At 41.6% G+C, this 54,276-nt stretch overlaps 2 protein-coding genes and 1 long non-coding RNA gene across 3 annotated transcripts; 1 reads left to right on the forward strand and 2 right to left on the reverse strand.

Moving 5' to 3' along the window:
- Window positions 1-5,445: 5,445 nt before the first annotated feature.
- Window positions 5,446-34,112, reverse strand: NUDT3 (nudix hydrolase 3). The gene is made up of 5 exons (XM_083618085.1): window positions 33,387-34,112; window positions 17,499-17,609; window positions 16,648-16,692; window positions 15,730-15,814; window positions 5,446-13,354 (listed from the first exon to the last, which is right to left on the reverse strand). Exons 1-5 carry the CDS (start codon window positions 33,483-33,485, stop codon window positions 13,182-13,184), a joined length of 513 nt encoding a protein of 170 aa, XP_083474211.1. The 5' UTR covers window positions 33,486-34,112; the 3' UTR covers window positions 5,446-13,181.
- Window positions 26,645-37,682, forward strand: LOC310764377. Its single transcript, XR_014549131.1, has 2 exons — window positions 26,645-29,701; window positions 29,786-37,682. It is a non-coding gene; the product is annotated as an uncharacterized lncRNA (long non-coding RNA).
- Window positions 37,683-42,968: 5,286 nt separating this feature from the next.
- Window positions 42,969-48,839, reverse strand: RPS10 (ribosomal protein S10). Its single transcript, XM_083618086.1, has 6 exons — window positions 48,683-48,839; window positions 47,437-47,586; window positions 46,648-46,819; window positions 44,798-44,875; window positions 44,163-44,218; window positions 42,969-43,064 (listed from the first exon to the last, which is right to left on the reverse strand). Exons 2-6 carry the CDS (start codon window positions 47,584-47,586, stop codon window positions 43,023-43,025), a joined length of 498 nt encoding a protein of 165 aa, XP_083474212.1. The 5' UTR covers window positions 48,683-48,839; the 3' UTR covers window positions 42,969-43,022.
- Between the last annotated feature and the right edge of the window lie 5,437 nt (window positions 48,840-54,276).

Below are 54,276 nucleotides of genomic sequence, written 5' to 3' on the forward strand. Positions count from 1 at the left end.
TGGATCCTGCTTGCTCAGTCACAAATTACTTGCATTTATTAAACGGTTTAGGACCACCATGCATGAAGAACCATCTCCTTCCGTTTGAACATGCTGGTCAAAAGAACATTAAAAAAGTCAGCTGGATCAGGCCAGTGGCCCATCTAGTGCAGCATTCTGTTATCAGAGTGACCAACCAGATACCTGTGAGAAGCAACACAAGCAGGACCTGCCCACACTGCCCACCTGTGATTCCCAGCAATTGCTATTCAGAGGCGTATTGACTCAATTGGAGGAGGTCCTGCTGTGTGTCCCAGCATATTTGTGTAGAGATCCTTTGTCTACAAACGGGTAGGGAAAAATTTTTTTTAGCTCAAGGGCCTTATTTCTTTATGGGCAACTTTCCAGAAGACACATCATGCCACTGGTTTACCGAGTCAGTGCCAATTATGAGTGGGGCAACAGAAACAAATGGGTTGTCACATGGAAGATGCAGCAAGCTTGTTTTCTCCTGCTCTGGAAAGTAGGACCCGAACCAATGGTTTCAAGTGATAAGGAAGGAGATTCTGACTAAACAACAGGTAGAACTTTCTGACAGGAAGCTGTTAAGACAATGGAACGGACTCCCTCATAACTTGGTGGACTCTCCTTCGTTGGAGGTTTTTAAGCAAAGCTTGGATGGCCACCTGTCTTGTATAATCTAGCTGAGATTCCAGCACTGCAGGCAGAGGCGTAACGTGGGGTGCGCCATGGCACCGCAATTTTGAGAGGGGGTGCAAACAGGCATGACCCAGGGTAGGAGAGCAGGAGAGTCGGTGGCAATGCTGCCGCCCACCCTCTCTGGCTGTGAGGCGCCTCACACCCAGCAGCGGAGAACACTCCACCTCAGCTGCTGATCGCAGAGGGTTATACTAGATGATCCTCTTTCCAACTCTTCAGTTCTCTGATTCTATTAATTCTACATTAATAAAGTAGACAACATTTGAGTCATGACCTCCTCATCTCCCCCTCCTTTCTGTTCCATTCCATTTTAGTTTTTTGCTTGTTTGTCACAACCCCCTTCCCAAAACACAAATCTCTCCATTCGGGCAAGCATGAGGCATTGTCACAGTTCAAGGTTGCATTCCAGTCAGGCAAAAGCACCTAGGAATGTGGAGCAGGGTGGGTGAGTTATGTGACCTAGAGGAAGCTTGGAGGACTGCATTTGGACTCTGGGCCTGAGGTTCCCTACCCATGATCCATGTGGCTAAGGCTGGTTCACATATAAGAGAACCATAGAGTTGGAAGGGACCCCAAGGGTCATTTAATGGGGTGTCCTGGTTGCATGATATATTTAACACTAGAACAAATGTGATACACTAAGGAAATAGCCACAGCCCCTGAAAACCTGGCGCAGAGGACTACCCACATCAGCACAGAGTCTTTTGAGGAAGAGAGAGAATTCTGGAGAAAGGGGTTGGTGTCCAAACATCTTTGGCTGAGCTACCTGAAGTAATCCCATTCCACTCCAAAGTAGCAATGATCAATGTAGAAATTACAGTAGTTTCCCTCCCACTCTCCTCCTCCACCTCGCTTGATTTATACGTGCCTGTGTGCTGGATACGTGGGGAAACCCGCCTAAACTGAAAATTACCTTGGGGCACAGATCCATTAATCGTTTGACTGAGACGTCAAGCTGTAAACCACAAAGACCTCGTGGAAGTGATGCAAGGTTTGATCATTTCTCTACGTTGCAGTGTTGACGGACACATAAACGTACACGTGGTGATAAATTAGCAGGCTGGACAGACAGACACACAAACCCCAACAATGCATGGCATTGCTGCCTGCATCTTTTTCTTTCCTCTTTCCTCTCTCCTCCCCCTCCCCGCCCCAGTGCAGCGGGGTAATTAATAGCTTGGCGGACGAGGAAACAGAAAACACAAGGGAAAGACTAACCACCCCATAGCACCGTTGCTCAGATCAAAACCAAATCCACTGCGCCCCGCTTTAAAGTTGTAAGCGGCCTCTCTCCCAGGACCGGATTTAGGTTTGATGAGGCCCTAAGCTACTGAAGGTAATGGGGCCCTTTATATGCCCAGCTGTCCTTTGTCAACAACAAATTGTCACTGTTGCTTGTGTTGAATATATGCTATATGATAATTCATGGACCTAACAGGTATCTAAAGCCATTTGCACTTAACAAAATATGTATTTTATCAAAGTAATTGTTGAACTTATATTTTGGAAATGTACATCCAGGTTTTTTTCGTTTAAAATTTTTTGGGGCCCCCAAGAGAGTGGGGCCCTAAGCTATAGCTTGTTTAGTTTATACGTAAATCCAGCACTGCAGTCTCTACCCAATTCTCAACTCCACCATAAGTGTTTGGGCAGCAGAGGGCCTCTGCTCTCCATCCAGGCAACAAAGTAGGCAAGAGCCAACAAGTCTTGGCGCGAAAGCTGAAGCTGTCTGAAAAGGTATTATTCAGCCCGCCCGGCCCATATACGCAGTTTGCCAACCTCCTAAGTGGAATCGGATCACCCTTGACGCGCCCCACTCTGGTTCCACAGCTTGCGGTTAACTATTCTCTCCAAAGGAACTCCTTCCCACCCCAGTCCTCTCGATGGCCTCCCCCGGCTTTGCTCTCCAGTTGGAAGCCAAAGCCAAGCTTGGAGGAACATGCTAGGCATCCCTTGCTGGTGATCCTGAAAAGGCTCCCTAGAGGGTGTGCACCCTGATCGGAGACTGCCCCCATTCCTAAGGCATACGGCATGAAGGGGCAACAGAAGGTGCGTCAACAGACCTGCAAAGGGAGGCAGAGAGAGGAAGGTTTGCAGAGGAAATGCAGTCTTAAAGAAAAGCAGGGAAGATGTCCATCGTTAAGGCTGGGAAGGGGGGGGGGATGAATCAATGACTTGTGGCTCTGCAGATGTTGGCCCCTAGCTGCCAGCAGTCCCAGTCAGCATGGCCAATAGTCAGAGGTGGTGAGGACTGCAGCCAAGAAAAAACTAAGGACCACAGGCTCCCCACAGCAGCATGAAGGGAACCACAATGCATGCTTATGTACACTAGGTGCAGAGAAAAACAGTGCAACCATTCCTAGCTTCCCACCCCACTCCCAGCTCAGGCAGTGGAGAATGGTACCCCATATGTCAGTCTTGTAATGAGATCCAATGGTGTCTGCACATGGAATGGCTGGGGAGCAAAATATCTTGGGCCAGGTGTGGATGGTAAATGCTGCAGCTACTGTTCTCTCCTTACAGTTGCAATGCCACTGTTTTGTCCTTGTTTTATCTGTGAAGCAAACTAACATGAAGTACCCAACGAATCTAGGGGGATGAGATCAACAATTTATCATCATATAGAAGAAAACTACAGCTGAGGTTTTCCCTCCCATTTAATCACAGCTAAAAATAAAGGCAATCAATTTCAAGGAATGCTCCCTGGAAAGCTTATGTGCTAGGTGTCAGCCCTCTGGTGGTACTGAAAATACTTGCACTTGCCTACGGGGAGAGTTCTATTAAGGTACTGCCTCCGAAAAACCTGGCTTTCAAATAGGACCAGCATCATCAAGAGGATTTTGACTTTTTGAAAACCTCTCCCAGTTCACACATACACACAGTATGTATGTCCCAAGTTGCACCCCCTCCTAACTTATGATGGAGAGAAGTAATTAATGGGAAAGAGACCTATCAATTATTATTAGCCAGGATGGCTAAAAATAAAACGGCTGTGGGTCCCATGCAGCCCAAGGCTAACTGTGGTGTATTAGCAGTATCATCTAACATGTTCCTATTCTGATATGCATTGGTATTTACCAGGCACTCCTATCTCCATTACTGAAAACCAATCATTGGAATGCTAATACTGAAGCCAATATATTCCTCAGGGCAGGCAGTATGATTTCAACATTAATGCAGTGCGCTAGTCCTACACATGTAAATTATTTGTGTGTCTCAGGCAGGAACCACTGACAATGTGCAGTTGCTTCCCCTCATATTGTATTTGCCTTTATCCTTAACCTTTCTCTCGGACTTCTTTTGTTTGAGCTTGGAGACTGTTTTTTCAAGCACAGCACACAAGGTAATGAATTGAGCAAGAACGGCTTCATATATTACGAAGTGCTACACACACTGCAATGTTTGAAGCAGCAGCAGGAGCACACATCTATTTCATCATAAGCATGCATGTATACACACACCCCTGGGAGCCGGAGCCAAATATAACTCATGGCCATATGGACAGTGGAAAAGGTACATACAACTCCAAGCCAAGTCTTACAGCAAGTGCATGCACACACCACAAACTACGACCATTTACTTGGAAGTGTCCCAATGAATTCATGAGAGTTACTTCCATGAAGTGAAATGTCCTTAAGATAGCACAAAGCACTGTGAGTGACTGAGGTACAACCACAAAGAACTAAACCCAAAACTATTTTGAGGTTTTATCGGTACAAATTCTAACTGTTGAAAGCACTAATGCAGTGCAGTTTTAAGACACCAAATGAGGTGATGGCTTTCCTACACACAGATCAGAGATGGGGAAACCTGGGGAAACCTCTGCCCATGCCACACTTCCCACCAGCCCAGTTCCATGCCCTCCTTAAGTACTTTGCCTGGCTGGAATGTGTTTTTGAAATGTGACGTTTGCCCGCTTAGGTTTATGTGTGTGTGTGTGTCTGCATAGAAATCTGACTTCCGTGCATGACTGCAATGTAGTTTATGGTACAAGATTAGAGTCCCATCCACTGCTCTGCCCACTTTTGACTCTAGTCTCACCCTCCACCTTGATTGGCATGGGACCACGAAAGGCCTCTCTGTGCAACCAACTGTATTGCCATACCCAACTCTCATGCCTTTTCTCAAGATGTTGTTTCTGTAAATGGATTTTTCATTTCATTTCTCAATCGGCACATTACAATATTTTGGATACATGCAATTCTTCCCTGAGAAAGAGCACTGTTAGTCATGGATACACAAGTGTTACAAGCACCTTCTGGGAATGACCTGTGATGGAACGAGTGAGATGTTTCCTCTTGCTGCACCATTTTGTGACCTTTTAAACATTTTAACACTTGGAGCAATTCAGCTCCAGTGCCAGTACCCTCATCTAACCATGTTGCTGTTGTCTTTAGTGTAGCAAAAGCATCAAGACAAATTTCCTTATCCCAGCAAAAAAATGTTCTTTTGTAAACAGGGGAAAACAGCTGTACAGTTCCCAGTCTACAGTACTTGTGTGAGTGTCATGCACAGGTTGAAATGTGGTTGGCATAAGCACTGACCAACTCTGAAAGGTCCTAAACGTGCTGCGTGAAAGGCACAAACCTTCTTTTGCCACACTCTAACCACCAATTGTATATCGCATTTGTATTAAAAGCTATCATTCTTGAACCACCTTCGTTGAGAATCAACTTATTTCCCAAATTACAATTGACACTGAATACCCAAAAGGATTTACCTCTAATAAGAAAGAGCTGCAGAACAGAAAGGGATGGGGAAGATTTTATTAAATATTCCAGATGCCATTTCCCATTCTGTGCTGGGCACTTAAGAGAAGTGCATGGTCTTTTAGAGATTATGTGGTAAATAAAAACAAAACAGGTTACAGATCCTAGGCATTTAGGCAATGCTTATGACAGTAGGATTCATTATGCATTTTCATTAATATCTTCATTTTTAATTTTAAAATCTTAAAAATTCTCCATCTTTAAAGATTCCAAGTTAACTCTGATACTGTGTTTGTTGTGCACTGTTTGTGACATTAAATACACGACACTGTGTAATATACATTAGCATGTAATAGAGGAAATCCCTCTACAAAACTTAACTACATACCAATTTCAGCCCACATTTTAGTATTTTTTTCACCACTGATAGTAGCAATGAAATCCATGGTCCCACAGTCTCCAGGCTAGGAACCTGAAATATTTTTGACAAACAATAATTGCATTGCTTGAAGCAGCAGCAGTCAGAGCCTTTATTCAACCTCAACGATGGTCATTAAAATGGGCCATGGTCTCAAGAGATCAATTAAGATTACCTTAGCACCCAGTAAATATTACACTAGTTGTTTTAATGAATTATTTGCTATAATTTCCAATAAATGCATTGTATACGCATTGCCCTTTACACTGAATTGGGGAAGGAGGTTAGAGAGGCTGAGCATATAAAAGGAATTGTAATTTAAGAGGAAACAAGTGCATTTGTGTGTTCACAAGTTATTACAAAAGATGGTATTAAGCCATATTCCTTCCAGTGTTAAACTAGAAAGTGCTCATGTTTTTGTAATATAATACTTGTACTTACAAACATATGTGCTAAAAAAACCCACTTAGAAACTTTTTATCAACTGAACAAACTTCATAGATAGCTAAGTATACATATGAAATTTTGAGTTAGAGCAAATACGAAGCTACATTATTCAGAGTCAGACCACTGGTTCATCTAGCCCAGTATTTTCTATTCTGGCAACAGATCTCAGGTAGAGGTCTCACGGCTTGAGTTCCTTTAACTAGATGTCTCTATTATATCTGGGACTTTCTGCATACAATGCATATCCTTGATAATGTAACTATGGATCCTGCCCATAGTTGTGAACTACCCAGTATCACAATTAATGTAAATCTGGGACTAGGAGTAGAATCCTAGCCTCCTGAAATCTATGCTGAAAACAGAAGCTATTCCTATCTCAAACTTGAGCAGTTGGGCAGCCATGCACATTTGCAGGCACAAAAACAGAGCAGATAAGTTGTTTACTTTCCTCACCTCCAGCAAAGGAGTTATTCATTCCTTTCTTTTAATTTAATGATAGGGAAATTCCAATTATTAACAATGATTTAAAAAACCTTCCGTTAAAGGTTCAGTTTCATTTCTTTCTGTTCACACATCACATGGTCCATAGGGCTCAATGGCCTCATAGACGATGTGCCTCGCTGAGGACAGTAACATTAAGGATGGGGCAAGAGTTCATCTTGGGGCCATTTGACATATATGTTATTGAACTTCATGTCCCAAAATAGCAGCACCCTGCTATACTCAAATTAGCTGCCCATTTTGACAGTTTCATTTCTCAGAGGCCACACTAAAATATAATATCCAAACATGAGACAAGTGCTTGGCAGAATTCAGCTGCAAGTTCAGCTGCAGTCTGTCACTATTCGAGAAGCCATCTCTCATACTACGCATTTAACAAAAATAAAGGGGAACCAGCAAGTACAAATTAAAACATGAAAAACATTGTCAGACTGTACAAACCCTCTTTTTATACTGCTCAGTAAAGTTGACAGTTTTGTGGAGCACTGAGAATATAAAAGGCTACCTCTTGCCATGTCAAAGGGGACACGGGTGACATTTGGCAGAATGGTCCTCAGGTATTTTATCACATCCTACATCACAGACAGGAAGCAATTAAAGAAAATAGATAAAACATGGGGTGTAAGGGTTCAGATATAACCTCTTCTTCAACAGATCCACAAACATTCAGAAATTTGAGACAATGGCCCAATTTGCCTATGGTTTAATGTGAATGAGCTTCTCCCCCACTTGACAAAACAAGCCAGTCTGGCTTGCCATTGTCATCCAAGCCTGTGCCTGCAGATTGATTCCCCCAAACACACAAGTGGAACCAAGGTTTGTTCCTGACTTACTGCTCATGGTATATTTGAGGAGAAACAAACTACAAACCCAGGTTCTGACAACACAACAAGCCAGGCTCAGGCTTGTTTTTCAAAGCAGGGGAACTGGCATCACTGTAACTTTTGAAAAACGTGCACCAGCATGCTGCTCTTCCTATTTAACTATAGCAAACAAGGCCAAAATAAATGATCCTACCCCTCCCTCTTAAAGAGTGCCAAACGAAAGTAAGCATCCCCCACTGTTGATGGTCATGTGAGACATTAAGTTAACAAGCCTTAAGCAGCACTGGTATCCTCTAAGTCAGAGTTTCCCATATTTACGTCTCCAGCTGTTTTCAGACTACAATTGCCATCATTCCTGAGCACCGGTCCTGCTAGCTAAGGATGATGGGAGTTGTAGTTCAAAAACAGTAGAAGACCCAAGTTTGGGAAACCCTGCCTAAATTTACAAGTAGAGGACCATGCTTGAACTGTACGGAAATTTCTCCACAATTCTACCATGGAGAAACTGTTTTGATGGTAGGAGGTGTGTCTGGGTTTTGTTTTGTTTTTTAAAGGTATACCCCTTCAAGGAGGTTATTTGCTTTTGCAAGTAGCTGTGATATTACACCAAGATTCGTTGAATGATCGCTTGCATTATTTACCAAACATACATGTGAAAGACTAAAATGCCAATCAAACTACATGGACAGTTCAACATTCATTCTTAGCAAACGATCATTCTGAAAAAATGTATTAATGGTTCTAATAAAATCTGTTGTCATGAGAAGTGGCAAATAGTACTCAAAAGCAGCTTCTTTATTACAGAGATTAAAGCATACATACCTACATACCACTCCAGTGTAAAACAGGCCCACAACACTGCCATCTCTCTCTCTCTCTCTCACGCACACACGCTACCCCCACCCCACCACCAAAAGAGTACAACGCCCGGTGTCTGGATATAACCATATTGACAGATGAATAAAACCAGACAAAGCATTATGAAATACGCACAATATTGATTTAAATTGTTATTTTCCCGTTTCAGGCAAGTTGCACTTTTAATGTTAGAAAACAGGTGAATTCAGTCACCACCACACAAGATTCCTGGAATTTTTCACTAATACATACTCCAATTCTAATTCTTAAAGAGTAACTCATTTTAAGGAATCTGATTTCAGAATCAGCAGGAATTTGAATCAAATTTCATCAATTATCTTACTTTCATGAAAAACGACACCCAAGTTGGAAGAAGTTATGTTGCTGAGCTTGTACTTCTTGGCTCGGAAGAACAAGGTTTAGGAGGCTCATCCTCCAAATTGTGTAATGCTCATTTACAAAAAGGATTGCAACCCCCAACTTCTTCTCTGGATCAAATTTTAATTCAAATTTCTCTCAACTCCTGTCTTTTGAACCTGCCCACAGACATGCACACCCCAACATCCCTCTTCCCTTCAGCCCTTTTTATGGTGTTGATATAGGTGGCAGCAGCTAGCTACAGCTTTAAGGAAAGAAAGGTAAGCATTCCACCCTTCCAGCAGCCCTTGGGAAAACTCTGTACCCCAGAGCTATTTGTGGCTGTGCAGTGCACCATAGGCCAGAAAGGGGACATGAAGAAATCTCTTCCCTGCCTAACTCCACAGCCCACTGCTGCTACCTGTCATACTTGCAAAGCAAGTCAGGCTGAGGGACTGATGGTTAAGTGAGAGGGAAGGGGCTGGGTGGGTGGTAGCTGAGAAGTAAGTCTGGGTATTCAGAGGGCTGGGTAAGCCAAATTGTAATTGCCTCAGAATTAACTAAGCTTTTCTTTTTTTCCAGAACACAAGCAGCTCAACAATCTCTTATTTTGTAAGTTCTAGTATAACCACTAACTAGGATAGAATGGCACTCCATTTCTTTATTGGCAAAATTTTAAACTAGTTAACAAAATGAGGGCTTCTTAGAAAAAAGGAGAGTTGGCGACAGAGTGGTGTGATTACAAGAATATGGCTAACAACAAGTATAAAGTTTTTTGGGAAATAAGAGCTATGCTGCATCTAAAATAATGACGGTAATTTCAGGTCAAACTTTCATACAAAGATTTTTTTTTCCTATTTCCAAGAGGATCTAATGGGAGCTAATTCAAGGTTAAACCCAAAAATATTAATTAGATACATCAAAACACTCCAGCATATTCTATTTACTCTACATCACACACTTTCTAATCTATGACACTGAAACACAGAAGGGACGTCATTAGAAAATCACTATTGCGTTTTTCGCAACAGGATGACAGATAAAACTGCAGAGAGCCTGAAGCTGGTTTTGTCCTCCCAGCAAAGAAAATCCATCTCTCTCCATACTGGAAAAACAGCAGAGGTTGTACATTCACTCACAATGCTACCGTGCTTCAGCTTCATGAAGATTACCCAGCAGTTACTTGCAAACTTGCTGCCAAAACTAGTTTTAAGCAGCAAGACAACCCTGATTTAAGTAGGGCTGCTTCAATGCAAAAACCAACATAGACCTCACCTAAATGAGGAACAATACACTAAGCACTGGCATTAAATCTGGACTTAGAACGAATTATTTGTAAATATGTATCAACAGATCTATCACACTGCTCATGATGTACCAGCATTTGTCTGACTCAAGTGCACAAGTTCAGCAATTATTTTTGCAATCAAAGATTTAACCTCCTCTCTGCAACTGTTAAAGACTAGAAATTTACATATAAAATAAAAGCTGGGGTTCCCAAGGTCTATGGGATGCACAGGTGGTTAGGTGGAGGGGCAGATGCAGTCTTCAGTATGTTGGATGCTCAGCCTCAATTTAAATCTAAAGCTTATTGGAAGGAAATAATTCTTAAGCATTTTCACCTCCCTTTTCAGCAGGACCTGAATACAGTATATAAATCTAAAAGCTTTTTGGATTTAGAGACCAAAGAAAGCTGCATTTTTATGGTAAAGCACAGCAGGAAATCTAAATTAAGACTTCTTAACTCTTAACGGAGGATCAGTCTACCTTCTTAGTACTGTTGTGCTTGAATCTAAACACCCCATAACTTACCCTATGTTAGATGCATTGTTTGCCAATGCAGAATGTTCCAGTGTAATTAGAAATGCTCTGAAAAGGTGAGTTGATGTGGTGACATTTTCATTTATCTTGCTAAGGAAGTTTCATGAATTGTTAATTACAGAATACCCTGAGATACTGGGAAAGCTGTAGACTTATCTCTATAGTGCATTAATAGAAGGTGAAAAGGTGAGGCTTAATAAGCTGGAGCAAGGACTGGGTTAAAATACACAACTGGGAAGAATTCCAGACTATTTGAACCTCAGGAGCTGCATCTTCCATTTCCAGTTAAGAAGGCAAACATCAGCCACTCACTGCAGTTGAATTAACAGCATAAATCCATCCCAGATTAAACTACCTTCTTGGCACAATTTATTTTTCCTGGACACCCCCCCCCAAAAAAATGCTGTTAGCAAATCATTAACGATATTCTATTCTAAACTGTCAGTTTAACAGCCCTATAAAAACATTTTAGAGTGTTTTTTATTTATTTATAAAAGTGTGCATGCTGTAGATATTAAAACTGCAGTCACCCTTACAGGCATCTCAGTTCTCTTTCAATCTTTCATGCCTAATCTATTCAATGAGACACAAAACGCCTTAGCTGAAGGCAACAGTTTGCTATATTGGAAAGTGCCACATATAGCATAGTACGAGAAATTATATTGTACACTTCAAGACACTAGTCAAGCCCTTTGAATTAAATTTTTATTGTTTTGTTTTTTAAGATGAAGGGCAGCGAAGTGGCGCAGCATAATTTCAGATTTTTTCTAGACATTCACGTTTAAGCCACTCATTGAATAATGCCTCTCAGCCTTCTCCTGTGTAAAAACTTTTGGCATTAGTGATCACTGGCTTCACTTTTGCCATTGTGATCCCAAACTATGGAATGCTATCCCATTCACTAAAAATAGGGAACTCAAGCAAATAAACAGAATTGTATCTCAAATTTGACAGCAACTTTCCAAATTAGAAAGTATACTTTTACTTCATGCTGCATGACTATTTCATATATTTTTTATGTTGTTAAGTATATAATGGGAAGAGATAATGATAAATTAAATAAGAGTACTGCAGGTTTAATTTCACATCTTGGCTATAATCTGACAAAGAAGAAGTCACCAAACACAGCAACTAGGTCCTGTCCCAAGCCAGGGATTAACTAATGCCCCTCCCCAAACCTTCCCCAGGCCCACCCCCTCCCACAACCCTTTCCAAAATCTCCCAACTAGACAACACTGTTGGCAAATCAAGACAGCATGAAACATACATCAATAGAAACAAACATGTGACATGTGCCAATGCATCAGGTTAGGTATCCTATTAAATGACACAGTTCTCCACATCAGCATTTCTGCTTGGGACCCAGTTGTACCTTTGCCACTGAGGGATAAAGTTTACATTTGAGCATGCTCCGTGGTGCATTTACAAGTGCTGCAATGCTACAAAGGAGATTGAACACCTGAAGCTTTTCCCTGTGACTTGTTTTCAGGGACATAATGCAACTGTCCCACCATGCAGTGACACTCAAAAGTACAATCCAATGTTGTAGCACAAATTACAACATCCAGTTTAGTAGGGTGTAAGGCATGTGGACAAGAAGAGATATCAGCAGTATGCAGCAGGAAGAGAAAGAATTCCACACCAGCAGAAAGCATCGGTGGCTCAATGCTTCAGTTCACTAGTTTTAAAACTCATTTTGAATCCCTGATTCCTATTTATTGAGGCTGGAATTCATTTAGTTTCTGAGGCCGTATGCTGTTGAGTGAGTGGTGACCAAATTCCTTGCATTTCTGTTCATTGTTAAGATGATCAACGTATTGACTGAACCTGTAGAAAGAACGGAGCACCAAGAATGCCTCACAGGGTATTGTAACTCGGCCGCCTCCTCTAAGTGTCACTGTTCTAAATTTGGGTAAGGGAGTGGGGGAGTCAAACCGGCCCAGCCACTAGCACTGTCACAAAATAAGTTTCTTTAAAAAAACAAAAGGCAAACAAGATTATGAAGCCCTCCTTTACAGAAGCAGCTCATTTAAAAAAAAAAAATCCCGCAAAATCAAAGTGTTAGGCTTCTCCATCTAAAAAAAGGTTACACGCATGCGCTGAGAAAGTGACCACCACACAGATCTCAACAGCACCTTACTGTACAAAATCTAAGACTTAAAAGAACTGAGCTCACATTTCAGCCTTCTTTAACTGAAAGGATAAAGAGGCCTAGCTATGGCTGGGACAACATACATAGGGGCATTTCAGAAGACAAGGCAGAGGTGAAGCTAGTAGCCTTGACTTTCAGGTTGTCAAAACTGTGTTAATAGGGAAGGGGCACTTCATGCACAATATGTGTTTTACAAAATACATATCCAAGAAAAAGCAAGAAAACCCCACTTTGCACTAGAATGCAACACTCAAATATTTGCTCTGCCAAAGGCTGCCGCTGATGTCGTGTCTGACAAGAGGAAGCATGTGAAAGAGGCAAGAAGAGGGGAGAAAAGGAAATCCAAGTTTCAGTCTACTTTTCAAAATCTGTTTCTCTCAAAAGGCCATCTTCAGTCATCTGATGTCGGACAGTTCACTCTCCTTTGAGAATGATGTGGTCACAACAGGAGTGCCATTGTTAGCCAAATAGCCTTGCCTCAAGGTTTCAAAATATGAAGCCTGCACAGGTTTGTGATACTGCAGAACTTTTATGGCGTCATCTATCTGAAACCATTTCCGTTTCCTTCCTGTAGAAATAGAGGGAGGGGGGAATTAGTAACACAGCAAAGCAATTGATGATTTTATAGTTCCTTCTATAGATAATTTCCAGAGACATATAGTATGCCTATTCCTACTGCAAATGCACTGCAACAGCACACAGTAATTCAATGGCACCTGTGATACGATGACTCACTGAAGGTTCACTTCTTCAATATACAATTGTAACAATTAACTTCACACAATACAACCCGGGGGGGGACACGGACCAACCTCTAGCCTGTGTGGGCTCAATTTTGAATGCTAGGCCTTCCCAACCATCCCACCAGCCTCTCCCTAGAACCTCATACCCTCTTCAGGTTCTCCTTTCCCCACCTTTGAGCGGTTTCCCTCCTACCAGCAGATCAGCACATGTATGGGAGGAACACGAGAAGAGTCTGCTAGTTCAGGCCAATGGCCCATCTACTCCAGCATTGTGTTTTCACAGTGGCAACCAGATGCTTATGGGAAGCCCAAAAGCAAGGTAAGAGAATGGGATGTATATCCTTTGGTAGTGTACTTTGGGCTTTGGCCCCAGTCAAGCCAATATGCTGTCCCCAATAACCAGCTCTCCAAAGGAATGTGGCGCTTGGAGGAGGAAGGTTCTTCAGCCCTACAGTACATTACAACAGCAAATCTTTAGTTTAACAAATATTTTCCAAAATTAAAATAAAACCAACATCTCATTTGTTTCTTCTAAAGGAGAATGAGCTGGAAAATAGTGCATTTAGTAAGGAAGCTCCTGAGACTAACAGAATGCAGCTGCTCACTTTTCTTAGAGAAAATCAATGGGAGAAGGAAAGTTATAGGGAAAACTGTGTATCACTGTGTTGCCTGTGAAGTTCATTGAGAGATATATGCATCTCTTTCCATTCTGTAAATAATTTAGGCAGCAATCCTAATCCCACTTATCTGAGAATAAGCCCCACTGATTTCAATAGGATTTACATCTAAGTAAACAAGGTTAGGACTGTGGTTAGTTTGAAGCCGGGAAATAAATTTGGTAAGAAGCAATTTTCTAAGTAATATGCTATTCTACAGGATGTATAACCTCATACTAGAGCCAGGGCTTTTTGGGCTGTGGCTCCGATCTGGTGGAACACTCTGTCACAAGAGACTAGGGCCCTGCGGGACTTGACATATTTCCGCAGGGCCTGCAAGACAGAGTTGTTCCACCAGGCCTTTGGCCAGGGCACAGCCTGACTCCCTCCTTCGGCAATCTTTGCGGAGCTCTGGCCCAACGGTTGCCAGTGGTTTTGAATTAATTTTATAATGAATGATTTTAGAGTATTGTGTTGTGTTGTACTGTTGTACTGTTTTATTGTTGTTAGCCGCCCTGAGCCCGGCTTTGGCTGGGGAGGGCGGGATATAAATAAAAATTATTATTATTATTATTATTATTATTATTATTATTATTATTATTCAGAAAAGTGAATCAAAACATGGGCATGAAGAAGCACTGGATGAAAAGAATAATACATTAATATGAATTTTGCAATGATTTGAGACTGCTATAGGAGGGGCAATTAGTAAATTTCCTTTCCCCCTTTTTTTAAAAAAAGTAAATTTCCTTTTCAAAACACACGCTATACATGGGAAAACAAAAATTAAAAAATCAGTGATTCTGCAAAAAAATAATAATCATGGAAACAGATAGTTAAGCCTCTTCAACTTCCAAAATCTGGTTTTTAGCCCTCTTTTTGACTGTTCAATTCTTTAAATCAAATTCTCTTTAAAATCATCAGTACTAGAATTCTTTATCTGTCTTTTTTTACAAGAAGCTGGAATTTAAAGGAGTCTGACAAGAGCTGCCAAGTCACGAGTATTTTGGCAGCTGTATGCTGATGGTTGTCCTTTTCCACTTTAAACCAAACAGTACAATTCTAATTCTTACACTTTCTTCCCCCCACCCCGGCCACAATCACCTACATAAAACAGGAGTGAGAAAAATATTTTCAGCCTGAGAGCTGCATTCCCTCACGGGCAACCACCCAGGGGCCACGTGCCAGCGGTGGGTGGAGCCAGATACAAAGGTGGACAGAGAATCAAATGCCATTCTTATACTGTAGGCTGCATTCCAGGCACACAAAAATCAGAGGTTGCTACGCCCACCCACACCCCTACATTCATCCGGTTAAGCAACATCTACCAGAGTTCAAGAAGCCAGGCAAAAGCAGTAAAGGAGGGTGTGAAGCAGGGCTAGTGAAAAGTGTGGCCTGGGGGCGAATCCCAAGGGCCAAAAAGAAAGGGTGAGAGGCTTGCAGTCTCCACACCTGATATAAAGCTGAATCTAATACAGAGAAGAGGATTCTGCTATTACAATCCTACAGAGAATCAGGAATACAGATGAATGTAAGTGTCTCACCAATATTCACAGAGTCCTCCCAGTCTTCCAATACTTCTGTGACAATAAGTACGTAAACATATGTTCTGTGTTTTCTGTCCTGGTTCTAAAAGGAGGAGCAGCATTAAAGTTAGGTTCCAAAGTTCATAATACCTGCAAAAGTTTATTCTTAAGGAAAGTAGGGATAGGTATATTGTTAAAACATTTCCAGCAACAGCAAAGCCCTACCAAGATAAATGATGAAGATTCAAAAGTAGTTACAACACGAAACAAGTCAAAACATTTCCAACATAAATTTTACTAGTTTTGCCCTGACATCTTGCCAAACGTTACTGTTTTCTAGCTCCTCAGTCTTGAGAAACCTACAAAACATAGGGAAATTGAACAATCTGTCTCAGTGGATGCTCTATGTTTTCAAAATTCAATCATGTAACATGCATGATACCACAATGGCTGCATCTGCAAGTGAAAGTAAGGCAGAAGTGATGATGGAGGGGAACCTCCAGCCCACTAGGGCTTCAAATCACACCCACCTGTCCCACACTTGACATCAAACATCATATATGACACTGGCTTATGGGGCAGGTAAAGACATAGCCAGCTTCTGATTGTCCCTTGGTAAGTGGGACTCACTGACCGCAGTCATCAGCTGACTGGCATTGGTAGGAACCCTGTTATAATTTATCCTTCTGTAAGTAGTTTTGCATCCCTGGTCTAAAGAGTCAAAAACACACATAAGAGAACAAACCTGAACTAGAGTTCCTTTGCAAAGCAACTGTTAATTCATGTTCACTTCACCTAGCAATTATAGGAACTACTTTCATTGAACTTTGCCAAACCACAGTAGTTCATTCCAAGCACTGGTGGTAGCTTACAGGGATGTGTGAACAGGGCCATTGAGAAAAGTCTTAATCAACTCTTCAAAATGCTTATACTTACCTCAAAAATTCCTACTAATCTTCCTAATGTCCCTTTCACTCCAGCCTGTGAGAAATTCAAAGAGAAGAAAGAAAGATTTAATGTTCTAAGTTACAGCTCAATATTTCAGTCTGGGCCAAATTACACATGGTGTAGAAGGTCTATGACGGAAAAAGCTTATGGAAGATCCAAAGCTTAAAAACAGCTGGGAGGGTCGGGGGAGAGGATTGGCTTCTGATAGCAGCACTAGGGTAGAGGATGTTTAATCCTTTCCTCATGTAATTTTCATGATTACAATTGCCCCCAAAGCTGCTATCCGTCCCCCAGTGTTTGTGAGTTAAGCGGCTTTGAGAAGGGACATCATGAAGTGTTTAAAACCAGCAGGGGAGGGGAGGGGTGAGAGAAAATTTGGGCCAAGAAAACGAGGGGTTAAATGCACATATGTATGCATGTAATCTGGTGTTTCACACCACACCCTCTCAAAGCTACATTTGAGGGAAGCACATCACCAAGAGACAGTACATATCTACATATATGAACTCTAGACCCCAGTGCCTGAAGTCAACTGGCAATACTATTAACAATCTGTTGAAAGAGGTACTCAGTGAAGTATTCGAAAATCCCTGCCCTGCATCATAATAACTATTATAGCTATGAGTACTAGGGCAAATTCTACAGCAGTATCCATCTCAACTCACAGATGGAACTAACAATGAGTTTTGTTCATAAAGAGTTAACAAAACCACAACACTATTAATTGGTTAGAAAAATTTTTCAATAGAGGGACTGTTTTGAGAAGAGCAAGGAAAAATAATAAGAAATTGATAAGCAGCACGAACAGTTTAGGTCCGAAGCAAGTTTTGGAGATTTACCTCTTCACAAACTTCCCGCACTGCAGCCACACTAGGTTCCTCTTCAGGCTCCATACCACCACCTGGGACAATCCATCTATCTGGATGACGACTACTGCTCACTAACAGCACCTACCAGGGGGAAACAGAGTACTTGCATATATACATTATTTCATTATATGGTTGCCCAACTTCAGAATACAATCTTGCTACAAAAGAAAGCTGTTGACGGGGGTGGGGGTTAAGTTCCTATAAGAAATCTCTCACTTTCTTTTTTGCTAATCTTCTCTCTATACTTATGGAGTCATCATGTCCTCTTGAGTTTCATTATACACAGGCAAAGGAAAAAGCTTAAGGAACTACTGGGTCAAGTCCCATGGTCAGAAATACTCAAAGAAAAGCAAGTCCAAGAGGGATGGGAGTTTCTTAAAGGTGACATACAGAAGGCACAAAGGCAGACAATTCCAACAAGTAAGCATCCAAAGAAACTGTGTGGCTGCATATGAAGCTTACAGATGAGCTGAGATGTAAGAAGGGCATGTATAAGAAATTACTCATGTGGTCCCTTCCAACTCTACAATTCTATGGTTCTATGGAAGAAAGGAGAAATCATGAAAGAAGAGTATACATGAGTAGTCAACAGTTGCAGGTACCGGTGGTCAAGCAGGCCAAAGCTCAGAATGAACTCAGGCTTGCAAGAGAGGTTAAAAATAATTTTTAAAGTTTCTTCAACTATGTTTGAAGTAAGTGGGAAAATAAGCAAGTAGCAGATCCCTTGCGGGGAGAAGAAGGAGAAATGCTACTCAGTGACAGAGATATGGTGGAACTGCTCAACACCTACTTTGCCTCTTTCTTCACCCCAAAGAAAAGCAGTGCCCAACCTTGTGGTAAAAGAATAAACAATGCAAGAAGGGAGTTGAAGCCCAAGATAAAAAAAAGAGGTGGTAAGGGAACACCTAGCTACTTTAAATGAATTCAAATCACCAGTGCCTGGCTAGCTGACCCAAGGGTACTAAAGGAGCTTGTAGATCAAACAGTGTGATACAGCAGCAAAGCAAAAAGCTGATGCTATTCCAGGCTGCATCATAAAAAGTAACAGTGTCCTGATCAAGAGAAGTAACAGTACTGCTCTATTCTGCCTTGGTCAGGCCACATCTAGAGTACTGTGTCCAGTTCTGGGCACCACAGTCCAAGAAGGATCTTGACAAGCTGGAATGTATGCAGAGGAGGGCAACCGCCTCCTCCACCACTCTGTTGGAAGTACAGCCTGACTCACCACTCCAGAGGGACTTCCTCAAGTGGGAATGCACCTACTGATTACCAAGAGCAATGGGGGAGAGTTTCTCATTAACAGTGCCTGGGCAGGCTCCTGGAGTCAACATCCACCTTTCCACTGGTGGTAGCCCGAGAGTCCAACCATTTCCATCATGGCCCACTATGTGAGGACACCAGCTGGTTGAGCATCTGGCTGAGCTGTCTTAACAAGGCAAGACATTCTTCAAGGGGTGCATCAGGCTCTTCAGAAGAACTAATCTGAACAGGAAAAGCAAGTCTGTTTTGTTTTCACCTCCTGCTTTCCATGTTATTAACAGACATACTACACCAAGGAACTTGAAGATACCTCCTTTTTCAAGAGGTGTTCTATGACAGTATTCTTTAAACATTAATACTCTTACTGTCACTTTTACCTCCACATTCTCCCAGTAAAATATTGTGGTAAACCTAACCCTGACTAGAGACTCTAAAAGCATTGTTGGAGTATCCAGCCATTCCCTGCAACTAGAAACTCCTGCTGGCACTTGGTACTCCGAACTCCTGCCACGACTCTTATAATATGTTGAACTCCATCAGAACTATTATCAAAGGGATTGAAGATAGCTGCTCTGGGGATTTCAACATAAATTATTAAATTGACAATATGATTACAATAGATTCAGACAATCGCTTCGGAACAACCACTTCAGAAAAAGTAAATCCATGTGCCAGTTCCATAGCATTTATCCTGCACACATACATATATCTTTGTCCATACTGAAGATCTGGAATGAACTTGCAAGAAGCCACATAATGTTGGAGGTTTCGTCCCCTTTCACATTTAGTCAAAAGCAGAAGTGAAACCTTCCAAACTCATTCTTGCAGCCGTTGAAGGTGGGAGGGTGAGAATCTGATGCATGCACAAGCACATTCTCATAACGCTAAACCATGCTTTAGCATTTTTTATGAATGAGGCCTTTATGTCACCTGAGCAAAAGACATGGTTGTATTTGGTTGTATTATCACTTTGACTCAAAATCCTTCAATGGAAGAATGCACATTAATTTAGTAATTTATGCTGCAGAACACAGGCTTGTTGCATTTTTGTTTTGCTACATAAAAGTTTGGTCTTACTGACAAGTTGTGTTTTGCCCTTTCTGTAGACTAATTGTCCTGACAGCAGGCACACTTGTTATGGTCAACAGTTTTGTATCCCACACTCTCCACGAGAGCTTCTAAAGGAAATAAGTATATGAAACTCTTTCAAGTTAAAACAGAAAATTTGAAGAGAAAAGAGGCCTCATATAATTCAGAAATTCAGCCGCAAATCAGAACTGCTGTTTGGAATCTGAAAAGTTCAAATTGAGCTGTGGGGTGCAAGGCATATGAGATAAATAGTGTGGTATTAAGTAACTGCCACTGCACCAGCCCTAGGAAAGGGTCCCAGCACTAGCTCTTGATCCAAGTGCCCTTGCACAGGCGTGTTTGAATCCTACCATTCAATTCCATAGGATGCTTTATTTGGCTAGTAACTCTTCTATAAGGCAATTTTACCTATGAGATTTGGAACTATTTGATCACTGAATGTCCATTCCAAGTTGAATATTGCATTTATATGAGTGGGAATCTTTGCCAGATGCAAGCATGGAAGACTAAGACAACTCCATCCGTCCCCCTGACCAACCTTAAATGCCTCCCCCACCTAGACCTCTGGTAGGGGCTGATGGGAGTTTAGTCCAACAATATCTGGAGGCTACCAAGTTGGTTATTCCTCTTCTAGGGTCTTGTAAATAGGTTTGTTTTCCTCTGGTATGGTAGAAGAGTTCCACTTTTCTAGTCCAGGGAAAAAAGCAACCCCAGGAAAGCAGCAAGTTACAATGAAAATCTCTTTGCAACCCTACAGCCTATTCATAAGAGGTACTATTTCTTAAAGAGGAAGCATGTTTTGAACAGAATGCTGTAAAAACAAGCTGTCACAACACAGACTACAAAGTGAAAATGCAAAATGTAAGGCTTATAATGAGTTCAAACAGGGATGGAAAGTTCTTAGAGTGAAGAAAATTCTCAAAAAGCGCAGGAAAGCCCTAACAACTTTATGCTGGTACCAATGAATTCGCATTATTTTCAAGTCCTGAATTCAAGAACAACAAAAAGGGATAACCTTTAAATTTTGTTATTTTTCCACATTATAGACCATAAATCAGGATCTGTAACAAAACCATCTGTATGCCACACAGCCTGGTTTAGGGTTGTTCTACTTTACCTAAGGCAGTATCTCAAACTAAGCACAGTGATGTAGCACTGCCCCACTTACTATCTAAACTGTTTACAAACCAACATCATACTTCAGGATGAAGGCTTATGCCAGTAGAGCACATACTTGAACTACCCCCTTGTAGCACCATTTCCCAGTTTCAGAAAGAGCTGCACAAGTCCCAAATGTAGCACAACAGGGTTCAGTTCCTACTACTGGAGCACTATATTTCTACATATTAGCTCCCCCAAGCAGTAGATAAGAATGCCTTATGAGTTCTTCAGGTACTCAAGTCTGATATGCTTACATCAGACTTACATCATATATACTGACCATCTCATTTTTTATCTGTCACATATTTCATTCTGCTCCCATCCAGGAATGGAAATTAGCTAGGTGCCAGGCGCATTTTGCACCTGGCTATCAACCACTTGCGACCAAGTGAAGATGCCTGGGCCTGACTTCTCCACCATCTTGGAGATCAGTGGATCTGGGCTGTTTTCACACACTAATACCACATCCTGTAGAATTTTATCCGTACCCTACCCTCTTGGCAACACTGATTTGAACCCTCATAACAACAGAACTCCCAATCTATTTCAAATTCCAATTGATATAATTCAGTAGCAACCCTACGAAAGAACAGATAGTCTCAACGTCTACAACAATTTGATAGCCATGCCCATAATCCACAATATAGACACCTGCATTTGTCCCCACAACGGGGTGAGCTCCTGTTGCTCAGTCCCAGCTCCTGCCAACCTAGCAGTTCGAAAGCACGTCAAAGTGCAAGTAGATAAATAGGTACTGCTCCAGCGGGAAGGTAAACGGCGTTTCCGTGCACTGCTCTGGTTCGCCAGAAGCGGCCACATGACCCGGAAGCTGTCTGTGGACAAACGCCGGCTCCCTCAGCCAGTAAAGCGAGATGAGCGCTGCAACCCCAAAGTCTTCTGCGACTGGACCTAACGGTCAGGGGTCCCTTTACCTTTACCTTTTACCTCTCTTTCTTGAGTTATTTATCTTGCCCAGTTGTCAGCTCTTGTTTCATGATATATGTTTTGGTTTTAGATAAGCTTGATAACCATTTTCAGACTTATCACTCAGCTAGAGTGCCTGTCACCACCTCTTCAGAATGCGCACTAGCACAAAGTCAATAAATAATTGGATGATCACCGATAACTTTATGAAATGAATATAAGCCTTACTAAGTCAAAGTGTCTCCAAGATTCCCAACACTTAAAAAATCACTTGTAAGACTATGTAACTGAATAACATTATCTAAGGCAAAATACAATACAATTCTACACTGATTTATATGAAACAAATTGCGCACAGGATGTTCACCTATGTATAATTAATCACGTTGATATGGGATCCTGCAGAGAAAAGGGTAGCATGAGAGAATAGCTAGTCTATATACAACTGTCTGGTACATGTTTTTGTGAGAACACAGTGTAAGGAAAGCAGAAGCCGAAATCAGGCAGAAGCAGTTAAACAACTAAATGACCAAAAAATAGGAATGCTGAAGAATGCATAGAACAGAAGAGAAACTGAATGAATTCATTGCATCATTATCCCTGCAGAAATGGTCACATGATACATACAGCAAACTTCTTTTTCAATGTAGTGCACAGGATGTAGTTTTAGAACTAATGAAAAAGAATCAGAAGTAACAACTCACTAAGCCTCATGGTATTCATTTGGGAGTTGTTAAATATGAAAATGGTGTTATTTAAACAAAGATCACAAATTTATCAACCTAAATCTAGTTCTAGGTAAATTCATAGAAAGCATTCAGGCCTGTAAGGCCGTCAAATTCTCATATAAGACTTACTATGGAATGCTCAGAATGACTTCTAAAGCAAAATAAATTGCCTCATCAATCTTCGTGAGTATCAGTTTCTGAAGTATCAACGGGCATGCTGACACATATGATCCAGTTAAAACTATGGTCTGGTTCTCTGGTTGCAACTAGCCATTACTTGTTGTAAAAGAGGATCCCTAGTTGGTACACAACACTAAATCAAGATTCTTTGAAAATGAAAATGAAAATCAACTCAGCAAAAGTCTTCCTGCCCATGCAGGAAAAAGAAAGGGAACCTGAGCTCAAAGAGGCTCATGCACAAATTGCTAAATAATGGTTAAATGTTACATGGCCTACTCAGTTGATTTTCAAAATGCTGTCCATGACATTTTCCAACTACACTTAAGATCCAAGTGGTAAAAGAAAAATTCTCTTTTGGACTAGTACACTACACTACCACTACCACTACCCTAAAATAAAACCAGAGTTAATAGCATTCCCCCTTCTAAAAAATGTTGACTAATGTGAGGTCAGGGGTGCATGAGGAGGAAGCCAACCATGCAGGTATAAAGACTGAATTATATAAAGGTCCCAAGTTGCGTAGCAGCTCATTTGTTTGAATTCTCTCCTATGTTAAAACTTGCTTCACATAAAAGGCTGTCATGGGGAGAAGGACTCCAGCCTAGCCTTCTCATTGACTTATTTGTTCTCTTTGCAGCAAGCATTTGTTTTACTTACAGAAGCATTCAAACATGTGACCACCTCCCTGCAATCTGAACTGACATAATCCAGGAAATGCTACCATGCAGTATTTCTAAACCAAAGCTTGATAGTTAAGAGAATTTTAAAAAAGAATTAGATTCATTTACAGAAGATGGTGAATCAATAACTGTTAGGGGCCTGTCATCAATTTTCACTTGTATATTCCTAATCACCCCCATGAGCATTTACTGCTAAAGAAGATTTCAGCCCATAAGAAAACCTGCTGGAGTAAGAAGCCTTTCTCATTTTGTTGGCTACAGTAAAAGCCAGCTACAGAGGAACTCTTAACCAACATATCAAAGCTTAATGCTTTATGGCTAGGTGGTTTGTCACAATCCTGTGTCCTAACCTATACTGTGGTTATAAAAGGGGAACCCTCTGATGTCTCTTCATCTATGAGGGTCATGCAATAGAGTTCTGAAATTGGTAAAATAAATGGGGTGAGAAAAGCTTGTTGCAAAACTCATTTTCAAATTTCCATACAAGTTTAAACATATATGCTATTTCTCAGTGAAAACCACTCAGCAGTTAAATTCTGAAAGCAATGCTCTAATTAAGTAATTATTCAGAAAACAGCAAGGGCATGATCCAGTTAAGTTAAGCATTAACTTCTCACTGATATGAACTGCAGACAGTTAAGTACGTTGTTGTTTGTTATATAGTTAGAAATCAATTTTTAGCTATTTTTGTAATTTATTTGGTTGTTAAGTTGCTTTGAGCCATCTTTCTGTATAAAGCAACAAATAAATACAATACATATTAATAAGTATGTGCTCAGCATACTGTTAATGATGATATTCCACTGTGGTGTCCCACTGGTGCAACACACTTTCGCCTGCACAAACAGGGCTTCCCCTTCCTCCAGAGCAGATTACGGATGCAGAAGGTAGAAGAGGATGAGGAAGTCCCAGGTTGCTTCCACTGGCATGATGTTGGATCTCACCCAGAGTTATTTAAAAACTTTAATTTTGCATAGATCATTCCCTGGAGGAATCTGCTAAATTGAAACGCTCCACAGAACAAAAAATCAAATAGCACTTCTCTAAATCTTCAGGGGAAGTGTGAGAGGCATCCTACTGTGTATACAACCTATTAAGACTGCTCAACTGACTGTGTGAGAACACAAGCGGGAATTGGATCTTAATACTCACTTCACTCCCATGACCTGTCAGCAAAGTGATCAAATGGCAGAAAGAGTGAAGGAGGGGGAGGAGCTTCTGGCAAAGTTCAATAGCAAATGACATAGGTATAGCAGAAATAAGGCGGCTTGTTTCTTGCAGTTCGTACTACTACTTACTGAAATAGGAAAGAAAGAGAGCACATTTGAGAAAGTGGTAAAAGCAATCTGCCAAGTCCCTCCCAACAATGTTACTAAACTCTGAGAAAAAGGGTCATGAAATCAATTTATTTTGGGATCTCTCTTATAACACTGATTAACAATTCTACCACCACTCTTTTTGTTCCCTTTTCTTAAAACCCATTGTGAGTTCAGGTATCTGGTATTATGAAAAGCAACTGAAGAACTGTGAGGAACAAAGGAAGGGGGGAAAGTGAGGAAAATACAGTTTGATTCTCTCCCTTCAGCTTAACAAGCAGGTCTTTGTATGAACGATATACACAGAATGGAAAAGCGGGTGGGTAAAGGAGTTGCTTTCCTCTTTTGTTTTGTTTTTTTTAAAAGAGCAATTGAGTTGTGTCATGTTTGTCATTCTGAAGTAATATTTAAACTGCAGAATATGCTAAAAAGCAAAAAGCTCCAATTGTTCTTCGGTTCTCAAAAATCATATAATAGTAGGAACATGTCACTTTCTGGAAAAGCCTCAAACCTTCAACTTTCAAGGGTCTTAAAATCAGATAGAACGTTTTATGCAGCCAGTTTATTACATGGCAATTTCCCCCCAAACCTAGGGCCATCATCTATGCATTCTATGTTTGGGGCCACATGGAGAGAAAAGAGGGTGCCCATGTAACATTGGATACAGCCCTAAGGCTTCAATCCTAATCCCACTTACCTAGGAATAAGCCCCAGTGAAGTTTCTGAGGAGATATGGTTAGGATTGCATACTAAGAATCTGAATAGTTTATCTAGCATGGAAAAGTCTTTTGCTTAATGCTTAAAAATAAGGTACCCATATCTGACGCATTTTTATTTCAAGAAAGAGAAAATTGCCAACTTCTCTGGAAGCCTGTCAAAATTAAGAACTGTTCCAGGTGAGCAAAAAATGAAGACCTCTAAATTGGAAAATGATAATATTTGGTCTCCTCCTTTTACGTTGTGAATGTCTCAAACACATGTACTTATGAATAGGCAGAACAAACATTATTTGCAAAAAAAATAAAAAATGAAGTCTCATACAACATATATAAATAAAAACCACAAAAACTACCAGAATCACAGATCAGAACTGTTAAAAAAAAGATTCCCTTCCTCTTTAACTGTCTATGTATGCTTGGCAGCATAGAAAAGTTTTCAGCAAATATCTAAAAGGAAACCCCAGGAAACCTGCCAAATCTTCATTGGAAGAACATTTCATCCAACTGGGCCAATGATACTGAAGGCTCAAGTTTGTGTTATCAGATGAGCCTCACCAACTCAGGGGCAAGTAAACTTTTTGTGGGATGCTAAAAATGCAGCCCCCACTTTCAGACTGTTCATGTTCCAAAAGTGTCTTAATGTACATGCATATGAGTGGTCAGAACACACGTTATCGTAGTAAACTTTATGAACTTGCTTGCAAGGAGCAATTTGAAAAGACTGAAAGTGGACCATAGCTTATGTTTGCAACAATGTAAATTTGTGATATTTACATTTCACTAGAGATTTCCAAAGCTTTTTGTTTTCCAGTGTCTATATTAGGGAAGGATACTTTTTGACAAGAAAAGAATACTTACACCCCAGTACCATGTGTGAGACTGAACTGAAACAACAAAGAACAAATTCCAATGAAGTTTCAGCTGACAAGTCCAGGATGTTTTACATGAGAAGCATTATGAATTAGACTGTTTCCATTTGGATTTTGTACTCCAGTTCTACAGTAGATACTGCTGCTTTCTAGTATCTACTCAAGCTGATTGTAACATGTGTTTTAAGATTTAAAACTGCTATAAAGATAACACATTAAAATGCAGAATACTATTTGAAGTATAAGATAACAATAGTTCATTCATTGTGATGAAAAAAAATGGATGCTATTGTTGTTCCCATGAAGCTTGATCAACTTCTCATCCTCCTAGCATTTTTCGGAATACACTTACATTCATTGGTTTCCTGACAAAAGCACTTTTCATTTCATAATTCAATAAAGTTCCAAATTCACTATCTTTTGAACAGCATGCTTTCTACCCTGATCCAACAACTGCATATTTACAGCATAATTCTATGAACAATTCTTCACATGTAAACACCACTATACTTAATGGATCTTACTCCTTCAAAGCCGGGTGGGCTTTGGGAAGGTGGTGGGAAGGCTCTTGGGCCCATCTAAGAATCACACCTTCCTCCCTAAGCCGGGCAGAAGCTTCCTGGGGGACTAGTCTAATACCCCATGTCTACCGACACCACTGGTTAGGATTGTTAAAATTGCTGTGTTAGTGTTAGCAACATCATGATGCTTAGTCATCAAAAATGTGTTATTGATAAACTATACTAAACTTATTTATGAGAAAATGCATATTTGGAAACAAAGTTATCGCAAGATCCCACACTTTAAAAACACATTTTAAATGAGTTCAGTTTGGTTAGGATTCTTCATCTCACCATACGATTAAGTGCTAAGAAGATTACTTCCTCTTCCCAACACTACAATGCTCAGAATAAGATTGCATTAGGGTGTATTAGAATTTGCCACTTTTTTGTAATGTGCTGAGTTGTCTCAGGAACAATCCAATTTGAAAATATATAAGTATCAATGACACTTGATGGCAACATCCCCCCACCCACAATGTGATAACAAAGACCTTGGACCCACCCCAAACGCATTGCCAACCTCTCAGTTATGATATTAGTTACCCATTTCAGGCATAAATGCCTAAGAATTGTGCCTTCATTGAGCTAATTCAGGCATAAAATTCCTGGCTTCATAAACTAGAAGTGGGGAACCTCTTCAAACCCACCCATTTATATCAAGAGAGGAGGGGAGCGAATATCATTTGACCTAGCTTGGACCAGTCCTAAAGCTGATCATGTGAAACTCAACCCTGTTGCTGTGGTGCATAGATGCAGTTTCTATTAAGGTACATTTCCTCCTTTACCTCCTCTTTGTTTTCCTTTCATTATGTCAAACCTTTTCAAAGCTTCCCCTATTTTCAAGTTGAGACATGAACCCGACAGACCCTTATCCATAGCTGTTGATAGCTAACCATGGTAGTGTGTCCTTTTTTGAATCCCATAAATCGTTATACTTCATACCATGGGCATAGCCAGGATTTTGTGGGAGTGGGCAAACTTTGTTAGGGTGGCAGAACCAATGTGATTGGTCAGTTAGTTAAGTATTTCTATTGTTTTACTTGATGGGGGGGACTGCCCCCCCCCAGCTACACCCATGCTTCATAATCTATTTAAACATGACCCAAGCCTCCTTCAATTGTTGCATTGGGCCATTCAATTTTCTTCTATTTCCCGCTCCCACAGAGCAGTTTCTACTCCCACTGTTCATCCCTCATGATTTGTCTCATTCTCTGCAAAGCTCTTCGTCTTACAAGGAGAGAAAGCAATAAAAAACAACTCAATGGAATGTTCTGCTCTTTGCCACAATGAGCCACCTTCCAAGAGAGCTCACTTGCCCTTCTTCCACCACCACCATTCCTGCTTTGTCCCTTAGGGTTGTGTGTGTAGCCATCTCACACTTAGCCATCTCACATGCTCACAGAAGAGGGTCATTCCTGAGAGGCAAAGATGGTGAAAGGAAGGTTAAGGATAATCCTAAAATAGTGTGGGACCATAAAATTAGGCTGTGGACCGACCACATGGCATGGAGGCTGAAGGTTCTCCATCCCAGTCATAAATCTATGGCTCACAAAGTTGAGACCAAGCATAGAGCCTAAGTACTCCTCCCTCTTCCTCTCACACACCAGCTTCAGAAAGGAAATCCTGACTTAATATCCTATTCAGTAAATGGACATTAAACCAGTGTTTAGTCCCAACAGGCAACTCAGGTTTAAACAAACCAGGATCTCCAAGCCATGTCAGCATTTGAGGGGCAAAAAGGTAAGGGAGCAGCAAAATGAACCGTATGTGTTTGCAGCCACATAAACAGTTATGAAGCCAGAAATGTTACGGGCTCACTGAAATCCAACTTTACTGGTTTAAACCTGTGTAGAATAGCATACCAATAGGGAGGTTTCTTAGAGAACGGCTGACCTATATGCATAAGACATGAAAACACTTGAAGGAATATTGTTTCCTAATGTATAAAACCGTTCACTGCCAAATCATTGTAGCATTATCCAACAAGAGAAAGGAATAATGGTCACAATAGTTTTGTTTATATTTCTGTGTTTGTTAAATATGAAACCCACCTGTCCACCAAATGGTGGAAATACTGTCTAATACCCTTTTCTGTTTGCCTATCACCTGTATTTGGTTGCCTTATTAGTAATTTTTTTAATGACTACCCTTTTCTTGAAAAAGTCAGACTGGTCCATTATTGCCTGTTTATTTTGTGCTCAGTTGAAAGTGCTGGTTCTTAACTTTATGCTGCTGTATGGCTTGGGACAAACTTAGTTGGTCTCTAAGATGCTACTGGACAATTTTTTTATTTTTTTATTTATTTTGACTGTGTCAGACCAACACGGCTACCTACCTGAATTTGGGATCCCAGGATCACCTTCACTTGTACATGAATGAACATGTACTCCATTCAACATCTGATGTCCTACTTCTGTCAATGTTTGAAACTCCCCTTGTTCTATGCACATTTTGCAACGGAATTTCCTTAGCGTGAGCAGTTTCTGAGCTCTGGGTGCAGTACTGCGCCTAAGATTTCAGATTAAAACTGCAAAGTAGAAGGAAAAGAGGACCTTTTTCTACCTCCTCACTTCCAGGTACTCTCTGAAGACTGGAGAAGAGACCCTCTCAAGAATATTAATGGGGTGGGTAGGGGAAGGACTAGACCATGTGAAAAATGAACATACGGTAATATTTTAGCTTCAGTTCATTCCTTTTCAGCATTGTATTCTTGTTATAAAAAAGTGTGCCTAGACATTTCATTGTTCTGCCCATAACCTCGGTTTAAGGTGCTATTTAGCTGCTGGTTTTCGTATCTCAGTTTCTAACATTGACTTCTGTATGCCTCTGCCAACTGAAGTGTAGGAGTGCCTTCTTGAAATGAAGTCAGCCTTATAGAATGCCCACTCCAGGAAGGCTCACCTTCTGGCCTCAAGCAAAAACCTTTTCAAAAAGGCTTTGAATAAACTGATTTTACATTTGCTGATTGTAAGTTGCTACAAAAAGGCCATTCCACTTTTCTTTCTGCTGGGGTTATTTAGCCTTTGGTTGATTAAACTATCTATGACATTTTAAACTGTGGGCAGGTATTACTATGGTATGTATTTTTGTGTTTTTATATTGTAAACCACCCTGTGATCCGCAGGTGAAGGGCGGTATAGACAATTTAATAATAATTTAGGTTATTGTATTTTAAAATTCTGTTGGAAGCCGCCCAGAATGGCTGGGGAAACCCAGCCAGATGGGTGGGGTATAATTAATAAATTATTATTATTGCTTATCTTTCATTCTGTTGGTTTGTAATCTGAAGTTTTATTATTTTAATAATTTTCTGTAAGTCACGCTGAATTCATTAAAGATAAAGTAAGATAAGAAATACTGTTTTTTATTGATTCTGTGATTTGACTTGACTTTTATGCTAGATTTTGATATGTTAATATTACTGTACTGAATTTATTGTTATTTTGCTTTGTGATTTTAATGCAAATCAGTTTGGAACGTCTAAAGTAGAAAACAGCTAATAAGTGCAATAAATAATGGTACAGTACACGTTTTATTTTAAAATACAAACCATATACAGACAGACACTCTGGCAGTAGAACTATGGTAAGTGCTTCTACAAGCCTTAAAAGGCTATACTCCAATTCATTTTCCTCCTGGTGGCAATTTCTTCTAGTTACAAATATAATGAGAATAACAATACATTGGATTCAAACTAACTTCTAGTTTAACGTAGGTCCCAATAAAATCAAAGGGCCTGGTTAGTTATGACTAAAAGAAATCCTATTGATTTCAATGAAAATAAATTTCAGCAATCTGGATCCAACACAATGAACTTAGGTAACAGAGAACTGAGTAAAACTAACTTGACAGAATATTGGTGCCTTGTTATCCACCAACAGCCTCCAGCAACTAGGCAAAGGCACCATATTCCCTGTGCAACCAAGTCAGCTTGCAGGCAGAGGGAATTACTGACCATGATCTGTTGCTCTACAGAGCCTTCCTGCAGATGATCAGCAGAAATACTGCAAGCTTCAGTCCAGAAGATCAGGTGACTGGAGAGGCCAATAATGTCCCATAATTGCTGATTTCAACCCAATTCCTCAGTCCAAACTGCAAGTGACTACCTGGAAGTCTACTGGAGCCTACTGAAATACCTGCATTGACAACCCCAATCCAACAGAATTTACTTAGGGAGTTCTAAATGGTAGCTAAGAAAGCTGCTACACTGCACTATTTACTTAGGACTTCCATAAATCTTTAATTCTAATCTCACCTCAGTTATGAAGTTAGTATGTAGGTAAAGAGAAGCTGCTCTCTCGTTTAACCTCAGCTGCCTATCTGCAGTATGATGATAACCAAATTTAACCTGCTTTAGAAAATTATTGAAAGGATTAATGACATATTACTTGCATGTTAAGCACTTTGAACACTTCAACACTATATAAATTTTAGATTATTTAAATAAAATTTACATCTAAGATGCCATGTTGTTTAACAGGAATATCTTGATGTTTAACCTAAAATATGTGATAAATTTTATACTGAAATAAACTGTTTAAATGCAAGTTTACCCCCTTCAATATGTGGGGAGGGGGTGGGACTTGTCGGGATAACCAGTCTCTCAATCCCGTTTTTTCTCTCACAAGCCCCTCTAATGGCAATTTCTGGCAAGTAACCAGTTCCTTTTATCCCAGTTTCTTTTTATAAATCCAGAATCAAATTTCTTTCTGCCATGTCATATGATGTGCTTAGCTGAGCATGGTGGTAGCAGATCACTGCCAAATCCAATGCCATGCCACGCCACACCAGTTCATGTCACCGTTCATTGTTTTAAATCTTTCATTCTGCATGCTTTCCTCATTTCTATCCCATCACAATACTGAGCTCTCTTGTCCTCTTAATTGTGCCTTGAGAAAACTATTCCTTCATTCATCCACATTATTTAAGCGACTCTAGAAATCAGGAGGTGCTCTTGATAATTTGATTTTGCCTGTTACTTTCCTACTAAAAATCATATACTTACCCTGTACCATAGTATGTTTTGCTTACTCATGCTTCTGGTTTTTAAAGACCAAGAGGATTAGTAGCCATTCTTTTTAACAGTACAGATTAGATATACAGCCCAATCAATTCACATGGAACTTTATCAGCAGAAAAAGTGGGTCAATATTCCCAAAAACTTGCAATCTAAACCTTTACTTGTTGCATAGCATTCTTTACATGAAAAGAGCCACAACAGTTTTTGATTCGACAATTGCACACACACACAACCTTTGATCTTTTAACCATAATTTCTAGAGGCTAGCACTTCAGATTCTTTGTGCCACTCCCCTTCAAGCTGCAATCCTATGTGCATGCACACTTACTTGGAAGTTAGCCCAAACTGAACACTGTGGAAATTACCAAAACATACATGGGATTGCACATTTCCCACGTAAAAGATGTAGAGGTAAGAGTATGAAACCCTGGTCAACTGTCCTCGCTTTGGCCCCTAGAAATAAATTATTGCACCACCTGCCTGTCTATGTCTTGGGAGTTTAATTCTGATGCCTCTGGAGACTTAAGGTCAGACGTGTAACAATTCAGCGCTTCCTATGAGGACCCCCTTCGTTTACACAGGAACTTACTCTAGGAGATTAAGGTTGTCTACATTGCACACATTCCTGAGCTCCGGGAAAGATGGCCAGATACAAAAGAGAACAGCCCTCTTTCACCTTTTATGAAGGAGAATTTCATCAAGTGTAGCTTGTATAACTATTTAAAGGTGCAGATACCGAACGTGCAACTGGACATATGGCCACCCTGGGCCCGAGGCGCAAAGTGTGCAGCCAGAGCTTTTAAACAACGGAAAGCTTTGCTTCTCGGAAGTGTCTTGCCACCTCCCAGCGCCAAACGATTCACAGACAGGAGACAGGCGCTAATGAGAGGCGTCATGTCACTTCTTGCCTAGTAACAACCGCATGTTACTCTCGCTACTAGCCACTAAGGAGGAAGCCCCTCCGTCCTCCTTCAAACTGCGGCACGCCGTCTGGGGAAGCTCCGTCTGGGGAAAGGGAGTTGTTCGCACCCTACGAATCCTTTAAGAATAGACACCCCACACAAGCTCCACCCATCTCCTCATCCTCTGCCCCTCTTTCAGCAGCCCCATCTAGCCTCCTCCCCCATCTCCCCCCGGCTTCTTCGGAGCTTCCCGTTTGATACCCCGCCTCCCTTACATGTCGGGTGTGCCATTGCTAACCGCCCCCCCCCACTTGCAACACTTAGGGAGCCTCTTCTTCTGGCGCCCCTCCCCCTGAATAGCCACCCAGTCCCCCCCCCCACTACCACCCCCATCCCGGCTCGTGCTCCCCCACCTCCAGCCGCAGTCCGCCCGCTTCCCTCACTCACCTCTTCCTCGCTCTCGTTGCGGAAGCAGAGGCAAGCCGCCCGTTTCTTGTATCCGTCCCCGTCGTAGGTGCGAGTCTGGTTGGACTTGAGCTTCATCATCCTCCGCTCGGGAGAAGGGGTGGGAGCACCCACTAGGGAGGCAGGCGAGGGACGGGTGTCGGCTCCGCGCGGGAGAAGGTCGGGATCTCCCAACCGCGGGGTGGGGGGTGGGGGAAGGAGGCGCGGGGACCCGCTATCCCGGAGAGTCTCTGCCTCACACACCAGCCGAGAGGGAGGGGGAAACCCTCTCCGCAGCCGCTACTCGCTCCTAATGCTACCACCCGCCGTCCGCCGCCTCGCTCCCCCTCTCAGCTCTTCCCACGTCGGCACCCCAGCTGCCGCCAGCGCTCCGGCCACCGCCGCCAACGACGACGACCGCGACGCCATCTTGGGACATGCTACGCCAACGGCGCAGAGGCAGCAGGAGGAGAAAGGCGCTGGCTGAAGCTTCTCGCCTCCGACAAGCCGCTGCGCAAGCGGCGTAGCCGAGGGTTGGGAATCGCTCGCTCTCGCTCTCTCGCGCGCGCACCCCCCGCCCTTCGGTTCCGGACACCCGTTACAGAGCGTCGCCTCCCAGCGCAAGGGTTGCGCCGCCACACTAAGCGGAACGGTGTCGAGAGCAAGGGGGAGGGGCGCCTTTCTCCCTCCGCCGCCATCGCAGCTTTACGCAGCCTCCGCGCGCCGAAACTACAGTGAGCCAGATGTCTGGCGCAACGTTTTTGCACAAGGGCTGACAGCGGCCCTGCGTAAAACGCGTAGCCCGACTGAAACAATGCCCATCTTGTGTGAGGAGGAGCAGCACGCCAAAAACGTAACGGCGGAGAAGTCTTGAAGCCAGGCTTGGGAGCGTGAAATGAAAGGGGGAGAGGCTGAAGAAAGGGGTGTCTCCTCTTTATGTGGTGGTGGAGAAAAAAAATATATAAAAGTCTCCTCTTCGTTAAGCCAAAGGTGCACCTACTTGGAAGTCAGGGCTCACAGTAGGTAAAACTATAGGGATTTTTCGCCTCCTTTCCGAATAAATACTGTAGTATTTTGCCAGCACTCAGGCTGCAGTATTTTGCTACAGTTATGGTGTGTCCCCGCCCTCCTCGAACGAGCAGGCATATAGCCAGTACTGTCTGCAAGGGGTGCTCTGTGCGACTGTCATTGATACAGGGATGTCTATGGGCGAGCAGCGGCGTCAAATGTTATTTTTAAGTTGTCTTTCTCTTCTGCCGCCCCCACCGTCTATACAACTTAGCAGGCGGTAAGTCACACAGAACTCAATAGAACTTGTTTCCGAGCTGACATACCTAGGATGCAATTACAAATAATAGGCCTGACAAAAACGTTTCCCCTCAGAACAAAGTTAACACTCTCCTGCATTTTACAACAGCAGCAGGACACTGACTCCTTTCTAACCCTAAGAAGAGAACGCATGGCATTTTACCTTCCATCAACTAGGGCAGCTTTAATTATATTCAAATTGAATGAGAGACGTCCTGAGGATGGAGCACATATGCAGGGCCCCAGATGATGACCGCAAGGTCCAGGTTGGTTCTTAGAAGGAAAGGATGGCGACAAACTGTGTTCTTCCTTACTGACATATAAAATTAAACCAGACCTACCTATATCATTTTTACATTGTCCGTATGGAATGGTGTTGTTTTTGAAAGGGTGATTTCAGTCCCTGTATTGCTTTTGACATCTTAAAGCTACAGTCTTATATGCAAGGAAGCCCCACTGAACACATTGGGATATCAGAGGTTGTCATGAAATGCTGAAGACTGCATTGCAGCTCCCCATTCATTCCTAGTTAGAAGAAATGGCACTTACAGTACTTTGAATTACACGAAGCCAGCTTGTTTTAAACTCTTGCAGCCCAACAGAGCATAACAAATTGAGGTGCCTCCCTCTTTGGCATCCATCAGGGCCACAGGCAAACCACCCTCTCATTTGCTTAAACATTCAGGCAAAAGCTACCCTAAGCCATGAGCGGACATAGTTAGAAGTACAATTCAGTTCTCTGTTCCAATATTGAAAACCACTCTTTAGTGTGGAGTAGCTGAGTGTACAGCCAAAAGTTCACACTGTAGCAAACAGGATAACTTCGCAAGGGGTTCCTTTGCAAAGTTTCTTTAATACAGAACACTCTAGTTGGAAAATCTCCAACACAAACTATTAAATCTCTCTGTGTAGGCCATATAATGAAGAAAGAACCTGCAGATGGTTACAAGCATGGCCTAGGCATTTAAGTAGAATTTGTTTTAAAAGCAGAGGTTGATGGTCCTCACATATAAAAGAATTTGAGACAGGATTTGGTATTATTACCAGTTTGTATCTTTATTTTCTTAAGGTGTGCAGATGTCATTATTATTTTCTTGCATTAGTACATTTTTATCCCATCTTCCCAAAAGAGCCCAAGGCAGCAAACAGTAATAAAATAAAAATTAAAAACACTGACAATGTGTTTACTATTATATCTGCAATATATTTTAAACCCTCAGTTAATAATAATAATATTAGTTATATTATCAGTAGTATTTATTAAATTTTTTGGTTCATTTTTACCAAGGTAACTCAATATATAAACAAGCACATTAAAACTGGCATAAAAGAAAACCAAAGACAAATCTAAAAGAGAATCCTATTTTTAAAAGGCAGGATTAAAATATCCCATCCACTCAAGGAGGCTACAGGTAATAATTAATTAAATATCTATACCACCCTTTATTTGAAAACCACAGGGCAGTTTACAATATATAAAAAAAGAAACATACTACAACAACAAAAAAATCCCGCCCTACACACAGTTTAAAAGGCCATAGATTGTTTAGTTAGGCAAAGGCCTTGAAGAGGAATGTTTTCGCCTGGCAACTAAAGATGTATAACGAAGGCATCAGGCAAGCCACCCCGGGGAGAGCATTGCACAAATGGGGAGCCACCGCAGAAAAGGCCTGTTCTCGTTTTGCCACCCTCCAGACTTCTCACAGAGGAGGCACATGAAGAAGGGCCTCAGATTATTATTGCAGGGTCCAGGTCAGTTAATATGCAGAGAGGTGGGCCTTGAGATTTTGCAGTCCTGAAGCATTTAAGGCTTTATAGGTCAAAACCAGCACTTTGAATTTGGCCTGGAAACTAATTGGTAGCCAGTGCAGTTGGGCCAGGATAAGAGCCAAAGGCCTGGTGAAAAGAAATGCTTTTGCCTAGCACTTAAAGCTATGTATTAATGGCACCAGGCAAGCCTCCCAGAGAGAGCATTCCACAAGTGGGTTACCACCACTGAAAAGTCGTATTCTCATGTTGCCACCCTATGGAGTTCCTGAGGAGGGAGCACATGAAGGGCCCAGATGATGATTGCAAGGTCCATGTTGGTTCTGAGGTCCAGCCTGGTTTTGGTGAGAGGTGGTCCTTGAGTCACATAAGGCTTTATAGGTCAAAAAGGCCCCCCAAACTTAAGTGGACACAATGGCCCCATGTTTAAAGTACAGATTTTATGTACTGTCTAGCATGCAAACATTTCGTTATTATTTAACATGATTTATATATCGCTTAATCAACAAAAACCTCTTAAGCGGTTTACTTGAAGCAATACAAAAAAAAAATACCTAATACCAATAAACTCAAAACTTTGAAAGCAGGTAGTTACATTTATCAAAATGTATCACTTCCACAGATCAAAATGGGCACTTAAGTGGTAAGGCAATCCTTTGTAAACTGGTCCCAAGCTGTTGAGTTCAAGGTAGCTCTCCAAGCAAGTGTGGACGGAGGAATTACTCCTGTCAGTAATTGGGCTGCAGCATTGTGCAGTAAATCTACCGTAGTTCCTGTCTACTACTATTGTGGTTAAGCTATCCCACAACTGGTGCAATTGTCATACGAGCCGAAGGCAGTCCTAGCCACTAAGGCCAGCTGGGCCTCAATTGACAAAGCTGGATCCAAAAGCTGCATACCTGTTCCTTCAGGGGAAATACAACTCCATCCAGGGCAAGCAGCTGGCCACTTTCTGAATCACAAGAACCACACTCCCACAGCACCTTCATCCTGACAGGATTCAAGCCCACCCTGCACCCAGGCACTAGTCCAGGACCTACACAAGCTCTTGATTCAGATGTTATGGAGATATAGAACTGAGTGTCATTAACATACTGATGGCTTATAGTGAAATCCTATGTGTGTCAACCCTGAAGCCCTATTAAAATAAAATGGGATTTACTCCTAGGTTCAGTGTATGTGAGATTGCAGCCTTACTTTGTTGCAGGCATCCATATAAATCAGTAATAAGAGATCTTCTGCCAGTCCACTGTAGACACAATGCCCAAACCTGATGGGATTCCCATAGCATAGGAGGTAAAAGCTGTGTTTCTTCCTCCTTCCTTCATGATATGCTGACACTGCATCATGCTGTTATATTAAATGGGAAGCCTGTGCATACCCTCCATTTCTCCATTAAACCTGCTTTTACTTTTCAGTCAAGGAACAGGAGCTTGAATGTCATGTCCCTTAACCAAGAACAGCAGGGAAGGTGAGACAGGAATGCGAGGGATACACATGGGCCTTCAATTGCCTGCAAAAGCATAGCACTGAGTGTCCATGCATGCCAGAGGGGCTGACTACCTATGCCCTATAAGTGTCAGTTCCTCTTGTTGACTTCATAAAGCTCAAGTTCAAAATGTTGGTCTTAGTTGGTCTTTAAGGTGCTACTGGAAGGAAAAATACGGTTACCTATCTGTAACAAGTTCAAAATGGGTAGCATTAATAATATCTATGTTATCTGAACAGCAGCTAACCTTGTTAGGGAAACTCAAAGACTCAAACTCAAAGTCACAACAACAGTAGCTGGTAGTAACAGTAATCTACAATAGGGCAAGAATAATAGTTAATAATTTATTATTTCTACCCAACCCATCTGGCTGGGTTTCCCCAGCCACTCTGGGCGGCTTTCAACAAAACATTAAAAACAGAATAAAACTTCAAACATTAAAAACTTCCCCAAACACCTTCCCTAAATACCTTCATTAGGACCAAACACCTAAATAGGAATGATGCCCAGAACCCTCATTGAGTCTGAATAGATTTAGTGAAATTCTAATTCAACAATTTCATACCAGAACTTCCCATTGAAGGAATTACTGAATTAAAACAGCACCCATGACATGAGTGTGCCCTGGCCACCCTAAATATGTCCCCCCGGTAGCTGAACATTACAATTGTGTCCATTCTTTTTCAGAGAGCTTAACCTGTTTTGTAACTTGTGAGGAAAGCAAAAGGTCATTATTGGTAGATGACGTGGCATTTCACACTGGAAGGCAAGTCCCTGATGGTATGACTAACGGATTTATTTTGCAAGACTGATATCAGCCTTTCCACCATATGAAATATCTGAGCAGCATACAAATAGCTTAAAACAGTATACAATTAAAAAGTTAAGCAACAAAAAATGCCCAGCTCCTACATCAGTAGGGAACCTCAGAATGGGTGTGGGAGTCAGCAAATGCAGCCCTCCAGGCCTCTCTGTCGATATCTCTTCCCCAAGCTACAGCCCTGCTTCACACACTCAAGTTTTTGGCTTGCTTGAATTTCTCCTATAACTTTGATGTCTTGCTTGCCTGGACTGAGGATAGAAAAGGGTTTATGTAGAAGAGAATGCGGGCTTCAAGCTGAAAAAGGTTCCCCACCCTGACCTTATATTAAGGGAGTGTGTGAGAATGCTACTACCCAAAACCTGTAATTTATACAGAATGAGCTCCCGATGTCAAAATCTTTTTAGCTGAAAGCTATAGGCGATTAATGGTGTTCTGTCACCTTCTCTTTGGGACTGTTCTGTTGCAGGCAACTCCTAGGTTCATCTGGCTTTGTCAGTCTGTTCCTTCATTTCATTGAAATTCACTTTCACTGAATTTCATTCAGTGTAGTTTTAAGAGTACTTGGGTGGGAGGAGTTCAAGTTTAGGTCCTTGTCCAGGAAAGAAAAATAAATGCAGTTGGAGTGTAGATTGTCTTGTAGCCAAATGGATCCTGTGGTGTATTCTACTTGGTAAAGGAAAGTAACTGAGATGTCCAGTGATTGAATCTATTGTGTGAACTGCTGGGGAAATGAAAGTTACTGAAGTCCTCATAAAATTTCTTAAAGGCTACCTCGAGGATCCAGGAGTAAAGGAAAGACTGTTGAATACTATGAAGCCCTATGTTACCCACGACAGGGCAGTGAACTTGGGAGGTACAAGATATCCCCCAGATTTGAAATAAGCACCAAAAACGTTTTGAAACACACTAACACATGTCCCTTTAAGGGGAAAGAGATGTGATAATACCGAGTCTACAAAATGAACCTACCAACAGGGTTTCAATTTAGTACTGTGACTGTTCTTGTAAATAATCTGGAAAGCTCAGTGTTGCTGTCACCAACAAAGTGATTTCCAGATTATGATTCCATTAATGGATAAGGATGCCTCTGAATTCCATCTCCAGCTGGCTTTTGGGCCACAAGCCCAGGTACCAGCTGGGGGAGAAGCATTTCCTAATGGAAAGCAGACCCAGTGCATAGGATGGGCCCTCATCTTGTTCTGAAAATAACTGGAGATCAATGTTGTGTTGCAGGAAGTGGGGGATATTTTCATTTGCCTCAGATCATGCTACGTGTGGGTTTATCTAGTGCAACTCAGTGACATCCTGAGATGGGTGGAAACACTTCCTAATGGAGCATTACGCCACAGTATGCAATCCACACAATATATATTTAGCCCAATATTGATTCAGTAGACAATTCCATGAGCACAAAAAGCTCAAAGCATTTTGAGATTTAGAAAAAAATCTTAAAACCACCAGACTGTCACTGACAAAGCAGCAAAAGAAATGCCCTCTAGACATCCATCTCATTACCTAATACTAGAAAGCATACCAACTTTCCCTATCTAAGCAGGGAGCACATTTTTAAAACTAGCAACACAAATCTGAAAACAGTTGCAGCTCACTGTGTATTTTGACTAGCCCCAATACAAAATGCAGAGAGAAAACATTAAACCATGTTTGCCTGCTGATATATTTGACTTCTTGTTATAGCCTCGTTAATATTGTGTTTAACTGCAATTCAGTAATGATGCTGGAAAAGAATAAAATTTGTTGCGTTGGAGCACAACATTACTTACCAACCACAGAAAAGTTAACATGCAGAGCTATTATGCTCTGTGCAAGTTGGGGAGAGTCAAGAGTTGAATTCTGGGAGGTAGGTGTATGTGCGAATCAGAGATGGGAAACCTTTTTCAAGAGCCACATTCCTTCATGGGCAACTTCTAGGTTTTACATGCCAGTGTGGACAGGGTTAACAGAAAAAGTGTGTGGGTCAAAGCAGATATTCCAGCAACACAAGTCAGATTTCTACACTCATGCATATTTCCATTGTTCACCCAGACAAGCAAGAGGCTTGTTTAAGGACACATTCTAATCAGGCAGCTTAACATGGTCTGTGAGGGATGTGGTCTGGGAAAGTGGGGTGTGACCTGGGAAGATTCCCAATAGAGGCCTGGAGGGCTGCATATGGCCCCATTTCCTTACATTTCCCACCCTGGTATATACTGTATGCATTTTGTGATTTATTCTGCTTTTGCAAGTCTTGAGAAGGGACCAGGAATTATGCAGAGCAGCAGAATCCTGCCTCACCACTGGAACCTCTATCTAAAAGGACAATGCAAATTTCTTCAAGACACCAAATTCTGTACTCAATGCACAACTGTAAATTTGTTACTGTCCTAAAACCCTGGTCATTACTCACATACTTAAGCCTATCTTCACAAGCATATGGTCCTGACACTGTCTCTCAACGTAACCTATCCACGGGGTTGCTATGAGAATAAAATAGGGAGGAGAACCATGTACACCACATTGATTTTTTTGGAGAAAATGTGAAATATAAATGTTAAAATAACAGAAGGGCTGAGAGCATGGTCTTCAGAGATCTCATTCCGCCTTAACACCTTATATCAGAAGAAGTCACACCAAAAAGGAAAGCTGGGGATTTCCAATAATGTCTCCAGACTTCTAAAGAGCCCAGAACAAAGTAACACCTATAAGTAGGATATCACCACCACACTGTGCAAAAAGCAGGTCATTAGCACCTATGGTATCATGGTTCTCGAGATATATGCAAGCAGCATGTAAAGGACTGCCCAGTACAGTCATACCTCGTGTTGTGTTGTGTCTTTTCAGCTTGCGAACGCGGCAAATCCTTCACCGTCCATGCGTGTACAGAAGCACTCTATCGCGCTCTGTGCTTGCGCAGAAGTGCCGCTCTAGTTGCGGACTTCTCGGGTACGAACGGCACCCCAGAACGGATCGTGTTCACAACTACAAGTACCACTGTATTAGGCACTAGACCAATTTCCTCCAGCTTTACAACAGCACACACTCTTCTATGCAAAATGGGTATTAAATAGTAAGAGGCAAACACAGTTGGCATGCTAAACGCCGTAACTCAGCTATACTCATTTTATAGATAAAAAATCATACCCTACTTTCACATTGTTCAGCATCTACTGGTGAAACTATATACTGCCTAGATCTTTGGCAACCTTATTTAAGAACTGCATTCTATAGTACCTTACACTTCCAATTCATAAATAGAAAAGGTTTCATATATTTACTGCTCACTTTTTCTTCCAGTTCTCTCCAAATGGTTGTTACTGGCAAATGCTTGGTCCACTATCTCAGTTTCAGCTCTCCATCAGTAAAGTGGAGATTGTGAGCCTTTGTGGAGTTTAATGGATGGAACCAAGACTCAGGGACAGGAGAGACTATACTTCCAACAACCCCCAATTACAAATACATCCCAATACTGTAGCAAAGCTTTTTACGCTCGGTTGATTGAATCACAAGCTTGCTAAATATAGCAGCCTGTCCTGTTAATCAAAGCTTTAAAAAACAACTATCATGCCAATACAGCAATCCTATGCACAAAACATACCTAGAAGTATGTCCCATTAAATTGTTTGACTTTTTCTGATGATTTTTCCCCCTAACAGGACCAAGGTCAAGCAAGAAATAGTGTTAATGACTGCTTTTACTTTTTGTGGGACAATGATGCCCAACTATGATTACATTGACGGCTAGTGGCACATCAATCCACGAAGTTGTGAACTATGCAAGCCTAAAATTTAAGCCCAGAACAAATTGCATATAAAATTTCAATTCATTCTTCACAACTTAATCAAATTTCAGGAGGCAAGATAATGATGATTGCATCTAGATGCAAAGAGGTTAATATGGAGACTCCAGTTAGATGGGGAACATAATCAGGGAAGAATGGCCATAAGATAAGGAAGGTAAGTATGCCAACAGTTAATGCTTAATCCCTCTGACATCAAGAAATCCTTTCCCAATTTTCTTCAAGTTAGGAGTCTTAGCAAGAGCCACAAGAATTTGATATCTGTCTTTTAAAGTAAATAGTCAAGATACCACATGTCATCTTACACATCATTCTTATTATGTTTTGGGGTTTATCCTCCACATTTTAAAACAAGCAATATTTCACCCATTAAGCTTCATAATTAAATGATTCAAAGCTACAAAGTGCATTTTTCACCTATTTATTATACACAAGATGCAACCAAACAGCAACAGATTTCTACTGAGGTGGTTGACCACGTCCACGCCCAAAGCCACCTCTCTGTAAATCAAAAAAAGAAAAAGAAAACATTATCAGTGCACCCACAACAACTACTACAACAACACATTTCATTCATTGGCATGATTCATCACTGCCTCTTCTCACTGCTAAAAATAACAGAAGTTACCTGAATTCTAAGATAGGCATCTTAGATGGGGCCAAAGTACAACAAAACATCATTTATATGAACAAGAAGGCCATTCAAAGGCACTTATCTATAAAGAAGGCCTGGAGAGCATGCAGGTGAAAAGCAGGCAAGCTGTAGCTCAGACACAAGTTCAATTATTCTAGTCAATGAGAGCCTAGATCAAGTGTTATCAAAATTTCTACACCAAATTGGACAAGTGAATACACTGCATAGCAATGCATTTAAGCTATCAAGTAGTTGAAAAACACCAGCATTTATCTGGCAGGGCATGCATACTGCATAGGGATCAATTTGCCATAAATAAAATTGTGTTAGGTCAGGAAATAAAGAGTTTACAAGGTGCAACGTGACAATGTAAAAAACCAACAAATGAAAAACCTTGGGAGAAAGTTAGGTAGCTCAATATTAATCCCAGATTTACACTGGCAACATTTTGCTATCTTTTATTATTCAGCTATTTTGCTATTATTTTATTATTCAGCAGCTGTCCCCATTGTCTAATCCAGCAACTCTAGCAAGAGAGATTCTCACATGGGAAGACACCTGCACTTACTGCCCATGAATATTTGGCTCCCCATTTCTATCTGCATTGGTGACCCCAAACAAGCCAGATGCATTTTTCAATGGAATGGGGACATCTGCCTGCTTCTGGGTTATTATGTGGGACTAGCTGCCCATGACTACAGTTTGCCTGGAGTCTATGCTGCCTAATCATCATCACCCTCTGCTGTTTTAGAATTCATATTGGACTCAGAAGATAGCTTTATTAGCATGTGCCATCCATATTATTACCCCAGCAATATAAACAGAAGCCTGAAATACATGTAATTGCGCCTGCAATACTGTTGCCAACTCAACAAGGAAGATATGAAAGTGTCTGATTTTGGTCATAGGCGCTTACATGTTCTTTTAAGCATTTGCATAAAATTAAATATTCTATATATACTTACAAACTGAAATTCAGTAGCTGACCCAGCTCCAGCCTCTGCTTTCTTGTCAGCACCAGCTGAGAAGAAAAAACACTCCACATTATTCAAGACAAGGAGTACCACATAGAGACGTATCTATAATCTTTGAAAGCATTTTTAAAGTATCAGAATGCTAACAGTCATGACATTATTTAGGCATATGTTACTTATGCAAGTTGATTGCATAAATACAATATTCCTGCCCTACAAATGCTCTTGCCCTGGCAGCATCCCTTTCCTACTCTGGAAGCTTGACAAGCCCAGCCAACCTTCCCACCAGTTTAGAATATAAGCAGAGGGGAATTGTACCATTATGTCACACTTCACTTTTTATCTTAGCATAACTCCAAAGCACAACTGGAGGGATTATCGCAAAAGCCCAGGATTAGGGCTGTGTTGCACTACCCTGCTCATGCGCTCATATTCAGAGACTGTCCAACTCCCAATAGGGGAGGGTTCCTAGGTACCAGCAACCATGTTTTGGCTGGTTCCCAAGGCTAGCCAATACGTGCTGTATTTCCTCCAAACTTCAATACTATCTCATTTTAAACGAATGAAAAGCTAGATACAAGAAAACAATGGCAGAGACCGGTTAACCTCTTGTTTTAAACACTTACGAGGAGCAGCACTGCGTCTGTAGGTATCCCTGTCAGCCTCTCCCCGTGTAAGGCGAGCAGGACGCTCACCCTCCAAACCTGAAAAGGTAAAAACAGGACAAATCAATCAAGAAGCTTTCTGCTTAACAGTCATAGGGTTTTAAGCTGTTCCTCAAAAATGTATATATTATTTAAAATTAAGTCAGTAGTATTTATTAACCACATTGTGTACCAGTGTGTTGATAAAACATTTTTATTACAAGGTAAAGGACTTCAAAAATACCAAATACATTTCTCCCTTGAAAAGCGCTATTTTTTTAATAGTTCAGCTGAAAGCTAATCCATTTGGACCACTCTTAACCATTTTGAACTTAAAAACAGAACAACCACCTTCACTATGATCTAAGCATTATTTGAGGCATGAGCAACCGTCACTGCCTTCAAACTGTGGGCCTGAATTCCTGGTAGTGTTGAATGCTAAACTTACAGTGAATTCTCTATTGGCAAGGTAAGTTGATACACACAAAACCACTTGTCATAAAGCAGGCAGTACATGGCTGTTGTATCCCAAGCAGCTGCCTCCCTTGTACATTTAAAACCAGACTAGATTTTCATCTATTGGGTATCGGTTATGGTCAAAATTCTGTACATAGTTGGGCTTACAGCTGGATGAACCTGAAAACAGATCCGAGAGACCTATGCTATTGTGACAGATGAATCTATAGCAGCAACACTCCACTAATAACTGAATGCACTATCAAATATGTAAGAATCACCTAATCAAGTAAAGTCGTACCTTGGATCCTGAACGCCTTGGTACTTAAGACGTTTTGGCTCCCAAGTGCCGCAAACCCAGAAGTGAGTGTTCCGGTTTGCAAACATTCTTTGGAACCCAAACATTAAACATGGCTTCCGCGGCTTCTGATTGGCTGCAGGAGCTTCCTGCAGCCAATCAGAAGCTGCGCTTTGGTTTCTGAACATATTGGAAGTCGAACAGACTTCCGGAATGGATTCTGTTCGACTTCCAAGGTATGACTGTATACAACTGCCTGTAAGTTTATTCAATATGTCAACATGAGAGTGCAAAGCATGTGTAAAAACCATAGGAAATAAATTCAAACAGAACTCTGCTGAATGTGTCACAGTTCAAAACTGTACATGGCCTTGATGTGGCAAGTTTAAATTATTTTCTCTTCAAGGCAAAACAAAAGTTAGCAGTCTGACCAGTATCATTCTTATGACCGTGCTTATATGACCAAAGAGACTATTTTGGACTGATTCACCTGGACAACCTAGAAACATTTCATTAAAATGTAGAGTTTTCTCCAATAGATTCACACCTACAAGGATAATGAAACACCTCCATTTCCAGCCCTGAAATGTATTTGGCAAAGTCAGGCTTCTTAACACTGTGCTCCCTTAATTTAGCTCCAATAAAATATAGCTGTCTTGGATGTAGAAATGAATAGTGGTAAGGAGTCTTAGTTAGCAAAATACAAATGAATGCAAGAAACTGTTCGTTCCTTCATTGCAGGGGATTGGACTAGATGGCCCTTGAGGTCCCTTCCAACTCAACAATTCTGATTCCTAAAGTCAATAGCCTAGTAATTTGTACAAGTTGAACTCATAGTACCTGCAACCTATCAGACACTTGCCCTTCTGTAACGGTGCATTCACATAGTTGAAGGCACATCCCAGCAGAAATACTTAAATGTTTGTGTCCTAGTCTTAAGAGTTAGAGGACTTTGTGAGAATCACGTTCACAAATCCAAGTGCTTTTGCCAAAATGTAATTCTTGCTTCATCCAAGGAAAGAATTCTGGACACTACGTCAACAGCAAATCCAAGCAAGTAATGTGAATTAAAGCTTACCTTTTGGCCGGGGTCGTCCAGTTTCAGGACGACTGCGACGCAAGGTGGCAGGCACAATTTCAGGCGGCAGATGGAGATAGTCCCTCAAGTACTGGATGCCCTCATTGGTCAAATACCAGTAGAAATGCCTCCATGCAAACTGCTCCTTCACATAACCACGAGATTTCAGCGACTAAGAAGATATAAGTCTAGTTGTAATTATTGTTAGTACTTATTTGTTCACAGCAATTCTTAATAACGTTAATTAACACTAACAACTTTCTACATCTTGAACTCTACATGCAAACATTAGTGGCAAAGGCGGGAGGAAGCTCATCGTTAGGGATGGGGAGAGGGGAACGAATCATCGCCAGTTTTAAAAGATGGATTATGTTGTATAATGAGATTGCAGATGTTTATGTAAGTGGTCTGTAAAATATGGCAAGTATTTGGTATTCCCTTTCTTCCTACCACTATGTTAATAAAACTGTTAGGCACCTTTAGGCTTCCCCACCTTACTAGCCTAGCTTTCAACCTTTTCAGATCCAGAACTCACTCTTAATTCCAATTGGCAACATAGGACCCAATTTAAAATTATTTACTGCAAAGATCTTTCAGGGAGGTAAAAGTTGCACTTCCTGCACTCACTTCTTCTATGCAACTATTAGAAGCACAGAAGCCTTGACCTGGATTGGTTAGAGTTATTTTTTTAAAAGATGGACAACATTCAGAAAATGTTGGTGATGCTACCACTGGTGCAAATCACTTAATGTCAGGGTGCAACATACCAGTTGAAAGCCGGTGCCTTACCTGCATTGCTTTCATGACGTGGAGGTTGGGCACATTTTTGTCTGCCAGTTCTGGGTGTTTAGGCATATGAACATCTTTCTTAGCTACCATCACTCCCTCCTTAAAAAGGAGTTCGTAGATGGCAATGCGGTTTTTTTTAGGCATCAACATCTGCAGGAAAATATAGATTAAACTTTAAAGAGCCGCCCCTTTTTTAGTTCAAAGTTAAGACACACACACACGTTTTCTCAAGAAAATGGTACAAAGTAATCTAGTACATTATTTTACTCTGTTGGAAGCTGAAGAGTATGAAAGAAAAGATGCATACTAAGCTTACATTAAAATGTTGTATACCTCAATTTTAAGCAACGCTACACAAGACCTGTCATAGCAAACTGCCTTATACCAAATCAGACTTTGTCCATTTAGTCCAGTAGCATCATCTCTGAAGTGTCTCAGGAAGTAACCCTATTCATCAGAAAGTATTCTTTCTATTCATCATCTTCCACCCGATTCTTTAAAATATTGATATGAATTGAACATGGGACCCTTTGCACTGACCTACACTTTCTCTGGCAACATCCATGCAGAATACTCAGAAAAGCAAGTTCCATATAAACCAGGTGCTCTATGCAGCCTCCACTAACCATTACAGCAAGAGTAAAGTTTGATGATATTGAGAACTTTTGACTTGAAAGCTGTAATCTTGGATACTGTATACTTATTTACCCCATTCAACTCAATGCAACTTTCTTCCAAATAAATATGCATATAATACCAGGCTATTAAGATAGTTTCACATAAAAGCTTCCCTAGCAAAGTCCCCATTTTTATCATTAGCATCTGTCTTCATTTAAAGTCCTAAAACGACCTCTCACCACTCCCTGCTTTGCTTCTTTGCAGAACACGTTCAGGGACACACAACTTCCATTTTACGATCGGCTTCTTATATACCATGCACGTGCTCCTCGAGGGAGACGGGCGCGAGGGCTAAACTAGTGTTAAGTCTCCCAAGCCCACACGCACTCCTACTTCAACTCTAGAGGAGCCGCGGCCTGGCTTAACAAACTGCCGCCTTCCAGCCGGGCACCCAATCCCCGCCCCGCATCCATGCCCCGTTTTCCATCTCCGACTCCCCTCCGGCCAAAACGAGCCGGGCAGGGAGGAAGAGCAAGGCGCCCATGCGTAGCAAAGTGAGGAGCCGGGCCGACCAGGCGCAGGATGGGGGCGATGCGAGGAAGATGGGACGGCCAGAGCAAGGCCTTACCGTGGCGGCGGCAAGAGGCTCGAACGCTGGAAAGGAAGGAGCATGCGCAGTGCGAGCACTTCCTCTCTTAGAAGGACCCTTGCGTTTAAAGAGGTGGCTACTGCGCTGCCCGAGAGTTCTGTTCTCTGTGTCCCTGCTCAACTATCGTGGACCCGGAAATAGGGAAAGCGTCTGATTAGAAATACTAGTCTAATTGCTACTCAGGGAAGCCGTAATTATAGCTGTCTCTGATGTATGTTACTTTATTTTCTTGTGAAAGTTTTTTTTTAAAAAAAAACCACCATAAATATACAATGAAGACCCAAAACTGTAATAAGTAATGATGTCTCTAATTAACCTTTTGTGTACACTTCTTTATTTCATACATTACCAAGCAAAATACAGCTAAGCCTAGCATTTGCTGCATTAAAGCAGTCTTGGGAATAAGGAAGTACTGGGGCTTGAATCAATTTTGTGCTTAGAATCTGGGTGCTACTGAGGCCTTTTCTATATTGATATATCCGTGCGGCAAATTAATTACAACGTTGCATTCATACACTGGCGTCTTCCAGTTGGGCTCCTGCAGTTGCACTCTTGCGAGGGGCTGCCTTTCAAGACCGATCAGAAACTCGTAACTGGCACAAGATTAACCCTCCACCCTCCCATTCCTGACGGGTGCCAGGTGGTCAAAGCATGCTACACCTATATTGGTCAGTTGCACAGGTTGCCAGCACGTTTCCAGGCCCAATTCAAAGTTCTGGATGTGTCCTTTAAAGCCCCTAGCAATTTGATTTAGCTAAAGGACCACCTACACCAGAGGTGGAGGCCCTCAGGACACCTTTGCCTCTGACCCCAACAACACCACTGGTATGTGGCCCTTGGGAATGGAGTGTGGCCCTCAGAAATAACCAGTAGGTTTCTCACCACTGGCCTAGGATCGCCGTATTTCAAAAAGTGAAAATCCAGACACAAGAGAGGGAAAGAGAAGTTTTTGAGCTATTTTTAAGTAAATTCGCCAAAATCTACACTTCCTACATGGGTTGCCATACGTCTGTATTTCCCCAGACATTTAAGTGTTTTCCGCCCAGGCACTGTTTCCGACGGGTGAATCCCGGCAATGTCTGGGAAATTCCAGACGTATGGCAACCCTAGATTATCATCATCATCATTAAATGTCATTTAATAATGCCAGGCTACCTGTACCTCAAAATCTACATCAGAGAGTCTGCTCAGAAGCCTTATCCCTTATATCCTGTCAGTGAGCTTTGAAGACCTACTTTTTCCATGGCGCTCTTGATGGGCTAAACTGAGTGCCTTTGGGAGCAAGGGTGGGGTGTCAATTTAATAATAAATAAATAAAAGCTTGGGTCATAAATGGGCTGCTAGGCTGAAGCCATCTGAATTTTTATTGCTACAGTTTCATTGTTTGGCAATGGATTTCAGGGTTAGTCTTATTATAAATGAATATTTTAAATGGTTTTTTTATTGTGTTTGGCTTTGTATGTGCATTTATGTTATGAGATGCTTTGTGAAGCATGTGCTTAAAAAGTGGGCTATAAATCATTTAAATAAAGAAGTAATGGAAGGGTTGCTGTGTTATATTACACAATGAAAAAATGCAGGATGCAGGGCATGCAGAGAACTGGGCTGCGCAAGTAAACACAGAATGCAACAAAAAATTGTCTGCAAGGGGGTTTATGCCTGTACAGCTGCATGAGATCCTGCATCCCTGCAGGGGTCAACATTTTGAACTGAAGGAATTAAGGGAGCTATAAAAATACTGACCATTCACAATAGCAATAATTGGTGATAACTCAAACATCTTTGCTATATTATTTAACACTGGTAGTGGGAAAGGTGACTCTTTCTTGATTTCTTAATATATTCTAATTCAACAATTTTACCCTGGAGTGAAGTCTCTGAAATTCTCTTCTCATCCCTAGGTTTAAATATCTGTGGCCTGTTGTTGCTGGTGAGTAGCTATTCAGATAAGGTAGCTGTGTGCAATGAAGAACAGGTTTCCCACCTACAGCTGGTAACCAGTTGACCTTGGCTCTCTTTACTCCCTTAAAAATATTTGACTTCCTAACCGAGTTCTTATGGGGATGCCATGGTGAAATTGTTTGGTAGGATAGTTCAAATACAGTTACCAAGGAAATATATGTGAAAATGCTTTTCTATGTGTAAAGATTAAACAAAAGTTCCTTTTCTCCCTCGGGGGTATGGGAAACTTTCATAAACTATGGTCTTGCCCACAGAAGACCAGAAGGGGGCAGTGTAATTATTAAAATAAACTAGGTTCCTGAAATTTTCACCAAGGCGGGCCTTAAATGATTCTTAGAAAGTGATGTAGAAACAAAATACAGTATCCTCCCTCTTTCTACTGGTCCACTCTCACACTTGTGTCATGCGTCACAGAGCTAACATATTCACTGAGTACTTCTTTTTTTCTCATTGTTATTAAGAAATGCAATGGATAAAAATACAGTGGTACCTCAGGTTAAGTACTTAATTCGTTCCGGAAGTCCGTTCTTAACCTGAAACTGTTATTAACCTGAGGCACCACTTTAGCTAATGGGGCCTCCTGCTGCCACCACGCCGCCAGAGCACAATTTCTGTTCTCATCCTGAAGCAAAGTTCTTAACCTGAGGTATTATTTCTGGGTTAGCGGAGTCTGTAACCTGAAGCGTCTGTAACCTGAGGTACCACTGTACAGATGTTTACCGCAAATAGAACAAGCTAAGGAAGGGAAATTGGTGCAAGGTCCTGATCTAGTTCAGGCACACATTCTGGATCAGGGCCCGCTGACTGCTTTTTCTTCAAAATAAAAGTGACTGGTTTAAAAGCATGCTTTTAAAAAAGTGTGAATCATCTTGGTTTCAAAGAATATCACAGAGTATTTTCTTTTTGGCCCCTGCAGCTGTGCTGTGGGATGTCACAGGACGCCATCCTTTCCTCAATGTTATGTAACATGTATATGAAATCATTGGGCGCTGTCATTAGAAGATTTTGTGCAAGGTGTCATCAGTATGATGATGATGATATCCAGATTTATTTCTGTGTAACACTTGAATTAGGAGAAGCCATTCAAGCCATAGGCCAGTGGCTGAATGAGGGCCAACAAACTGATTCTGAATTCTGGCAAGCCACAGGTATTGTGGGTGAGCAGTACCCAAGTCTGGATAATTGGTCAATCACTTGCTTTGGAAGGGGGTCATACTCCCTCTGAAAGAGGAGGTTCATAGTTTAGGGATGCTAATTGATCCATCCCTGTTACTAGAGGCCTAGGTGAGCCCAGTAACTAGGAGTGCCTTCTACCAGCTTTGATTGAGAACATCTCCAAATCTTCTGGTTGGCCCAGAAGATGTAGCCAGTGTCAAATGCAATGGCTTGACTGTTGGCACAGAATATCACCATCATGTAACCCTATTGCTAAAATAATTGCACTGGCTGCCAATGAGCTGCCAGGCTAAGTTCAAGGTACTAGTGCTAATGTACGAAGCCTCTACACCTCTTCTATATCAAAGGGGTGCTCCTGCAGATGCCATCCCAGCAATAGGTCTGCCCTGTACAATGTAGGAATCAGACTTTTAATGTAGCAGCACCTGCCCTTTGGAACTTCCTCCCATGGAATATTAGACAGGCACTATCTCTATTAGCGTTTTGGTGACTGTTTAACACCTTCCTCTTCCAACAAGCATTCTTAAGTGGACATTTTTATCCCAGTCTTTATCTGCATCAGACTAGAAATTGTAATTTACATGTTTTTGTTGTTAATTGCTTCAGGTTGCTTCACCAGAGGCATTTCGTAAATGAAATGAAATAAATCATATGATTGTCAGGGAGCTGCCATCAGCTGAGAGGCAAGAGGTGGAAGAGCCGTTGTTTTACAGGGAGCCTCCGAAGATCTTGCAAAGCAGTTCCTCCTCTGGTGAGGAGGAAAGCCCCGCCTCCAGTGGGGAGGGGGTGCAGGGACCAGAAGATGCTAGGGAGAGTCCCAACACCGAGCCTGAGCAAACCAGAGAGGAGGGAAGTACCCCTTTGCCAACGCCCACTCTGCGCAGGAGGTTTGGGCGCAGAGAGGGGAGGAGAAGGATGGGGGTCACACGACTGTTATGCTGGGGGGGGTACAAGGACCGGCCACGCCCAGATTCTGCTAGCGACTGATCGGACATGGACTTGTGATGCTCTGCACTGTAAATAGTTTGTATTAATAATAAAGCTTGGAAAAGACAGGTTGGAGTCTTGCCTGTTTGCTCTCGAGCAACCACACCAACATCTGACAATGGTCCTAAGGGTGGGAGTTATCAGAGTCTACCTTAAGCACACTTCAGTTGGAGGATGGCATTCATAGAGCTGTATCTTCACAAGAGCCCTTCCAAGCCTTGAAAACATTATTCATTATAGTTTTGCACATGTAAGCCAATCTTCTCCCACATACCAGCACCTCTGCACTCTTTCGAAAACTGCGCCTGCTCATTTCTGTCTGTTGTGCAGCTCTTAAGAGCGATAGACCTGTGTTAGGGGGGAGGTAGCAACCCTAGATATTAAATAGAAGCCACTGAACCTTTCAGATTAAGTGATATAGTCTTTGGCTTCCACTCCTCAACCTTTCCAGGACAACAGGGAAACCAGCAGATTTTCTTGCTGATCAAATCAAGCATCATGTGGCTCCACCTAAAATCCAGCTCAGCCTTCTGATTGGACAAAAAAGCCCATTTTCCCCAAATAATCCTGAGAAGTGTAGTTTGTTAAGGGTGGTGGGAGCTGTCGCTCTGTGAGGGGTACATTTCCCAGGATTCTCTGGGGGAAGTCATGTGCTTTAAATGAGCGTTGAATGTGCTTTAAATGTATGGTGTGGGGTCTGCTTAAAAGTTACTCTTCATGTTCCTTCCGTTTTAAAAGCAACTCCTTTCAAAAGTCTGAGCCAGAGCAGTGGAGAGATGGAGCTCCTCTACACCAGCCTAGTTTCATCACAGCCATGTACCAGTTTAACATATCACATTGCATCTATGCCACCAATCAGGGACTGTGTAAAAGAGAATGAATAATACAGGAGAAGGGTAGCAGTCAGCTTTGGCTGAGTAGACAGTGAGAGAGAGGTTCTCCAGAGGACTGTCAATGCTGTCCCAGCTCAAATAACTATGCTCTTGTTTCTGGGGCATATGTAAACCAACCAACAAAGAGCCACTTACTAGATGCAAGGTCTGAAGGAAAGGGTGTCTGTAACATCTCAAATCAATGCCAGAGAGCAGGTGTGAGTGTATATACTCCATGCTAATGTAAAAGGAAGAAATTAACATCACAGACTAAGGCTGCAAAACACATTTGGATCTGTGTCCTGTTCTGTGCTCCCTCTTTTACTTTTCCTTGCTTCATATATTTACCTACACCCATCTAGAATTATTACTGTGAATCCTTCCGCCTCCTCTTTTGCCTCCTCTGGATAAAATGCATGTGGTGTTGCCATTCATGTACATCTCCCTTTCCCTGCAAATACCGTATGTTCACCTTTGCAAGGATCTTCATTATCCAATGGATGTTTTATTTACTTCAAATCGCATATAGGGAATTGGATCCAACTGGTAGGCAAAATCCTTATCCTCACCCCCACC

This window comes from Podarcis filfolensis (genome assembly GCF_964270895.1).
Source record: "Podarcis filfolensis genome assembly, chromosome: 6".
Classification (NCBI taxonomy): domain Eukaryota; kingdom Metazoa; phylum Chordata; class Lepidosauria; order Squamata; family Lacertidae; genus Podarcis; species Podarcis filfolensis.

Bases quoted from the DNA above. Each gene is read 5' to 3' on its own strand.
- NUDT3 (XM_083618085.1), bottom strand. From the start codon at position 33,485: ATGATGAAGCTCAAGTCCAACCAGACTCGCACCTACGACGGGGACGGA. The intron at 15,815-16,647 runs GTAAGTATAAGC...TCCTCCTTTTAG, and splicing joins GATTAGTAGGAATTTTTGAG to AACCAGGACAGAAAACACAG. The intron at 13,355-15,729 runs GTGAGACACTTA...CTATTTCTACAG, and splicing joins GGAGGACTCTGTGAATATTG to GAAGGAAACGGAAATGGTTT.
- RPS10 (XM_083618086.1), bottom strand. From the start codon at position 47,586: ATGTTGATGCCTAAAAAAAACCGCATTGCCATCTACGAACTCCTTTTT. The intron at 44,876-46,647 runs GTAAGCTTTAAT...TTACCTTTTCAG, and splicing joins TGGACGACCCCGGCCAAAAG to GTTTGGAGGGTGAGCGTCCT. The intron at 44,219-44,797 runs GTAAGTGTTTAA...TTTTCTTCTCAG, and splicing joins CAGACGCAGTGCTGCTCCTC to CTGGTGCTGACAAGAAAGCA.